At 37.3% G+C, this 58,759-nt stretch overlaps 7 protein-coding genes, 1 long non-coding RNA gene and 1 pseudogene across 11 annotated transcripts; 6 read left to right on the plus strand and 3 right to left on the minus strand.

Moving 5' to 3' along the window:
* On the plus strand, nt 5,112-10,125 carry LOC18784112. Its single transcript, XM_020559553.1, has 3 exons — nt 5,112-5,531; nt 8,781-9,018; nt 9,657-10,125. The coding sequence occupies exons 1-3, from the start codon at nt 5,232-5,234 to the stop codon at nt 9,794-9,796; spliced, it is 678 nt and encodes a 225-aa protein (XP_020415142.1). The 5' UTR covers nt 5,112-5,231; the 3' UTR covers nt 9,797-10,125.
* LOC18782444 (transcription repressor KAN1) lies at nt 10,310-16,929 on the minus strand. Of its 2 annotated transcripts, none has more exons than XM_020559552.1 (6): nt 15,448-16,929; nt 15,235-15,311; nt 14,629-14,674; nt 14,115-14,283; nt 11,100-11,193; nt 10,310-10,906 (listed from the first exon to the last, which is right to left on the minus strand). In XM_020559552.1, exons 1-6 carry the CDS (start codon nt 16,259-16,261, stop codon nt 10,790-10,792), a joined length of 1,317 nt encoding a protein of 438 aa, XP_020415141.1. In that variant the 5' UTR covers nt 16,262-16,929; the 3' UTR covers nt 10,310-10,789. The 2 variants fall into 2 exon arrangements, with proteins under 2 accessions (XP_020415141.1, XP_007216797.2); XM_007216735.2 differs by having other exon boundaries at nt 11,100-11,196.
* On the plus strand, nt 24,261-28,959 carry LOC109948107 (28 kDa ribonucleoprotein, chloroplastic-like). Its single transcript, XM_020560036.1, has 3 exons — nt 24,261-24,329; nt 28,523-28,581; nt 28,683-28,959. The coding sequence occupies exons 1-3, from the start codon at nt 24,261-24,263 to the stop codon at nt 28,957-28,959; spliced, it is 405 nt and encodes a 134-aa protein (XP_020415625.1).
* Nucleotides 31,898-33,867, plus strand: LOC18784142 (uncharacterized oxidoreductase At4g09670). The gene is made up of 2 exons (XM_007216693.2): nt 31,898-32,975; nt 33,057-33,867. Exons 1-2 carry the CDS (start codon nt 32,511-32,513, stop codon nt 33,675-33,677), a joined length of 1,086 nt encoding a protein of 361 aa, XP_007216755.2. The 5' UTR covers nt 31,898-32,510; the 3' UTR covers nt 33,678-33,867.
* LOC18783399 (pentatricopeptide repeat-containing protein At3g14330) lies at nt 34,142-36,237 on the plus strand. The gene is given in 2 exon segments (XM_020558935.1): nt 34,142-34,391; nt 34,394-36,237. Coding segments are annotated over 2 exon segments (1,959 nt in total). The 5' UTR covers nt 34,142-34,258; the 3' UTR covers nt 36,220-36,237.
* On the minus strand, nt 36,376-38,762 carry LOC18781600 (protein GAMETE EXPRESSED 1). Its single transcript, XM_007214958.2, has 6 exons — nt 38,288-38,762; nt 37,615-38,202; nt 37,413-37,539; nt 37,132-37,318; nt 36,886-37,033; nt 36,376-36,804 (listed from the first exon to the last, which is right to left on the minus strand). Exons 1-6 carry the CDS (start codon nt 38,740-38,742, stop codon nt 36,552-36,554), a joined length of 1,758 nt encoding a protein of 585 aa, XP_007215020.1. The 5' UTR covers nt 38,743-38,762; the 3' UTR covers nt 36,376-36,551.
* On the plus strand, nt 41,724-43,483 carry LOC18781742 (annotated as a pseudogene).
* Nucleotides 48,761-50,749, plus strand: LOC109947810. Its single transcript, XR_002270586.1, has 2 exons — nt 48,761-49,547; nt 49,690-50,749. It is a non-coding gene; the product is annotated as an uncharacterized LOC109947810 (long non-coding RNA).
* On the minus strand, nt 51,548-54,584 carry LOC18783188 (zinc finger protein 4). 3 transcript variants are annotated; one of them, XM_020560772.1, is made up of 3 exons: nt 54,104-54,584; nt 53,838-53,921; nt 51,548-52,790 (listed from the first exon to the last, which is right to left on the minus strand). In XM_020560772.1, exon 3 carries the CDS (start codon nt 52,691-52,693, stop codon nt 51,920-51,922), a length of 774 nt encoding a protein of 257 aa, XP_020416361.1. In that variant the 5' UTR covers nt 52,694-52,790; nt 53,838-53,921; nt 54,104-54,584; the 3' UTR covers nt 51,548-51,919. The 3 variants fall into 3 exon arrangements, with proteins under 3 accessions (XP_020416361.1, XP_020416362.1, XP_007215847.1); XM_020560773.1 differs by lacking the exon at nt 53,838-53,921 and having other exon boundaries at nt 51,548-52,795; XM_007215785.2 differs by lacking the exon at nt 53,838-53,921 and having other exon boundaries at nt 54,104-54,583.

Consider the following 58,759-nt stretch of genomic DNA (forward strand, 5'->3'; position numbering starts at 1 on the left):
GAAATGCTCCCTCTCAGCCTCTACCAATTGTTTTGTCCTAGCCTCCATCCTTAAGGCCTCTTCCCTTGCCTTAGCCTCCATCTTTTTAGTCTCTTCTTGAATTAGAACTCTTAAACTGTCCTTCAAACGGTCGTCAAAGCTCACCCTCTGTGGTTTGGGCAAATTGAAATATTGCCTTGGGGAAACACCAGCACCAACTCCCCTCAGTCTGCCTGGATGCTCGGGGCCCAAAGCCATGGTCAGCACATCATTGCTGCCATCTACTCTGACTTTGCCTTCCGAGACTTGTTTCTGCAATTCATCCTAAAAAAAGATAAACAAAAAAACACACGACGGTTATTTATGTACAAACGACGTATTATATAATTTCACACGACGCAATAACGTATAAACCGACGTTATTATAACTTATCACGACGGTAGTTATACCGACGTGGTTATTTATTTAAAACGACGAAATGAATAAACAACCGACGTCTTATGCTATAATTAAAGATAACAGAGTAGTGATTCCTATTTAGACCGTTAACGATGTTTTTAAAAAAGTTTCGACGTGGTAATATCATTCACACGACGCGAAAATGAACCACCGACGTCTTATGCTATAATTACAGAAAACATAGTAGTGATTCCTATTTAGACCTTTAACGACGTTTTTAAAAACTTTTCGACGTGGTAATATCATTCACACGATGAAAAATATAACATACGACGTAATAAGAATAATTCACAGTTTAATAAAAATTTAAAACAGAGTGATAGTAGGCTTACAATTAATTTTGCTTTCTCTGCCACCTTTGGATCAGGGATGTTACCATGTTTGTCCTGTCTAGCTCTCTTCCATAAGGTAGATCGATCAATTTCTACCCCAGGCATGGTTTCCTCCAATTGATCCTCCAATCCAGCATATCCTTTTCGAGACAATCGATGATTGTACTCGAGTTTCTCCCTAATCTGTGCATGTTGAGAATGCACAGACTCAAAATCTTTGGATAGCCTTGAAGCTACAAAGGCATCCCATTGTGCTTTCTCTATGAATTTATATGTTTCAGGGGGTTGGCTTAATTTCTCCCTGTCATTGGTGTATGGAAGGATATAATGCCTCGTTAGTGTAGACTTGAAATCCTTCCATTTCTTGGAAGCAGAAGCTAAAACAGAGGTCTTGCCCCCTTGGCCTACGACAAAAGCCATGTCAACTGCTTCCCAAATCTGCTCCTTTATATCCTTGGGGATTTGGGACCATTTCTTGTCCACAAGTGGGATCCTGGAGCGTGCCAACACACCAATATACGACTGCATCTCAATATGTGCTTGGCCAACACCTTTCCCCCTTTTATTGTACTCAACAATTGGCCTCAGTTTCTGAAGCTTTCTCTTCACAACACGAGGCATTGTGCTCATACCTCGACCAGTCTTTGAATCATCAGAGATTGTTGTCTGGCTGGTTTGTTCTGTCTCAGCAGATGATGAAGCAAACTTCATCTTCTTCGAAGACTTCATCTCCTTCGAAGACTTGTCTTGAGGAGCTACCATTCCAAGATTCTTGGAGCCAGAATCCTTAGTTTGTTGTTGAGAAACCATTTTAACAGACAAAACTGCAAGTGAAAATATTTCAGGAAAACATTAAGAACACAAACGACGGTATTAAAAAAATACGACGTATGATATGATTTTAGACGACGCAATGAAATAATCTTAGACGTAATAAATGTTTAAAACCATTATTTATATAACGTCGTGGTATATATGTTCACACGACGTCAATAGTAATACACCGTCGTGGTAAACTATTATTTATATAACGTCGTGGTATTTATGTTCATACGACGTCAATAGTAATACACCGTCGTGGTATTAACATTCACACGACGTAAAACAATAAGATATTTTGTCGTCTATATTAGATACCAACCCTAGTTTCTTTTTCTTTATATTTTATCAAATAAGGGAAAAACAAAAACCATTGTTCAGAGAAATCAAACCTGCAATTAAACAAGCATATAAAAAAAGACTATTATTTTAAAAACAACTTTGTCAATTTTCAGACGACGCTAGAACAACTGACGAACCGTCGTGGTCTACCGTCGTCTTATTTAGTTGATGTAGTTGTCTTCAAAGTTGGAAAATTTCCCTCTTTGTCTGTATATTTTATCAAACTTGGAAAGAAGTAAAATGATTTTGGCCAGAAAAAAGGTAAAAAGATTTTTCAAACAAAAAACGTATGAGCATGCAAAACAGTAACCAAAATAGTGAAAATGAAAGCTTACCTTTTGCGTGCAATGAAAGCAAGAGGAAGATGATCAATGTTTAAGTTCAGAGACGACGAAGAAGACGAGAGGAAGACGATGAGAAACTCTGACAATGCTCTGACAAGGAAAAAAGACGAAAAGGTTTCTCTGGGAGATTGAAATTTTTAATCGGGTTTGGAAACAGTGCATGTGTAAGTCGAAAAGTTGCTTACATATAAAACCATTTCAAAAAAATAATACGGCGGTTACATTTAACTACGTCGTTTTTAACTAACACGACGCAATATTTTTCGTTCAACGTGGAATCATTTCATTTAACGTCGTTAGGTTTAATATAACCAACGTGGATTTTAATTTTTAAATTATGAATAGAATTTTTTTTTCCCGTGACCTTTCAGTTTATTTTTCAATTACAGTGCGTTATAAATAGAGTTTTTTTTCCGGAGGAAATTTAAAACGAAGGAAATTAATATTCTGCAATATGTAAAGTTTCTTTTTTGGATGACAGATTTAAATAAAATAAGAATATAAAAACAACTAATGTGTAAGTCAAGTAGACGAAAAGTTGCTTACATATAAAACCATTTCAAAAAAATAATACGGCGGTTACATATAACTACGACGTATAAATTACAAAATACGACGGTACATTTAACTTCGGACGTGGTAAATAAATACGACAGTAGTTTGTAGGTACCGTCGTAGTAAACTCAAAAATTAAAGTACATAAGTAATAACTCGCGTCATGGTAGATTATTTAATACGTCGTTTTTATTAATTTACCGACGTGGATTCCTGTAATATACGTCTATCATACCGACGTTGATTTTACAATTTAAACGGCGGTTTTTTTGTAAGGACCGCCGTTGGTTTTAAAAATTTATTCTATAAATTTGTCGCTTTCATTCATTTTCGGTTTACATTTAAGGTTCCAAGTTCTTCCTCTCTTACTCGCATCAAATATATGTCCACAAGAAGAAGCTTGTCAACTAGCCTTCTCACTTCCTTGATCAAGCCTGATAGGACACTTAGTGCTTCTGAATACTCCTTGCTTTCCATCAAAAGAGATGCAAGCCTGGCCTCCACTCGCTGTCGAAGGAAAGTTCGCTTCTCAGGGAAATCTGAAGATCAGATGTGCCTGATCATCTGCTTGATTTTCTTGCCTAAGAAGATCCGTCGGATTTGTGATAGCCTCTTCCTTTATCCGTAGAGCTTCAGAAGAAGAAGATGGGTTTCAAGAATGCGATAAAGAATAGAAATGGCTTCAGATGGCCTCTAAAGCATGAGCAATTGAATCAGTAGTTTCTGGGAGATATGATGAAGACATTGTCAATGCTTTGAACTACACAAGTCCTGCAGAAAGATATGTTAAAGAAACTGAAACAACGGCGGTTTTCTGTTCTACCGTCGTCTTTTCTCGTCGTCTATATTAAGTTAAGATGGCGGTAGATTTATAATTACCGACGTAGATTATTTTGTTAAACGTCGTTAAGTGTACTACAACCGACGTGGATTTTAATTTTAAATTATAAATAGAGTTTTTTTTCCCGTATTCATTCAGTTTTAGTTTTCAATTCCAAAGCGTGATAAATAGATTTTTCTTTCCCGAGGAAATTTAAAATGAGGGAAATTAATGTTCTAGAATTTGTAAACTAACACAACGCAATATTTGCAAATCTGTGTCATCTGTTAAGATTATGATGTGGAACAGAGTTCCATCTGGTAAGATTTCGTAACCCTTGGGATCTCAGACAAATCTGATTATGTCGGCGGTGTTCTATATAAACCGTCGTGGTTATTTCAATTCTTGTCATTAAGTAGATCTACCGACGTAGGATAAGAAAATCAAAGAAAAAAATTGTTAACAAAAATTCTTATTAAGACGACCGTTAAAATTAAAGGTACGACGTATAAAATGAATAAATACGACGATAAATTTTATTGTACGATTTAAAGATAACGTCGTAGAACTATACGAGAATGACGTCGATATATTTATATTTTCCGTCGTTGTAAATTAATTTAATACGGCGATATTTTGTATTTTAAAGCCGTGGATTTGTTTGTAATTATACGGCGTCTTATACGAAAACCTCGTCGTGTTATTTTATGAGTAAAAACGGCAGTTTTTATTGAAATCGTCGTCTTTACTTTCTACGTCGGTCGATTCATAACTTCTGCCGTTCTTTGTTGGCATTGATTTTGCACTGCGGAAATCTGTTTCAAATAGACGTCGGTTGTTTAATTATGTACGTCGTTGTTTTTGAACAGCCATTTGAAACTCCATTTTTTAGTTGTCTAAGGTTGTATTACACGACGGTGTTTTTAGAACCGTCGTCTTTTTATAAACCACGACGGTTTTCACTTAGACCGTCGTTGTTTTCTGGTCGTCTTTTTCACTTTTTGTAGTAGTGACATTCTTAAATTTTAAAACTGTAAATTGGTTTCTTGTTCTCAATTTTGAAAAACATTATACTGAAATGATTTTTGAAAACGTTACCAAACGTACCTTAATATTTCCAAGCTTGCCGACACATTCCTAACCTCATCAATTATAGTGGAAGATGTTTACCAATCGGTTCGTTCCACCTTACCGTTCAAATGAAGAAGCCCAGCACGAGGAAAACTCATTTCGTTTGCTTTTATTTTGATTGATGTTTCTTCGTTTGGCTTTAGTGATGCCACGACATCATGTAGCCCGTAGTTATTGTTGCATGGGCCTTCCCGCTCGAAATTACGTGCGTGCCCTCGTCAGGTAAATGTTCCTTAAACCCCCGACAAAGTGTACTTTCGTCCTTTCAAAAAGTTATAAATTAAGAAATAAAAATAAAAATAAATCTCAAATCCATCGTGTGGCCTTAAAACGCGCCCTCAGTCAACTACCTGCTGAGCATCAGCAGAAAGAAAAATCCAACGACCAAAACCGCAAATTGCCAAAATCAATTTACTCAGATTGCTTCAGTTCAGTCCTCTGTACTGACAATGGCGGAGCCGTACGGAACCAACGGCGCAGTCGACGTCGACGTCACCGACGACGGCGAGATCAACACCAAAGCGACCCACCGGGAGGAGACTCTCTTCGGCGTTTTCCACCGTCTGATTGATGCTATTTTCTTCCCCGGCTCCACCAGTGCCGGCACTGCTGCTCCCCTGTTCCGCCGGATAAAAAACTCTCTTGCCGAGAACTGTCCGCTGCTTCGCGAAGCTTCTAGAAACTCTGGGCGGAACGTTCTCCTCTGGACTCGCAGGGGTAGTCCTCTCCGGGCGCTCCTCGTCATCTCTGTGAGTTGATTTTTCAGCACCTTGCTTTTGAACTAGTTGTACCCTGTGCTTTCACTACTTGGACATTGCAATTTAGCAGTAAAAAAAAAAACAACAATCTTTTTACCTCTGGAAGTTACATTTGTTTGTTTTATCGGCTTATGATCGGAGTGTGTTTGGTATGGTTTATGGATCTTGATGTTCGCTTTGGTGATTTAATTAAATTTGTTTTATTAGTAAATTTTGATCTTGGTGTCGATTTCATGATTAAATAAAATCTGTTTTCCTAGTTTTTTTATTTATGGTTTTGATGATTAAATTGAGTCAGTTAGAAGCACTAGCATTTTAGAATTTTTGTATACATTGATTCAGTAATTCTTCCATTATAAATCCGGCTTTAAAAAATTACAAAATTTACGAGGATCAGATACTTAGCCACAACAAATGTGCTACTGTTTCGTATCTATAAATATTTTCATCCTCCAATGCACATTTTGACTATGAATTTGCCAAAATAGAGTAAAGGGGTGCCAAGTTCCTCCATGTCGTTGATAGACAACGGAGTCCACAGCACAGTTGTTACCCCTGATTTGCTCAATTGTATTAGCTGAGTTAATTTTAGTTAGAGTCGTATTCTGTTAGTTAAGCTGGCAGTTAGCTGCCTTAGTACCTCAGCTGTACTTAGTAGCTGCAGAGCAGCTGTGTTTCTGAATGAGAAATCTCTTGCATTCATGAGCATTTTCTGTCTAATATTGCTTTCCATGGTATCTGAGCTTTGTGCCCTCCATATCAGAAGCAGACCTTTTCTCGCACTTTCTCAAAAGTTCTGGAAGTTTCTCTCTGATTGTCTTACTGATTTGTAAGATATAGTTCCTTAGGTAGTTGTGTTGGGATGACATTCTTTTTGGTGGCGGTGTGGATGGAAGGGATAGAAGGGTATTTGAAGGAGCAGGGGATGAGGAGGTGGATCTTTTGTGTGTGATAGAGTTTGTTTTTGGGCTCCCCTTTGGGTGTCGATATCCTCAGATTTTAAGGATAGTTAGTTCTAGGATATATTTTATGATTGGAGTGCTGCTGTATTTATTTAGTTCATGCTTTGTCTGTTGTCATGTAATATTATGATGTTTAACTATGGTTTGCATTTGTAGTTGAGTAGTATAGTTAGGTGAACAACTTGTCCTGTGTATTTCATTGTTCTTTTTTGTAAGTGAAAGTATGTTTATTATCTAAAAGAAAAGATCAGGGCAAAAGGCAACCTCCTTACTTGGCTGCAATGACTACTTCTTATTCTAGCCAATGTCCTGCTCTGGTTGACTGGGACAAATCATCTATAATCTTATCCATTTAATCTGTAGCATTAAATATGATGGTGATGACACAGTTGCAATTGTCAATGGACAGCACCTTCCGTTACTCATATTGGTCAATTTCTTTGACAACTTCGTGCATGCTCCAGATAATATGCTTAAAGTTCCTTCCATTGCTTCAAAGCTTTTATCTGTTCGTCATTTTTGCCATGATAGCAATAGCTGCTTTTAATTTTATGCTTATATATTTTATTTTCAAGACAGAATATCAGGGGAAGTCTTATACACAAGCCAGAGTAGGAATGAATTGTATCCAATTCTGGCTTCTCAGCATTCCACTTATAGATCACTTCTCCTACTACTGCTTTACTTGAGCAAAGAATACATCATCAAGTCTGGCATTATAGGCATGGACATTCTTCGATTCCAGTCTTTATAGCATATTGTTTGATTGTAGTCTTCTCTCTTGTAATAAGGTTTCTAGTCACTGTAGTTTTGTCTGTACATACTGTTTGTCAGGTAACATGTCTGTTTTCCAGACTTCCTTTTTCAGCTTCAAAACCCACGTCTGTTACACCGTTCTTTCTGGTGCATAGTGATGTATGGCCTCCAGCACTGATTCATTCTGTTGAAAGCCAATTCCAAGCCTCTTCTCGATATCCTGGTTACAAGGCTAGCCTTGCAACGAGGAACACTCCCATGTGCATTATACTTAACTCTGTAAACCCTTTTACAAACCGCCACATATCTATTGGGTGGAAGAGGAACCAACCACCAATTCCCTTTTCTGAAGGGATTTAAATTCCTCTGCTGTAGCGGCTAATTTAGGGGGATGGAACATCCGCAGGATAAGTAGGTTCAGTAATCAGCAATCATTGTATGGTTGAAGTTGGTGCTTTAGAAGCTACAGAATTTTTTATTTTTTATTTTTTTTGAGATACTAGATTTCAATCTTACAAAAACCTTTTTCTTGGAGATACTAGATTTCAATCTTGTCTGTACATGATTTTTATTGAAAGGTGGCAAATCAATGCGAATCACAGGGGCTGAAGTTGCAAAATCAAATCCTAAGGATGAAACAGCTGGCTAATCTGCCATAGGAACTGCAGGTAACATTAGAATGAGCTGAGGAATTAGAAGAATCAGAATAAACATCAGGTCAAGTTGATGAAGAATAAAAGCAATTGGAAGAATGTGTTGTAGAAAAAGAAATTGGAAGAACTAAAACAGGTGTCAATACTTAGGGGAAAAGTTACCTGCAAGGATCTCCCGAGTTCAGTATGTGTCCAGTCAGGATCAACTTACTGAGATATTTCCCAAAGCTTTGGCTTCTGCTAGAGTTCCTCTCTGGGAAACGGATGGTAGCTTCCTTGCCATCAATTTGAGGGGCCATGATGGACAAAAGAGATCACAGCGCAGTTGTAACACTTGATCATGCCTCATTTGTATTAGCTGTGTTAGTTTTAGTTACAGTTGTAGAGAGTGTTTTCTCTGTTAGCTGAGCTGGCAGTTAGCTTCCCTTGTACCTCTGTTGTACGGGGAGCCTGCAGAGCAGTTATGTTCATGAATGATAAATCTATTTCCGTCATCAGAAAGCTCTCTGTCTTCTGTTATCTTTTTATCGTTTGGAATATGTTGAGAAACACGTTTGTTTACATGAAGATGTCGACCTTTGGGTGCAATTTTCTGTATTATGGATCTAAGGCATTTCATGTCATGCATATTATCCATCAATTTTGTATTGATGTTGTTATACAGTTTTAATATGCTTCAATGAATAATAATTAATCACAAAAGACCATGCACTCTTCCTCAACTGCTTTGTCCTATTGTTCTTGGATTTTTTTAGTTAGTTTGATTTGAAACCAATCTAGTTTTTCAACTAGACTATTGATATCCTTTGATATTAACACAGATAATTTCATTTAGACACTTGAGTTAATAACTGAGTCTTTTTCTGCAGGTTGGCACCATTACTCTTATTTCCTTGACAGGCCTCCTGGTCTTCATGCTTTTCTTCCTGGCAGCAACTCTCAATGCAGTAATCATCTCTCTTCTGTTGTCTTTGGCAGCTGCTGGAGGATTCTTGGCCCTTTTCTTTGCCTGTGTAACAGCTATATATATTGGAGCATTATCAGTAGCTGTTTTTGTCATTTCTGCCACCACAATTTCTGCAATTGCAGCTGTTCTGATAACTACAGGTAGAACATCGTGACCATATGACCATTACTTGTCCCATTTCTATTTATTTACTTTTCCCAGTTCTTACCACTATAATGATGGTCGGATTCTAAACTTTAAGCCCATTAAAATTAAAATACCTGCTAATTTAAATAAGAAAGCAAGTAATTAGTTTATAAAAACAACCTCCATTAAAAAATTAACTCCGCTTCAACCAAGGTTAATGTGTAAGGCTTCAAGGGTTCCATCAGTCTTCTTTAATTGTGTGGCCGATGGTTGCAATCAGGTATCCTCTCTCTCTCTCTCTCTCTCTCTCTCTCTCTCTCTCTCTCTCTCTCTCATTATATATATATATATATATATATATATATCAAAATTGCATCTGCATCTGCATCTGCACTCAAACAATTAGTTTACCTACTCAAGAAAGACCAAGCTACTGACCTTAGTTCACTTTTGGCCACTTGATTCTCTGTATTCTACATTATTTGCATATAGCTGCACTTGGTGCCCGATTTCCCAGGCTTTGCGATCAAATTCATGACTTGTATAATACCAGTTCATTGATGGGTGTTGCGGGATCTATATTTTTGAGTGGATTCTTATTCGAATTCTCATCAAACCAAGGATCTTATCATATTTCTTTTTTCCTAACTAGGCTGGATTGGATTCTTTTGGATCGTGTGGCTGGCAGCAAAGAAAAGTCTGGGCCTTGCTAAGCAATCATTTAGCGTGACTGGTTCAGCGATTTCAGCTTACTCTTATGGTAGGCATGCTCACAAGTCGTCTTCAGATTGAAGGGTAAAGTGGGAGAACAAGCCATGTACCTATTGGTTTGAGGAACCTTCTTGAGATCTATGAGAGAGTTTTTTTCTAGATGGCGGTTCTTGTCTGTGCTTTGATGCATATTTGTTGGGTACTATTACGCAGGATAGGCCAGGCAGGATTTCCTACACGTATTGTATAGGTTTGCCTATTTCCTTGTCCATATAAGATTACTAAATAATACTATTTATCGCCCTCCTTTGTATTATATTTGTGTTGCAGATCTCAAATAATACACAGAACATAGACACATGTCCTATATATTAAACTCAGTCTAAATGCTGCATCCTTTCTTCTTTTTCTTCTCGTTTTTTCTTTTCGGGTTGATCGGTCTTGGTCAGGAGCATGGGGTTTCAGTTCCAAATGTTATCTATTCTCACTGCTTTTAATTGTTGGTTTTTATCCAATTACACCAGAGGATTGTGCATTGGCAATGCCATGGATTAAGAAAATCTTGGAAAAGACAAGAATTTGGGCAACCAAAAAGACAAAAGGTCAAACTCTGAGGAAATACATACTCTGTTCATCTATTTTTTTTTTATGGCAATCCCATTGCCAACTTTTACAAGTATGATGTTGTAAACTCTCATTTATCAAACACAAAAATCATGATCTTCCTCTCCAACTTACAATGACATGCTTATACGCAACCGAAGTCGGGTTCACCAGGTTCTCACCCAGAAAATTCCCACTAGTCTTGAGTATGACATGGATGGTCTGGGATATATGCAATTGAGGAGGTGAACTAACCCACCATTGTTATGTGAATTTTCTTCCCCTCTATACATCTTTCTTTTCTTTCTCTTCTCTTCCCGCTTCTCCCAGTTAAAGGACTAATGAAACTGCAGCTACATATATAGCCAGCCACTCACAACAACCCTAAAAAGAATTTCTATCCACTCAAATAAACCAAACACTCTTCTGTTTCCAAGAGAGCAAATAAACAATGAAGAGGTAGAGATTGAATCAGTCATGTGGTTTGCCATTCCAGTCCGGTCTGCCTAACGTGAACTCCAAGCTCGGGTTTCTGGTCTCAAAATTAGATCCCAAATAGCTCTTCAGTTGAGTTGTTGATTCACATTCCTGTAAGAAATTCGGTTCGATTTACCAAATTAATGAATGCCATAATTACATTGCAAATTATACCCAAACAAATCGATAAAATTCATTTCACATCACAAATTACTTCTTCTTTTTTCTCATCAAAATTCAATATTTATAATCTGTTCATCAAATGAGTATGAATAAATAATTGAAAAACACATTGAATTAGTACCTGAATTTGATGACCAGATATTTTCTGCAATTGGGAAGATACTGGTGTTAGCCCGTCCATGTCATGAGAACTAGTATGTGGAAACGCCTCTCTACTACTGAGATTAATTTCATGGAGAGAACAACTTTAGCACCAAATCCTAATAACTTTTCGAGTTGCAGAAGCACAAACGATAAACGTATAGAACAAATTTTCCCAATATATAATAGGGCCTGAAGAGTATGCCAACTCTAAAAGGAAACCATCATATGAAGAGGAAAAAAAAAATTGCATTATCTAATACTCTATAGGCCATGATAAACCAATAATAAGCTCCGGAGAGCATATATACATATGGTGCCCAGAACTCAAGCTTGTGAAGCTTTTTAAATTACTTGAGAGATTAACGTACAAATCGAATGAATGTAGAGATCCTAAAATAGATTCTGATCAAATTTGTGATGGTTAAAATGTTGCATGTTGAAAAAATGCTTCTAATGCGCATGTTTAACCAAGGAATTTAGGGATTTATTAAAGTTTATGAAAAGAGCACCATGGCCTCCAGTATGTTTAGAAGATTTTACTCTTCTAAAACATAACATAAGCGACTTCCATTTAAAGATAGATGTTTATCTTGTTGTTGTTCGTAGTTCGTTTCGTATAAACCAGATAGAAGAATTTATCAATTCAAAGATATACACTGCAAAGATTTGATGAACCGATTATATATACTAGAAACCTCCACGCATGCTATGCTATGCAATGTGGTGATGGAGAGAAGTTGTTTGCATGAGAGAAGTTATTAAGAGATAAAAAGTAGAGCGTGGGGGAGAAAGAGTAAATGTTAGAAGGAAATAGGAACCAAACGCGGGACTGAAAATCACATCACAAAGGAAAAAGAGAACTCAAAAGTGTAGACGCTTGAGCACTCGTCGACATGCATGAACATGTAACAGAACTCTCCTTGCATGTTCGAGCATACTCTTGACATGCGTAGGCTTGACAACATCACTCCATCATCCTCTTTTCTTCACGTTTTCATGCCCAAAATTGATAGGAACCTTCTCCGAATAATTCCAAAAAACTCCCCAAGTTGTTTTCCACTTAGTTCTGAGCTGCAAAGATTATGGAGCTTCTGTTGATGTTCTGTCTATAAGAACATCAATTAAAAACATTATTGGGAGGTTCTTTCTTTACGACTATCTATGAAAAGCCTCTAGCAACCTAATAGGGACCAATTGTTGAATTCTTAATAATGTGACCCAAAAACCACTCACTCGGATTTTAGTTTGGATAGCTTTTATAGCAGTGAAAATGTAGTCCGTGATTAATTGAGAAAAAGGTTCAAGTCGTGGTGAGCTGGACTAACAAGAGGGAGAATAGGAGGATTTGATGCCAGAACAGACATGGTTGTTTGAACAAGAGGTGGATTTTGGCTTTCCCGCACCATGTTAGAACAAAGTCATTGCCCGAGACGAGGCTTTTTTGGATGCAAAAACCGAGAATTTTTTGGTTAGAAGGTGCGGATATGAACAAATTGTTCTTCCATTTCTCGATTGTGATTAGGAGGAGATGAATAGAACTGCAGGCCTAAAAAACGATGGCTGGAGACAAGGCTTTTGTAGCATTATCGTCAATTACTTTTATAGCGTAAGCGGTTAATATATAGTATTCATCGCTAGGTTTTGTGTTCCCGTAGGTATACAATAAATGTAGGTAAGGTTAGGTAAGTCCTGTTCTACTACAAAATTCCCTACCTTGAAGATGAGACACTAATAAACGATGGCAAACGAAAACAAAACACTAAACTCGCGAGCTCAACCAGATAAACATAAGATTTACGTGGTTCATCCCGGGTTGAGCTACTCCCATGTGCAATGATGTATCCACTAACCAAAGAAGAAGATTGCAAATCATTAAACCATTAACTAACCTATTTAGGGGTTGACCTAACATAGGGTTATGGCAAGAAACATCACATAAGCCTATTGAGAAAATTTCCAAAACTTAGGTTTCACACCACAAGAGACACAAGGCTACGACTACAATCTGCATGGAAATCATCCAAATCCTCTACATACGGCTCCCCTCAAGATTTCGTTTCGAAGAAGGTGAGAAGCTTTAGGGGGTGATTTTTATCCATACTTACCAACGAAAGAGGGTGAATTGACATTTGTGTCCTTCGATAGTAAAGTAATTTAATAACTAAGGATAGTATAGTAACTAGGCCACTTCCTCCTCCTCTTAGACCTAATTATTTTCTCTCTCTACTCTCTTATAGTAATTACCTCACATGCATATAGAAGAGAGTTGGTTTAGTCTAAGCTTAAGTCTTAATCAAAAGAGAAAAGCTAAATGACATGACATGAGTGGTGTATATAAACAAGGGTCGTGTACGATAATTAAATTAACATATAGTTATATTCGAGCTTTGCCAAAAGGGGAGCAAGAAGAATGACCTTTTTGGTCACATATGTAATGTCCTCGTGGAGAGAATAAGAACTAGAGTTTAATATTAATACCAAAAACAGTTCAAATTCCAAGTTATAATACTTGTCAATAAAAAGAAAAAGTGTAAGTATATATGGTTGCTTTCTCTTATATAATCCCAGTTAACGATTCTGATTGTGTTTGCTACTTTTTCTTTAAAACGCATCAACTCTCCACAGATCTCATCATGTGAGCAGGAATATAAATAAATAAAAACGAAAATTAGTTCCATTATTATTTGTTTTCAGACTCTGAGAAGTGACCTTTCTTAACCAGTAAAGAAAATCTTGAAGAAGAGAAAAGACGAAGAAAGAGGAAAACCAAGCAGAGAAAAGAAAGTAAAAGCTGCTTGGCCTGGGAACCCTTTTATTCTTTAGAAAATGGTGGATGTGGTTTTGCATTTCTAAGCTATGAGGTACCATGCAAAAGCAGAAAAAAGGAAGCATTATGATACTTCTAGACTCATATAACTTAAGTTCATGGCATCATACATGACTCTAGAGAGAGAGAGAGAGAGAGAGAGAGAGAGAGAGATGACTACTCTACCTTGAAGAGTTACTCCAAAGAGTGGTGCTGGAAGTGTAGTCGAGGTCTGGCTGCACCGAGGACCGATCGGACGGTCCACGTTGCTCTGGAAATTGATGAGGACTGCGCAGGCCATGAAGATCAGTGGCACTGCCAATTGGAGAGAGAATGTCGTCCTCACCAGATCCGTCTGACAAAAAATTCAAAATAAAAAATTCATGCATGTAATAATGAACTACATCACTATGTATATCATCATGAAATGACATGACACGACATGACATGATGTATGTATAATGTATGGATGCATGTATAAGGCCTTTACGGTCAAATGTTGACTGCAGCAGATGTACCTTATATCTATATATGATATATCTATATGATAGGGTTTAGTTACAATTGAAAACAAACAACCACAGGTAAAAGTAAAAGATTTTCCAAATGTATGTGTGCGGTAAAACATTAATGTGAAGGATAAGTAAGAAAAAGTTAAGGCTGCTAAAAAGAAAAATAAAAAGTTAGCAATACGAATTACCTGAAGAAGCTGCAGGCTTGTCAGTGGTCTTAACAGTTCGATACATCTGCAAACTCATTGGCCATAATTAAAATAATGAAAGCTAAAGGAGAATAAAATATTAATTCAAAGCCTAAAACACACACACAAAAATTATATAAATATATATTCTCATTATATTACTTCAGATCTCTCTCTCTCTCTCTCTCTCTCTCTCTCTCTCCGTGGGCGTCTGGGATTTTCTTGGTTTTCATCATTAAATAATAACGATGGAGGACGAAACAATAATCACGAGGTTGATGTTGGATAAGGAAGTAATTAAGAAGAAGCTCTATTATTGGGAAATGATGACTACTTTTGTCTGTTATTATGTATTTTAGTTTTAGACTTGGATCTTTTAAATTTGCTTCTTTGTTTAAAATTTTATCTTTCTCTGAAAGCAGAGAGAAGTCAGTCTAATCCAGAAGTTTCAGACAGACTCAATATTATAGCTCACTACTCTTTAATTCGTTCATTCACACTCCCATTGGTAACTGTGCCCCGTGTAATAGAGCAACACCGCCCCACATGAACATATGAGAGAGAGAGAGAGAGAGAGAGAGAGAGAGAGAGAGATTGAGTACCTACCTGTAAATGGCTTTTGACATGAGCTAGTGTGAGATCCTTGACATCCATGAGCTCAAGGACTGACTTTGGAGTAGCTCCTAAATCAAAAGAATCAAAATTAAGAAGCAGAAATGAAATTAAGAACGAAAAAAAGAGGAGGAGGAGAAAGGGGAATTTTGCAAAAATGAAAAAAAAAAAAATTGCAGCAGAAAAAGGGTTTGATTAATTTATTACTTTCATGGCCACCAAGAAGCTCAACAGCATGAACAAATCTAGCATGAAGGGTGCTTGTCCACCGCATTCTCGGAGCTCTCATGCTTCGTTTTGTCGGTAGCTTCGGCAAAAACCTCGATCTCATGATACCATGATGGGAAGCCTCAGAAATTGGTCCAACTCCTCCAATTCCATACTGATTGTGATGAAGATGATGAAGATGATGGTGGTGGTGCAAGTGGTTGTTGGATTTGAAGGGATCCATTGATGAGAACCCATTAAACCTTGACATAGGATCCAAGCCTCCTCCAAAATAAGGCGTAGACGGCGTATTTGAGGAGCATGAGGCAGAAGGCAAAGAAGGAAGATTATAGGAAGGCGGAGGCCTTTGGTAGAAGCACATCTTGGAATCCTTGGGATGATCCCTTGGAATCATATTTTCCGTCGGCAAAAAAGGGAATGGACGGTTTTGATAGACCGGAATCCCTTTAATCGGCCTCAAACCCTCCGATGATGACACATCGAGTAGCGAAACGCCATTGTTTATGTGACTTAGATGATTGCTAGAACGGTAAAGAGGAAGACTTTGTTGTTGATGATGATGATAAGGGTTTTGTGGTGGTTCTTCATGAGCTCCACCGGTGAAGCGTCGCCCTAGAGAGAGCTCAGTGTGTGCTTGGGAATTAGTGGTGGAGATTTGGGGTTCACCAGAAGTGGTATTGAAAATTGATGAAGAGGAGGAGGAAGTGTTTGGAGGACTAATGTGAAGGGAAAGATCGGGAAGTGGAGAAGTAGTTGTTGAAGATGGTTCAATGAAAATCCCTTCCAAGGGCATTTTCTAATTCACTACTTTACCAAAACAAATAGTGGCTCTCTTTTCTTTTCTGCTTTTTGTTTCCCTGCTCAATCCAACTTGTGAATGAAGAAAGTTGAAGAAAAGAATTAAAAAGAAAAAAAGTTGGAGTTGGCAAGTGGGTTTCTTCTTTCTTTCGAGTTTCAAGATATTTGAGGGAGATTTGCTTCTTTTTTCCAAAGAATATGTAGAAAGCTAAGCTATCAAAGAAGAACAAAGCTTTGTGCTGTGTGTGTGCTTTGAAGAAGAGCAAATTAAGTGCAGGTTGAACTTAAAAGGGATATTGAGCTAAAGCAAAGAAAGACAGCAATCTTCTGGAACAAACAGACATGCTCACGAGAGAGAGAGAGAGAGAGAGAGAGAGAGAGAGAGAGAGAGAAAAGTCATGGAAAGAAAAAGAGGGAGAGAGAAAGAGAGAAAGTCATGAGTTGTAGGATTTGGGTTTGGTTATCCTCGAGAGTATATCTTGGAAAATGACACTAAAGAAGAAGAAGAAAAGAAGAGCACAAGGTCTCTCTCTCTCTCTCTCTCTCTCTGGTCAAAACCCATCAAATGCACCAAAAAATATGGTCACTTTGGATTTCCCTTCTCCGGAGACGACGGGATAAAAAATCTTAGAGAGAGAAAGACACCCTCTTCTCTGATTCCTTTTCCCCCACCCTCTTCGCTCCTCTCGCTTTTCTCTCTCTAAATTATTTTTTTATTATATATAAATATGTTTTTTCTGTACAGTCAATAGAATATATAAATATGGGTTTCAACTTTCATTTCTATCTTAAATTGTCTACGTATTGCACGTACATATAAATTATACCATAGAATTCTGTCCCTGGGTTTTTCAAATTCTCGTGAGATTCTGAAATTGTGTGTGTGATATGATAACATTTGAAAAGATAGACCCATTGACCTTACGAGTGTGAGTGAGTGAGTACAAAGGGTTTTTTGTTTGCTTCCATATGTACACATCGCAAACCCTAATCCCATGTTAATTATTTACCTTCTAATTCCCCTTACATCCTCCCAAATATTCCCTTCTAATCTCTCACCAACCTTGTCTGGCACCCATATGGGTTTTATTATGTCTCTCTCTCTCTCTCTCTCGCCCACCACCATCCTCATCATCATTGACTATCTTCACTCTTATGCTAGCTAGGGTTTTCAAAACCCAATGGGATCCTTGAGTATAATATTACTCGGAAACTAATTAATTACCTCTTTCCTTGTCATGTTAAACTATTTATTTAAAATATAATTGATGTAGGGTTTTCAATTTACTGTGCCACCCTCTCCACCCTCTTCTTAGCAATGAAACACTCATCCATAGGTGGTGTTTTGGATGGTGCATTAAATGCTGAATTGAGTAAATGTCGTGGTTTCGCTTTCTAGGAACACGGTTTCTACCACCAAAATAAAATTCCAAAAATTTTCAGTTGTGTGTTGCTACTGGTTCCTTGTTGCAAGGGATGGTTATTTTCCATCAAGTACACAACACAAATAATGTATTCCATTAAATTTTGTTTGGATAAATGCAGGAAATCGTATGCATACTTCATTGTCTCCAGACCTTGGGGTTCGTATCAAACAACCACCCAACATGATGCAATAGCTGGAATGAGTAATTAAAAACGAAAAGAATACACAATACCTAAAACAAAAGTGATATCTAAAACATTTGGGTCTAATAGGTGACAATTTTTGATACAACACGATTCGATTTTAGTAATTTTGGGTTAATCATGATATGATTATATTTTTCTTCAATTAGAATTACGACCTCTTTTGGTTTTTAGATCACTTGGTTGTTACAATTGTCAATTTGGTTGGTATACATTGAAGCTTTGGAAAATTCCCTTTGTGCACACCCCATCTAAAAAAAGCCATATAGTTTCCCCTGCCCTTGATATATAATTCTGCTTGGAACTAATCCATGTAGGTGGACATCTCCTTTTTGAAGTTTGTGATTTCATGATTAACATCGGTGAAACTTATGATAGTAACTCTTCTCTGTTCATTTTCATGAAAAATGTGTTGTGCGAAAATACTCCACGACCTTGTCGTTGATGGATCATGCAACGGCACACACACAAACCCCTTAAGAATAAAACACACACACCACGAAGAGAGTAAGCAAACACACAAGAACACAAAGATTTATAGAGGTTCAACTTCATGCCCATATGCTTACTATGTTCATTATCACATCGATTACAATAGGCTTTAGTTGCATCGTCAAGAGAAGTTATACATGTTCACTACTTTTTCACTAAATTGACTTCTATAGTAGTCAACATTGTTAGTGCATTATGCTTGCATAAAGATGAATTGAAAAATGCACAAGTTTCTAAAATTACACACATGATTTCCATTGATGAGCTTAAGATTGGGAAATGAATTAACCAAATTGGCACCTTACAATGTGTTAGTGATACTCATTGTGGTTCTCATTTGAAATCAATTTCTAACTTAGTAAAGATCTTTCGTGCAGCATGTGTGTGGTTCTAATTAACATAATTGATCACCTAACTACTGCTTCTCAATTAGGAGAAGTTGATTTAGCTTATAAGGTAATGACTTTACATGAATTTGCCATTATCTTACATTTCATGAAAGAAATTATGGAGATCGTTAATAATCTTTGTCAAGCTTTGCAATGTCAATCTCAAGATATCATAAATGCCATGAATCTTGCTTCTTCCACTAAATCACTCATCCAAAAATTTAAAGATGTTGGATGAGATTCATTACTCACCAACGTGAATTATTTTTGTGAAACACACAACATAGATATCCCTCATATGAATGCTCGTTATTTTGTAAGACGAGGCTGAGCTCGCTATCAACAAGATGATTTTATAATTAAGCATTATTACATGGCACATATTTTACGCTATAATAGATTTTCAATTGCAAAAATTCAATAGTTGATTTAGCAATCAAGCAATGAAGCTACTTATTATAGGCTCGGGTTTGGATCCTCATGAAGTGAATAAGTGTTTTAGAATGATGATATTTATCAATTGGTAGATAATTACTTGTACTCATAACACTTTGAAGATCATGAGAAAATGCGTTTGAGAAGACAACTTCAACATTCTAAGAGTGGCGTTATTCGGCTTCCAGAGTTCAATAATTTGTCAACAATTTCTCATCTATCTCACACTAGAAGATCAACGACATCCATTTCTATAGTGGTTGTGCTCGTGCTTACTCTTCTGGTTTCTACTACAACTACAGAGCGATCATTTTCTATTATGTGTGCAACAAAAACTAGGCTTCATAACAAAATGGAAAACAAATTTGTTACACACTCTTTGATTATATTTATGGAAACGGGAATTGTAGAAAAGTTTAGTATTCACTCAATTATAAATAATTTTTTAGATTTGAAAGAAAGACAAGGGCTATTTTGATACCTAATTAATTAAATAAAGAATTGTTATGGTTGAAAAATTGGAAATATATATATAGTCTATTTTTATTGAGGGATTCCTACAAAAAAAAAATTTTTGAACGATCCAAACCATCTATTTTTCACATCTTCATTCAGAGATCATCCTTGCAAAAAATCATACAAATTGAAATCATTAAGGTATTTAATTGAGACCAACAAAATTAATGAACACGGTACTTCAATAAAATACTTAATTTCAATAATTTAATTGAGTAGTCAAATGATATCGGATTCAAGTGATTTTTATGTACAGAAAATCTTTGAATGAATATCTATCAAATAGACGGTTTGGATTAGTGAAATACAATGCGGAGTGAGCCCTACAAGAGTGTCCCTTAAATTTAGGGAGACTTTGGAAAAGCCCAAAGGAGAGAGAAAATTTTTAAAACAAGCAAAAATGGACAAAATTGCCCTTATTTATTTTTTGATTTCCTAAGAAATCCTTTACATTTGCATGTCTTTGGTTTGAAAGTTAAGAGGTTATTCTGTCTTTTTTCAAAAAACTTTGGCTTTTTCCAAAAATGAAAGTTTTTTTATGGGTAAAACCTAAATTTACTATAAACTTATTTGAGGTGCATATGTCTCTTGTCACACTAATTTTTTTTTCATTAAAAAAAAAATTCACAAAATCAAGTGTGAAAATTTGATGTACATGTCCTTAGGAATGATTGTACTGTAAAACCTTTTGAATGTCTCAAAGTAGACAACATAACACTTCAAAGAAATTCCCCATCCATCATCATAAGGTTATCATTATATCTGAGCTGCAAAAATTTCCCACATGTATTTCATTTATTGGCGGCCAGTTTGACAAGCATGTATGGTGGAGAATATGGAATAGCCTGTACCATTATAGTTGTTGTTTGGTACAGCTCTATACCATACAAATGATGCTCATTGCCCATTCAATCAGAGCCATTTGATCAGCTGGCCCTACAATCAAACTTTGTTGAAATTTTTTATAAAAAAAAAAAAAGAAAAAAAAAGATGAAGGGCATCCCGATTGAGTCGTCCAAGTCATGGAGCACAATTTTATTTTATTTATTTTATATTTTTGCTCTCCCTCCCGACAACCAAAAGAAATCAGCAGCAGCATTTTAACGAAAAAAGTAAAGCTATTAAATGAGAATGAATCATCTGATAAGGCTGGATTTGGTTGTAACATTCAATTCAAATGGGGTCCACGGATTTGACTGTTAAACTAAAAAACAAGTGCACAATATTTTTCTTGTATAACTCCAAAGTTCTTGAAAGATCTTGACCTGCGCATACAAAGAAACAGTAGTCGAAGTAGTGGCGGCCTTGGAGAGTTTTTGTTTTTGTTATCTGAGAAGGAACAAGTAATTTGCCCCTAAAATTGTGAATTTTTACCTTAATGTATGAAGAACATTACTAAAATTAGATATGTAAGACTTTACTTTTTCTGTTGTTGTTGTTGCTTGCTGCTAGAAACACATTAAAGAGTTAGAGATGCTATTGCACAACACTTACGTCAAATTAATCTACTTTTAACCCATAAGCTAAGGGAAAGGGAAAGTTAGATGCCAAATTTAAACATCACTGTAAGCTTAGCTTTATGAAACAAATGATTAAGACATATATGAAATCTCAAATAAGATCTTGTGAGAGCGGAAGATACATGGATATTATCCAAGTTATGGGGTCTCAGGGCAAGTCTCGTGACCAAATCGGTGTTTGGGGTCTTTGAGTTTGAGTATGAGCGTGAGGTATAGTTAGGGCATGTTTGACAGTGTTTCTGAAAGGACTAAAAATGTTTTCTGGCAGTGTTTCTAGATCATAGAAGCACTTTTTGGAGAAGCACTTCCAAGTGTTTTTTCATGAAGCACTTTGATTTCTTTTGAAAATTTGAACGTTTTTATGAGTAGAAGTGATTCCTAAAAAAGCAATCCCAAATGAGAAGTTACTGAGAGAGAGAGAGTTAAAATTTGCTTTCCAAAACAACTTCTCTATATCTAAAGAGGAGTTTTTTAAAACTTGGCTCCTTAAAAATAAAAAGGAGCCTCTCTGAAGTTTTTTTTTTTTTTTTTTTTTTTAAAAAAAACCTAGGCCTAGCCTCCCTTCTCTCTCTCGCTCTCTCTCTCTACCTACCTACCTACTTATTTCTCCCCTTTCTCATCTACTAGATTTGAGGTTTTAATTGTGGGGAGGTTATTTGTGTCTAGATCTGTTTTCGATCTTAGTTTTTTACCCAAATATCCTTGGATTTGTGGTTTTGTTGGTTGATCTTTTCTTGTAGGGTGACTGGCCGCAATCTCGGTTGTGCTCTCTACCTCCAAGGTGGCGATGACGGTTGTGGTGGCAGATGCAGCAAAGGTTGTGGTAGTGGCTTTGTTGGTTTTTTGTTATTGTTTGTTTGCATTTTTCTAATTTTGTAATAATTACATCAACTCCCTATGAGTTGGGTGTTTGATTGTTTTCTAGTTCGTACTTATATTTTGTACTTGTGAGAGTTTAAAAGTTGAGTTATATTAGTAGATTTAGGCAATGTGATTCATGTCTGGTTTGTTCAGCATGTGGCTTTTATATTAAAATTTCTCTAGCCTTTTGTAGCATGTATCTCAATTAACCCTCTGTGGTGACTATGCTTCCATTTGTGGGTATTTTTATTTGCCCATATGGCTAATGGTCTTTATGCCTCATTTATGAATACATTTATCACTTTTCTCTATTAAAAAAGAAAAAGAAAAAGAAGCTCCTCCTCAAAGCAAATGAGATTTGTTTTGAGGATCCTTAGTTTTAAGGTCCAAATATTTTCCTTTTATTTTTATCAAAGATGGATTCAGATTTTCAAACCTGTCCATCTCACCTTTATCCTCTGGTCGCATATCAAATAGTTCACCCCCAATCCATGAAGCCAAATTTTTACTTTTACTATTCACCACAAAAAAAATAAATAATAAATAAAAACCGTTGACTCTGTCATTGTATTAAGAGTGCTGCTAGTTGTATTGATTACATTGCATATCATATCTCTATACAGGTGAGGTCCACCTTTATTAGAGAGGTGGTCAACAAAGTAATCAACAAATATGATACACATAGTATTATTAGACCTATGTTATTCTTATTTGTAAAAATAGGGTATATTTTCTTTATTTATAAGACATAAATGCCAATTATATACTTATATTCTCAATTTTTGTTGTTTCTAGTACTTATATAGTTAAATGAACGTGCTTATACCTCTATGAGAGGTGCGTCTAGGGTTTCTAGGGCATAGCATATATATATATATATATATATAAATATACAACTATAATGAACCTTAATTAGAGAAGAAGCAGATCTGCAGATATATTTGAAGTAGTGATGGTAGTTGTATAATTGATTAAGCATTGAGAGAGAGAGAGAGAGAGAGAGAGAGAGAGAGAGAGAGAGAGAGATGTCAAAGTCCACTTTTATTATGTGATGTGAGCATTCGAAGAAAACTGAAGGAGCGGGGGTCTATTATGCCTTCCCCTTTAAACGAGCGAATGTATTGAAGGTGAAAGACCACCACGAAATGAACTGTAGACTTTCCCATAACCCGACACACAAACCCTACCAACCTTCAATTTCAATTTCATTCACTTCCACTTGCGCCCTTTTGTACCTCTTCCACGAAGTGACCCAGATTGTTTGCTGCTAAAAACAAATTTGCTATGAAAACATATATTAAATTAACAAGAATCACAATATTATTAGACCTAACAATAATAGTAATTTTGACAAACGATATGATATTTACATGATACTTTAATAATTGACCAATATACCCACAAAATAGACCAATACATCCACAACAAAGCTACATAATAATTAGGTATTGAACTCATCATAAATATATATCGTCTTCACTATCCATATGAATTGATATTGAGACCTCCTTCAATCGACAGAAAACAAATACCACTAGACCAAAGACTGTTGTTCTATACCATATACATTAAGAAAACCCTCTTTGTCAACTATAAGATATGCAATGTCAATTTTGTACTCTAAAGGGTAATAAGGTGGCAGTATCTCTACCATGAACCGTGGTGGCAGAATCCACTTTTTTTTTTCTTTGTTCTTTTTATGTTATTTGTTTTGGTAGTTTTAAAGAAATAAAATGCATACTATTTTTTATTTTGAAAGAACTCTATTTGTCAACTAAAATAGGATAAAATGTTAATGTTAATGCGTACCCACTTGCTCTCCACACTCTAGGTTTTGTCTCTTAATTCCTCTGCTGCATTTGCTTGCCTCACCACATGCATGTATGTGGAGGTTTCTATGGCTGCATATCGAATTTACCCTACCTGAATTTCGAATTTTTTGATGGAAAAGCCTATGCAGGTTGGTGGGTCTGCATCTTAAATTTGAAACAGATCAAGAGCCCAAATCAAATGAGAGTATAAGAAGAACCTAAAAATATAAACTGGGCTTTGCTTGTTTTTTTCCTTTCATTTATGTTGTCTAAAATTGTTTAATCTTTGCATGCATACTGCACCATGAAATGATCCTGACCATTAAAATTACTTTGGCTACATGCGAGTAAATTCTTCTGGGGATATACCGGGAGGCAGGAAGTATCAGGAGAAGACTATACTGAAGAAGGTGGGTCTTCCCCTTTCAGTTATGGCTTTACTGCAACAGATAAAGTTGAAAAGGAAAAGCCTCTTCCATTGCTAGGCAATTTTTTTTATTGTCAAATCCCCTTTTAAGTAGCTTTGTTTTCCGGAAAACTTTCTACTGTAACCTTGGGTTTACAAAAATAATATATGCAAAGTTTTTGTTAAATGAGTGGGGGTCATTTTCTTGAGCTGTAATAATTGTGATGCTAATAAGCACTGCTTTTTCTTAGAAAATGACTGAAAAAGTTGTTCACACTTGGATTTTTTTTCCTTAATTGGAGAGAAAGTTATCAAGAGTGAAAGTAAAAAGAAATATTTATTGTTATAAAACATTAAAAATCTTAATTTCCCAACATGTGAAGTTCATGCTTAAAAAAAAAATACAATGCCAGTTAACGGAATTTAGTTCAATTAAAAAAGGTGTTTATTTGTAGATCAGACGTCTCAGGTTAAAGCACAATACCAATTAACTGGGTCTAATTCAATTAAAAAGAATCTTCACTAGTAGATCGGTCGTCTCAGAATTGCAGTAGTAGTAGAAAATGAAGATGTTAATTTTCAGTTGTTATTTTGAATCGGGAATAGCATTTCCTACTTGATCAAATTGATTCAGTGTTAGAATTATATGAATATTATGACATGATTTGGAAGGATGGAACAACATTCTACGCTTTGAAGTTGACCAGTGAATGAATAAATAAGGCAGAGAAAAGGGATGGTGGAAGAGTGTGGTTAACAATAGAAGGCCCATTCCTCGAAAAGAGAGTAATAAATGAGAAGCGGCAGAAGGACACAGGACTTTTTGGGCAGAACAGAAAAGATGGTCCAATGTGAAAGTGAGAGGTGAGGAAATGATTTTGTAATCGATTGCTTTATGATTGATGAACCTTTGACATAAATAAAAGTTCAAATTCAAAAACCCAAAAACAAATTATTTTTTTTATAAAAAAGTACATGTTTCAGAGAGAGAGAGAGAGAGAGAGAGGGAGGGAGGGGGGGGGGGGGGGGGGAGGGAAAAAAAAAAGGGGACAAAAAAAAATAGATGAATTTTCAAAGCTCTTTCAGCTTTGCTTTTTCTCCCTTCTGACAAGAAAAAGTGGAAGAAAAAGGAAAGTCCATTATATATTATGAGGCTATGATGACCATATGATATGATAATGCATGCCTTCCTTCTTCATATATGCATGTGTCAGTGTCTTCGTTGGATTTACAGACTGTGATTTCCTTTCAGTTTTGTTCTTACATTTTCTTTTAATTGTTTTGCAAATCGTAAAACATTTCAGTTTTTTACTGTGGTTACTTGGACTTGGACCTAGTTAGTAGGTGGCAGTGAAAATGAGGCAAAACTAGAGCCATAGGCTGTACAATTGTGTAGAGGGAGCTTTCACATCACACCTTGTTAAGAGAGAAAGACAGAGAGAGAGAGAGAGAGAGAGAGAGAGAGAGAGAGAGAGAGGCTGACATTTATCCTTGAGGAAAGTACATGACCCTATTGTCTTACCAGCATTTAAGGGGTGTATGAATACTACTTACCATAATAGTGATAATCTGTTCTAGCATTGTTTTCTGTTTATTTCCACCAGTTTGGGCCCCTTGTGATAGCTCATTGGGCTTGTTCTATTTTGGTTAATACAGCCTTTTACATGTTGCACCTAAACTTTACTAGGTCATCCGATTTCCAAGTTGCCACAATAAATTTTTCTTTAACAATGGCAGGGTTGGGTGGGGGGAGAGTAGGGTTTCTTTTGTTTTGTTTTTTTAGTTTTAAAAGGTTTTAAAGAGTACATACTGAGATACTCTTAACAAATTAGGTATGTGTACGAAACATGATCGTTTCCAACAATTGTTTGACGGATTTAGCATCATGTCACACTTATGATTATAAATCGAGATGGCAAATTGAGAATTGAGTTTATAGTTGACGTATGAAATATTTTCACTATTTTTGTTTACCCAAGCCCTTTTGGTTAAGTGGAAACGAGTTGCAGAAAACCAAAATAAACACTTTTAAAATAAAATATTTACATAAGCATCAACCTTTAAGGTTACAATAATTCACGAGTAGCAATACATAAATTCACAAAACAAGAAAGTATACAAAACTCACCCCGACTAAACTATATACAACATGTCAATAAAAGAGAATCAAAAGTTTAGATGTGAACATGGTTCACAATAAATACAATAGAAAAACTTTCTTGAGCCCGACTAAACACAATAAACACGATACAAAAATAAAACACATTTTCACAAACATGTTTGGGTACCTACCTAGTAACGTCGACCAGCTTAAGCCTACTCCTGAGCGGCTCGTCAATCAATCAACACTATCGTTTAGTCCTTCCTTGGGTTAAAGGCAAGACTAAAATTAATTAAACAAAACAAAAAATTATAATAAATAAGAGAGCGATAGGAACATTTGCATTGATTTGGAGTCAACCGAAAAGAAAAAATGGGAGGAGGTTGAGCTATTTATAGGAAAGAAAAGATTAAATGGATGGCCATGATTGTTTTCAAAGAAAGAATTAATATTGGAATAATTTGGACTATCTAGATTGAAGGCTTTGGACTAGGCCTCATCATTTGGCCAGCGGGCTCATGGGCCGATCGGGACCCGCCCGCCCATCGAAAAAAAGCCCAGCCCGGTCCGCCTTCGGCCGGGCTAGGCTTGGGCTTAGGTGTCTGAAGCTCGGCCCGGCCCATAAGTCCAGCCCGATTAAACCCAAGAAAGCCCGGCCCAGCTCGCCCACAAAAGCCCGAGTCGTTAGGCCCGCATATATATATATATAATTATGTATAAATAAGAGTTTAGGTTTAAGATTGTATCACTTAAATCACATATATAATTTGTTTCATTTCATTTACTTTTCTTTACTCATTCCTAGTTTATAATTGGATGATTAGCACATTAATTTGTGTCAATTATTAATTCAACAATTATATATATATAAGATGAACAACATATCACATCACCAAATATAATCATATCACGAAACATAATCGTACCACCAAATATAATCATGCTTTTCTTGAATACATCACCAAATATTTGCATATTTATTCATACCATCCTTAAATTTTTTTTTTTGATACTTAGTATTTTTAAAAATGATTCCTTAAAACGTATTACGATCTAATTATGTAATAACCTCAAAAATAATACTTGGTTTTATTATTTTTGCAGAAAATCTTATAAGTTGTGTGACTTTATTAGGTGTTTTATGAATTTAGTTTGAAGTGAAAATATTGTAATTAAGTGAGTTTAATCTCAAATTTGGACTAAAATGCCTTTATGATTAAGTTAATGATTTTTTTTTAATGAAGTAGGGCCCGTTTAGGCCCACCTCGGCCCGATGGGTTTTCTCAAGCCCGGCTCATGGGTCGGGCTTGGACTTTGAATTTTCTAAAAAAACCTGGCCCAACCCAGCCCGATATTTTCTCTCTCCTCTTTAAAGCCCGACCCGGCCCTAGCCCATTAAATTTGGGCTGAGCCATTGACGAGCCCTACTTTGGACTGCAGATAATGGATGGTCAAATATTAAATACGAGATTTGATCAAACATACGAGACTAATTCTATGTAGTGAAAAAAGATACCTAGTATGGCCAAAAAAGGCATGTGGTTTGGATTAATGACTTAGATTAATGAACAACGAAGATTGAACCATGTCGCCGATCCATTTAGAACGTATGTGGATCAGATTTAGGGGTCTAGGGCTCGAGGTTTCGGACTTCAAGCCCTTACTTAATTATTATATATGAGTGGAACTTCGGTCCCTCATTGTACATGAATTATAACTTTGATTTTTTTTTTCTTCATAAAATTAATATGTTATTGTGGAGTAAAGTAATAAATTAAATACAAAATTAGTAAAATACTCATTTCTAGACATAAAACTATAAATATGCCCTATTCTATTTAATGTACATAAACACACCCAAAATAAACTCAAAAATTGACAGTTGTCGATTTTTTAAATTTAATAGTAATGTTGGATTATTGTTTTGCCCTTTTTCCCAGCTCCGAGGCTCAATTAAGATAATCGACAATTGACCCTTCAAAATCTTGGAGCTGGTCTATGAGAAATTAAGGAGCGCTCGATTTAACTAACCTCCCCGTCGGAGCCGCAGCTCTAATTTTCATTGCTTTCTGGATCTCTTACTCGATTTCTCACAGATCTTGCAGCTATTTTCAGATCTCATAGCTCAATCTCTCGCATCTCAGTCACAGTCAAGGTCATTTTACAACTCAGGAGGTGGACTCGGGTCTTGATCCATGAGGCCGACTCTTTCCTCCACCGACAATGATGCTTTGAGGAGGCCTTTTCTTCGTTCAGTGAGATCATTGAATCGAAGATCATCAATGACCGTGAGACCGAGAGGTCTAAGGGCTTCGTCTTCGTCACTTTCAATAATGAGAAGGCCATGAGGGACGCGATTGAAGGCATAAACGGCCAGAACCTCGACGGTCGTAACATCACCATCAACGAGGCCCAGTCTCGTGGAAGCGGGGTGGTGGTGGCAGTAACGAAGGTTACAGCCGAGGAGGATATGGCAGTGTTGGCTACGAAGGTGGCGGTCATCGTGAAGGCAGTGGGGATAGCGTCTCGATGACGATTTGGTTTAGGCCACTTAGGTAATTTGTATTGATATTCATTTGAGTTTTGAATTGTGATTTTAATTTTTTTTTTTTTTGTTTGTTTATAATTTGGATTGATTTCAAATTCGGTTTGGTTGTGAATTTGATCTTGTGTTTTGGTTTGAGCTGTGGTTAAAAATCTGTGATATTGGATTCAATTTTCATATTAATTGTGGTATCCTATTTCAGTTGAATCTGAGTATATTCGTGCTGGAATGGTGTTATTACATTACTCAGCTCAACAGCTCTTCTGTCTCAACTGTCAGTAGTCCTCATTCCTTCCTAGTTCCTAGTCATAATTGAGATACTACTGTCTTGCCTTGTTTTGCCCTTGCTCCTTACTTTATTGATGATGATTGATGTTGTCACATTAGCTGAAGCTAAAGCTGTATATGCTGCTAGTATTAACTATTGCATTTCATGCTCTTTGCTTTCCAAATTTCTAATGAATATGCATCTTGGTTGATGATAGTCTTAGATTGCTCAATATTTTATTAAAAAATACTGTCATTTTCCCCATTTTGGCTATACTTTTTGTTTCTCTTTTGCCTTGCCTTTTTCATGTGAGAAGGAAGAGATTGCTCGCCGAGGGTGATTCAGACTAAGAATATTTATTGGTAGAAAACTATATGTTGAATAGATTCTGCATACAACAACTTATTTTAAACAATAGATGATTTGACCGAGCAATCTGTTTTAATGAATTATGCAAGCATGACATGACAAGTTGCTAGTGAGTTTGTTTCTTCACTTTAAGAGCATCTCCACTCATAAGGGCTAAGGCAAGGGTAAGGGCAAGTAAGGGCTGTCACTATTCATATGAATAGTGGCAGCCTTGCCTTTTTTGGTTCCACCCCAAAAGGCTAGGGCAAGGGCAAGAAAAAAAAAAGAATATGCAATAAAATATAAACTTGTTATGTATTTATAGGGAAAGTGAATAAAATTGTTATGTATTTATAGGGAAAACATCCATAATTTTTTTGGTTTTTTTTAAAAAAAATTTTCATTTTTTTTTCCATTTTTTTCAATTTTTTTGACTCGCTGATGTCAGCGTGACATCACCACTGACATCAGCAAACTCGGGCTGAAGCCCAGGCAAAATCTGCCCTTGGGCTTGCCCAGGCTGGTGGGACCCAGGACTTGCCCAGGCTGTAGGCGCTGCGCTGGAGGTCCAAAAGTGAAGAAATGGGCCTCTTGCCCTAGCTAGAAGAGCTGCGGTGGACATGCTCTAAGTGCGTATTAATTTGTGTGGAAGGAAGGCTTCAATTTTTCACGTTGTAGTGTACAATTGCATTCCTACCTTCCTATATACCGAATCAAAGATTAAGTAATTGAGAAATGGAAGACGATCCTGTAAAAGATCTAATATTGATATTTTTTTTTTCAATAGAACATATTAAACATCTACAAAATGAAAAGGAAAAACAACAATTTATGAGGGTTGGGTTAGTTCTTGGAAATTCTGAGTTGGATTAGGTTTTTAGCTTAGTTGAATTAATTAATTTTTTTAATATCAAGGATTTACAACTCTCCCAAGGTTGTTTTGTGAGTTGACTGCAATTTTCATTGTAGACTTACTTTGCAGCTACATTGCTGTGAAAGATGAGCTTTTTCAAAATAGAAAAATAGAAAAACTAATTTTCATCTGCCCTGGACCATACTAAATACCTTTGAGTCTTTTAGTTCTCTGCTTCTTTTTCTTAAGAAGCTACAAGCTTGTTTAATTTATGTCTACTTTTTAGTCAAGAACAGCTCAAAAATTTTAGATTGACATTTCCTGTGGTCAAAGTCTTTGGGTCCTATCTTGGATCTGTTAATGCAATAAATTTTCAATTGAGCTCTTTAGCATGTGTCAATTTTCACTGATGCAGGAACAACATTAGTCTAGATGTAATGAAGGTAACATTTTCAGTTAGTAGAAAACAGTCTCTAAAGCTTACTTTCAGAAGCTAAGAAGCTGTGCTATAGTGAGGTAGCTGGTTTACGAACATGGGATTTTTGCAGTTGTACACTTTTATTGTACATATTATGCAAAGGAAATGATGTAATTAACTTCTAGTAAGTGGTATGAATTGTTCATATCCTGCAACTGAGTTGATTTCTACGACATAGTATTAACAATGTACTTCTATGACATAATATTAATAGATGTTTCAGTAACAAAGCATGCTCCATATTTTGCTCTATATATAGTTGTGCACTTAAAGTTTATGATATGCAGAATGTGATTTTTACTAGGAAGATAGTTCTATGACATGTACTTTTTTTTTTCCTTGTAAATGTATTTCCTTTTGCTTTTGTGATTGTTTCTGGTGAAACTATGGACAATTAGAGGTGGTTTCTGCACAGGATATCGGATGTCTTGCTGAGTTTTTTTTTTAAAATTTATTTTTAAAATTTTTTATTTTTGTGTGTGTGTGTGTGTGTGTATGAAATGGTATTAACAATGTTTTCTATGAAATGGTATTAACAATGTTTTCTATGGAATTGTATTAACAATGTACTTCTATGAAATGGTTTGCGGAAGTTCGGTGCAGAAGGAAGGTTTGTGGGGACATGCCCTTGTTTTTGTGATTTTTTTTAAGTTCGGATTTATAAAAAAAAAAAATATGGGCTGGGTATGTTTATAAAGTGAATTCCGTATTTTGGGTTTTTTTTAATAAAATTGGGCTGGGGTTATTTTGGGTGCTTTTTGAGTTTTTTTTTTTTTTTTTTGGGCTTGATAGTGGCAGTGTTGTAATTTATTGGAACTTCAACACTAATTTGTTATTTAATAAATGGGTTTTGGGTGTGTTTATAAAGCGTTTTCCATGTAGGGTTTTTTTAAAAATAATTTCAGCCCATATTTTGGGTATATTAGTGAATCTCCCTAAATTAAATGACCTACGAATAAAATAACTTATTTTATATTTATCACAGGATATTAATTTTTTTAGTACAAAAGTGATAGTCTAAACTATAGATGAACATGTACTCCAACAAGCAGAACAAGCATTAACAACCGATGAATTAGGTACTAATACTTAATTTAATAACACAACTTGCGTTGAGAAAAAGAACACTTTTTTCCCTACATAGTGACACCCATAAATCTTAGATAGTAACACTCATAATAAATCCCTAGATGGTAACATCAATTGAGAAAGAAAAAAAAAACCCTAATTTATAAATCCCTACATCAAAGTTTTGAAACAATCTTGCAGAATAATAATTACAAGAAAAAGAAGAGTAGAAGAAAAAGGAAAAGCAAAGAAAGAAAAAGTTAAAATGGAGAAAAGAACTCACGTGAATCATGGATGTGGGTGTGGAGATGGAGCTTTGATGTTGGAGGATGGAGATGTGCATGTACACCTAACCTATAGGTGCACCACAAAGCTTCATCTTTCATGATGTGGGGCCATCCACATTTATATTTCAACAAACTACTGTGTTTTTCTTTTCCTAAAACAGTGGCTGCAACCCCCAAATTACAGTCCTCTAATTCCAGCTCAAAGGCCCACAAACGATAAGGAAAACCAAAACCAAAATGGCTGAAAACCAAACAGTCCGTTTCGGCATTATAGGATGTGCCGGCATAGCTAGAAAAGTGGCTCGAGCCATAAAGCTCGCACCGAATTCCACCCTCTACGCCATTGCCAGCCGTTCGATCGAGAAAGCCCAGAAATTCGCCGGCAACAATGGATTATCTGGGACCGTCAAGACCTACGGGAGCTATGATCAGCTGCTGGATGACCCATGTGTAGATGCAGTGTACATGCCCCTTCCCACTAGTCTTCATCTGCACTGGGCAGTGTTAGCTGCCCAAAAGAAGAAGCACTTGCTGCTGGAAAAACCAACGGCTCTTGATGTGGGCGAGCTTGATCAGATATTGGAAGCATGTGAATCCAACGGTGTACAGTTCATGGATGGGAGCATGTGGCTGCATCACCCTAGGACAGCCAAATTGAAGGAGCTCATCTCTGAATCCAACCATTTTGGTCAAATTAACATTGTAAGCATTTTGGTCAAATGAATTATTTTCAGGTGATTATCGTTACAAGTCTTTTATTTTTTTGTTGTGTATGCATTTTAGATCCGTAGCACATCGACAAAGTCAGTAACCCAGGATTTTCGGGAGGGCAACATAAGAGTGAAACCGGACTTGGATGCTCTCGGTGCGCTTGGGGACCTAGGCTGGTACTGTATTGGGGCCATCTTGTGGGCAAAGGACTACAAATTACCAACTCTAGTGAATGCTCTGCCTGATGTCACAAAAAACTCTGCAGGGGTCATCTTGTCTTGCACTGCATCATTTCATTGGGAACCATTAGAAGAAACGGTTGCAACGATTCACTGCTCTTTTCTTTCCCACACATCCATGGACTTGGCTATATCGGGCTGCAATGGTTCGCTGCACTGCAACGACTACATTATTCCATACCAAGAGAAATCTGCTTCGTTTGCCTTCACATCCGGTGCAACGTTCTTGGAACACCATACTGGGTGGAATGTAAAGCCTGAAGAAGTTAGAGTGATTTCTGAGCTGCCGCAAGAGGCCTTGATGGTTGAAGAGTTTGCAAGGCTTGTTAAGGGCATTATGAAATTTGGACACCGTCCAGACAGTAAATGGCCCGAGATTAGTCGAAATACGCAGGTAGTATTGGATGCAGTGAAGAAATCCATTGATCTTGGTTGTAAACCTGTTAAGTTGTAATTTCTTTTGTTGGATTTTAGCTCATATGCTTTCTTAGTAGGCATCTACATTTAGCATGAAACTATCTGTGCACACTGTATGTTGTTTGACAAATACTTTGTATCTTAAGGTACTGCTAAATGAAAAGCGAAAAAGAGAAAATTTATTGCTTTTCGGATTGTTGGAGGAAAGAAAGTAAGTTGCAAATGCCTATGAAATTGCAAATGCTTGCCCATCATGGTGTCAAAAAATTGCAAATGCTCATGGCCGTTAGGTTCCCTCTCTCAATGGGTGGAGTAAATTTTTCAATGAGACACTCCTTCAATGTTTGATACTATAACTAATGTATAAATCAATCGTTTGCCCAATGTTACGACATTTGTTATAATTACACAACGTGTTGATATTCTAGTGTGACATAATAATTTCTCCATTAGGTGCATGTAACATAATGGTGGTGCAAGTTCTGAGTTTTCTTCTAGCTAGGGGAGAGATTCTGAATTTTGAATCTAATAATTGTTGAAAGTTTCCTCTATATCCACATACAAGTTATACAAGACTTGTGAGAGCAAAGAAATTAAAATCCGAACAAAGGGGGGAAAATGATTGCCGCGATTTCTCTCTCAACGAACATACCCGCCGGTTCAACTAACATAACTGTAACTTCAGGCCCCAACGGTACTAAAAGACACAGCAAACCTCTAACTTCAACCCTCAAATGGCTTGCCAAATCCGGCAATTAGACGAGGCCCTTCGCCTGATCGAATCCTCACCGTCCAGATTAACATTCACCGAGCTCGATGTAGAAGCCTACTCTCTCCTCCTCCACACCTGTATCTCCAGAAAATCATTAGAGCATGGCCGAAGGCTTTATCTTCAACTTCTTCTCTCCAAGGACAGAGGCAACAACCACAGCCTTCTCCACAACCCAACTTTGAAAAGCAAGCTCATCACGCTTTACTCTGTTTGCGGCCGAATGGATGAGGCTCGCTCTGTTTTCGAGGATGGGTTGGAAGATGAACAGGTTCCCGAGTCAGTGTGGGTGGCAATGGCTATTGGGTACTTGAGAAATGGGTACTTGGTTGAAGCTTTGCTTGTGTATTGTGACATGCTGATCCGGTTTGTCCACCCGGGTAATTTCGCGTTTTTGATGGCGTTGAAGGCGTGTGCAGAATTGCCTGAGTTGAGAGTTGGTAGAGCAGTCCATGCCCAGATTGTGAAATCAATTGAAGAGCCTGATCAAGTGGTGAACAATGCTCTTTTGAGGTTGTATGCGGAGAACGGGTGTTCTATTGAGGTCTTCAGGGTGTTCGATACAATGCCTGAGAGAAATGTTGTTTCCTGGAACTCTTTGATTGCGAGTTTTGCTCGACGAGACCAAGTGTTTGAGTCATTGGATTCTTTTAGAAGGATGCAAGAAGAGGGGATGGGATTCAGTTAGGTTACCCTTACGACGATTTTACCAGTCTGCGGTAGACTGACTGCACTCCATTGTGGGAAAGAGATACATGCCCAGATTGTAAAGTCCACCAAGAGACCTGATGTCCCTGTATTAAAATCACTTATCGATATGTGTGCAAAATCTGGAGAAATTGATTATCGTAAGAGGGTGTTTGAGAGAAAGCAAAGTAAAGACTTGGCATCATGGAATACTCTGCTGACAGGGTATGCAAACAATGGATTCATAGAAGAAGGAATGAAATTGTTTGATCAGATGGTAGAGTCTGGTGTCCGACCAGATGGAGTAACATTTATAGCTTTGTTGTCTGGCTGTAGCCATGCGGGGCTTACTGATGAAGGACGAAGATTGTTTAATAAAATGAAGTTAGTTTATGGTGTTTCACCAACAGTTGAGCATTATGCTTGCTTGGTGGATCTCTTGGGCAGAGCTGGTAGAATTAAGGAAGCCTTAGATGTAGTGGAAAGAATGCCTATGAAGCCGACTGGCAGCATATGGGGATCATTACTCAACTCATGCCGCCTCCAAGGCAATGTTTCTCTTGCAGAGTTTGCTGCAAAGGAGTTGTTTGAACTTGAACCGACCAATCCTGGGAACTATGTAATGCTCTCAAACGTTTATGCAAATGCAGGAATGTGGAATGATGTGAATAGGGTTAGAGAATTGATGAAGCATAGGGGAATTAAAAAAGATGCTGGATGCAGTTGGGTACAGATAAGGAACAGAATTCACACATTTCTAGCAGGCGGGGGCTTTGAATTTCGTAATTCGGCTGAGTTCAAGAAGGTCTGGAATGAATTGACGGATGCTATGAAAGAAGTTGGATATATCCTTGACACTAGTGTTGTGCTACATGATGTAAATGAAGAAACTAAAGCAATGTGGGTTTGTGGGCATAGTGAAAGAGTCGCAGTTACGTTTGCACTTGTCCACACTGCTGCTGGAATGCCAATTAGGATTACAAAGAACATACGCGTTTGTGCAGATTGCCACTCCTGGGTAAAAATAGTTTCAATGATTACAGGGAGATTGATTGTTTTAAGGGACACAAATCGCTTCCACCATTTCAAAGGAGGAGCATGCTCTTGTAAGGACCACTGGTGATAACACCATTCTTTCTTACTTTTCTGCTAAGGTTCTACCATTCTTTCTTATTTTTTTTCATGATTCTTCTTTACATTTTTGTCAAATTTGATTCCTCCTCTTTTGAGGGCCCATTAAAATAAGATTGTGTTAGATTCTAGCCTTATGGCACATGGGTTTGTGCAAACAGATGATTGATTAGTGCAGATAAGTCTTAAAACACCGTATAGATCTCACTGATTGTGACAAGTAATCTTGCTGTGAATTTCTATTAAAATACTACTTGATGAAAAGGGAACCCTGAGAAAGAACATAAAAATTATGAGTTCAAATGTACAAGACTAAGAAAGTTTTCAACGAAGAAGACGCTGGCGGAGATCATATTCTTTTATAGTTGAAGCTGTGATAAAATTTTCCCCAACTTCTTCAGGAACTAAGTAGTCAGGGTCTTCAGAACTGTCTACGTCTTCTTGTAAGTTGGTGTCAATCCAAGAGGACCAGTTAAATTCACTATCTTCCTCCCATGACAACTTCTGGTATCTTTGCATGCCATTAACCTTCTCAATCAATGTATGTAACAACTGATTGTTCAACACTTCATAGTCCCTGCATAGTTTGAATGGCACCCTTTTAGATATTGAATGCGCCTTTCAGCTCAAGTTTCAAACTTTTCATCATATATAGTACCTGTATGTGAAAATTGCATGTATTAGCTTAGCTAAAGCAATTACAGCAAAGGTTGATCGGAAAAGGTTTATTTTCCATGTTTGCTGTTGAATGTCGATTGGGGTGAACCGAATTGTCACTACTTCTATCATGAATGTGGCACACAGCCCTGTCAATGAAATTAGATATACAACAGTAAATATAAGTTAATGAACCAATGTAAGTTTCTGAATTTTTTTCCTTTTCATAATAAGATAAAGTACTTACCAATATATAGCCAAGGTCTAACTGTGTATGTTTGCTTTGTGCTTGTGAACATGTAGATAACAAACATCGATATAAAGTAAATAAAGAAAGCTTTGATTAAGCGCGATTCAAGCATCATAGCATTGTGCAAAGTGAATAACTTGTCTAATGCAATGAACATGCTGGCTTGCTTTGATTCAAAAGATTCCTGTGAGCAAAAAAAAACTGAGAATAAATTAAAAAAACTGTGAAAACCAGTCGAAGAAACCTCGTTAAATAAGAAATCTAAAGCTAAAAAACACCTGAGCTGCCAAGATTGACTTTGAATTTTTCATCAAGTGATCATGAACTTGTTGAAGCTGTTGTTGCTTTTGAAGAAGCTCTTCTTGTTGTCTATGGCCATATTCAGCTAACCGGTGAAGTGTACTCCTGCGATTTTAAAGATGAGTTAGAGAAACTCTACAAATTTTCAGACTTCATATTATTTTTATTTTCTGTTTTTACCTGCTCTCTTCTAATGCTTCAGATTGAAATTTTGTTAAAACCTGAAGATCCTTGAGAGCAGTTGTCTGTCCATCGAGAAGCTGATGTTGCTTATCCAAAGAGACCCCAGCCATATTCCCAATATCATCTGCTTTGCTTTGCAGATTCTCCATCTTAGATGACATTTGGTCTCCAATTTTAGTTATCTCCTGTTCAATTTCAACTGCCTCATTTCTTAAGTTATCAATTTCTTGGCCTAAATGGCTGTATGAATCTTGCAGCATTGCCATCCCATCTTTCAAGTTTCTCTTCATTTCTACTTGTCCTTCTTGCAGCTCTGATTGAGAAGCTTGGATTTTCCTGGATTGTTCATAAACTGCTGTCGAATGCTTCAACACGACATCTACATGATCTTCCACATTTTTTGCAGTTTGAGCAACTTGCTGTGTTCGAACATCAATCAAATTCAAAGACTCGTATATTTGGTTTGAGCCCTGCAGTAGATACTCTGCCTTCTCTTCAATTTTTTCCAACTTGCCTTCTGCATATTGGGCTGAATTTTTAAGTTCATTCACCAGTCTCTCTGTTTCATGCTTAAATACTCGAGCCCTGAAAACGACCAAAAAACAAAGTTCTTGTTAGTTTCTCAGGAAAAATTCATTCAACTTACATGGAAGATATTAGCATACTCAACTGTAACTGATGGCAGATTGAATTGGTCTCAAGGTAGAATTCCAGATAGACCTTATGCTCATAGTCATTCAAACTTTTCAGGCATTTATACATGACAGATTTTGCGTCACATGAAGGAAAAGGAGGCCTGCCAGAGTCCTTCTGAAAGCAATCACTAAGATGCCAAGCAAATCTCGACCGCTTCTCTTCGACAGCGAAAATCTCCGAGCACCCAGAAAAGAGATGCCGATAAGCATTTTTCCAACAAGAGTCTGAACCAACCAATTTCGCCTTAGCATTTTCAACTAGCCTGACCCCCTTCTGGTCATTAACACCTTCCATGGAGAATTTACCAACCGAACCAGAAGGGTTCTCATTAGAGGAAGTCTCTTCTGAAGAGAACCAACCCCACGAGTGACAGTTGGATGAAGCCGATATTATAATTAGCAGAGCCAGAAGAAAACGAAGGTGATCCATTTCAGATTTCTTATCTGAAACTTTCTAAAAACCTGCACTGCAAAATTCAAAAGTTTATGACTTTATGCTTGGAGGGCCTTGCATATACATGTACACAGATATATAATTATAATCTCTTAAAGACTTGGAGTTCAAGAAACGGAAATGGAAAAGGTTGAAATGTGACTTTAGCCGTTTGTGATGCAAAAGTTAGAGAGAAGAAAAAAAAATATCAGAAAGGGACAAGGAGAAGATGAAGGTGAAAAGGACATGTAATTAATCTGCAAAATCATGTAATCAAGCAAGGTAATAAGGATTTGAAGATAATAGATTATTTCAAAACAGCCATGAAAAAAGAATTTGAAAAAAAGAATAGAAGCAAAAGACAGGAGGGCTGACCTTGGTTGTTGTTTTCAGTCGTGTCTCTCACAAGAAGTCACAATCTAATGTAGTTTTTTTGTGTTTTTTTTGGAAGAGAGCATTAAAACAATATATAGAAATCAAAGAGACGTAACTTTTCATAAAAAAAAAAAGGAAGGAAACAAGAACATTGCTTTTTGTCTAAATAAGGCGCGTAATTGTTCGTATTCGGGTGTGTTCGTGCAGATTAGGCATCTGAGTCTCATATTTACCATTATGCCCTCCTCACGTGCTGATGATATGTATAAGAAACGGATACTCCGGGTATTAATTTTTGGGCCTCTTTGGCAACGTTCACTTCGGCTTGCCAAGTTCTTTAGCGGGCCCAGCAGGCCGCTCCCGAAATATAATTATTGGCCCAAAGAAGAAAATTTATCAATAATATTAAACATTCAAACATTAGTATTAGTTAAAATTAAAAAGGGTATGAAGTAACCAACTAGTTTTTGGTCTAGTGTTATTTGTATTTACTTGGTTGGAGGAGAACTCAAGTTCAACTCATATAAATGACGAGGACAATACATATTCACTACATTGGATAACTAGTCTAATCCAATTGTGATGCAAATTCAAATGCAAGTGTTTATATCTAATTTTTCCCCTTTGGCTCCACAAAGGAAAGGTGATGTGGGCCAGTTGGGGCCAAACTTTAGGCCTAGAGACGAAAATATCCATGCCTAAAGTAAAAATGAGGGGTCAGACCTAACAAGCCCACAATCATGGCACAACACGCTCAGCCCAAGTAAACAAGGGTCGGCCCAAATATCAGAACATGCCTAACACTATGGCCTAAAACTCGAAGTAATTGATTAAGGCCCACAAAGCCTAAAGATCATGGTTTGAAATCTTAACAAAAGCACAAGGCCCAACCCAAACCACTAAGCATGGAGAAAAACTTGACCAAAATCAAAAGTCGCATTCGTTCCTCAACCCAAGGGGTCTTGCTCAAGTAAACAAGAGCACTGACTAAGACAAGGATTTCACATGCACCGTCTTGGAACTTAAGCTAGTCATAGAGTAGAAGCATTGGAACTTGAAAAGAAGGCATAAATAGAGGGCAACTCGAAACTCATGATGGAGGGGATTTTCCGCAGTAGGTTGACAGCTCACTCAAGATTTGGGTGGTGGTTTGTAAGATCTTAGCATCAAGGGAGGGAATTTTACACAAGTATTCATTGGGTGAGGGAGTTTCAAATATCTACCCACATGAATGGAGGTAGAAGAACCCAACCAACTGAGCTACACCCACTTACTGCAATAAATTATGTTTGTTAAATGACTTTGGTACTTCTCTGATTACGTCTTTCGAAGATCTATGAACTATAAATAAAGTACACCTTCATATGCTGCAAAACTAGAATTGAATAAAATAAGACCGAATAGAACATCTACCAAATTGCTACCAGCTTTTCCAACCCTGTATACGAACAGGCTAAAAAAGTAGTCTAAGCAAAAGCCCGACCGTTATTCCGCCCTTTTTATTAACTGGATCAAAATTTTGTGGAGCTCAGCAGCAACATATAGAGCACATGCCCAGCAATTATGTCAACCCATGCCCATGTGACAAAACCTTTCAACTTTACCATGTTTGTGTGGTTGCAATTGCAGCTTTTGATGAAGGTCATCATCAGAATTACCATCGAAGAAATTTTGTATAGTCTTCCCATGTGAATTCATTGTAAGAAGAAGAATGAGATTGAAGGAGATTATGTGTTTGGTTGGGTAGAATAATTCCCTCTTAAATAGGGAAGAGGATGAGGTTTGAAAGGAAGATTGGATTTGAAATGAAGATGAGGTTTGAAAGAAAGATGAGGTTTGAAATGAAGGTGAGGATTGAAAGGAAGATGATGAGTTTTTAGGTGAAATTAATGGATACATACACATCTAAAGCTAAGGTTGCTTTGATTCACTTTGTTATTTATAAAAAATAAAAATACATTTTTCTTACATATAAATTGCTTATGGTTGATCAAGCAGGTTTTGGGCTGATTTTTGTGGATATAAGGGTCTTGTTTAGAAGATTGCAATTGTGGGGATGTTGTTTTCGAACATAGGGAAAAAACACTCATTGCAGTGAAAAGATTAGAGAAGCTAGTCGAAGAAGGTGGGAAGGAGTTTCCTGCTGAGCAATCGATTTTACTAATAAATTTTTAAGTTTCTGACTTTTAATCTTGAGGGTATTTGTGTATTTTTTAAGTGGCTTTTTTTGCTACATCTAAACGTTTTTATCAAACTAATATTTTGAAAGTAGGAATCAAATTTTTGATATTTTTGATAAAAACTCCGAACAAAATTGGAATTGAATAAAATAAGACCAAAGAGAACCTCCACCAAATTAGTCAACAACCATCTATTTGGAAGATGCTAGTGGTGCTGCTCTATAAAATTTTACCCTCTTCGCCCTGCCCTTCACTCTCATGAGCGATTTCCCTTCATCCATTCAAAGGCTGCAAGAGCAAAGCAGCAGAAAAAAGTCAAAATGATAGATGCCTCGAATTCAACTAATCAAAGTAAGAGCACTAGTCAATTAACATTGGAGGGCAAGCAGATGAAACCAACCAGGAAATATGTTAATAAGTGGCATGGATCTTGATGTATACAAAGCCGCAAAGAGAAGGCAATATTGATGTCCTTCAGCAGCACAAAGAACATCTTCACCAAATACTGACTTCAACCAAGAACACAGTCCTACATATTTATATAGCATGAGTCGGCAGCCCATCGTTGATTGAGCCTAAACAAGTAGCACACAAGCCAAGCAACATTGTGGAGAAGATATTGAAAATGTGCCCAGAACTACTATGGCAGTCCAATGGAAGTGGTGAGACTGCTTTGCATATTGCTGCGAGATACGGTTGCTCTGATATAGTTGCAGTTCTTGTCAAGGCTGTAAAAGCTTGTCATGGAGACCTTGGCTAAGTGGTCAAAGAAGCCTGGCGGTGTCTAATCAGGACAACCAACGTGGGCAAGGACACAGCCTTGCACGAGGCAACACGCTTTAATCACCTAAATGTGGTGGAGATATTGACCAAAGAAGATACTAAATTTTCCTATTCTGCTAATGATAGTGGCGACACACCACTTTACTTGGCTGCTGAGAGGGGATACCATGATTTGGTTTTCAAAATGTTAGAGACTTGCAAATATCCAACTTATGGAGGCCGCAATGGTAAAACAGCTTTGCATGCTGCAATGGTCTGCAACGATGAACGTATGTACATAATTAGCACCCATTAGTTACTTATTAGTTATATATTGATTAACCCCTTACTCATTTTTATCCTTTTTCGCTTTAGAAATAACGAGAGAGATACTAAAGCACACTAAAATGGCTCTCACAAAGTAGATGGACGAGGATGGACTCCTCTTCACTTTGTTACACTCTTCGGTCACACTTCAATTGTGAAATAGCTAATAGAATCTGATAACTCAGCTACTTATGTTGGTGACAGAGTGTACAAAAAGACACCCCTTCATGTTGCAGCCATTCAAGGGCATGAACAAGTAATGAGAGAGATCATTTCTCATTGCCCTGATTGCTGCGAATTGGTTGATCACAAAGGTTGTAATGCCCTTCACTATGCCATTGAGTGGCCTAGAGGTCTAATAGAGGATCTTGTTTTGAAAGATCCATGGCTTAGCCATGTCCTTTTAAATGGAAAGGATGCTGACGCGAACATACCCCTCATTCATCTGCTTTCTGTGGCTGATAATTTCATCGGTGATACTAGAATTGATCAGATGACATTCAACAAGAAAATCCTAGACGATCTAGACAACATTCTAGCTAATAAGACTCTCTTACCAACACTGAAGGTACATTTTTTGACCTTTAAAGTATTTCTAACAAGGTTTTTTTTTTTGTAATATAAAGACAAATGTAATACTTACCACTCACCTCTCATCATAACACTTGTTTGCATTGCAGAACACTGTTAACCGCATTTTGGAGTGGAATGGAGTAAGACCAGGAGGCCCATATTCAATTGTAAGCCATGAAGATAGTATCGGCAGAAACTCCAAATTATATGGAGACACTATTGAGGAAGTTAAGGAAGACAAATGTGGCATTTCAGAAATGAAAGGTGCCGCTGGATCAAGCCTTAATCATCATTCAATTTATTTTGGTAACGATGATAATAATAGGGAAATCAGTCCAGATAGAGACGGTAATGAATTTGGGGAAAATAAAGGTGGCAAAAACAATGATGCAGTAGAGGAAGGAAGACAAACCTATCTAGTAGGGGCTACATTGATAGAAATTGTAACCTTTGCAGCAGGTTTCACCATGCCTTATGGTTACCAAAGTGAAAAGGACCTAACCAGGGTTTTGCAATTCTAACAAGAAATGCAGCTTTCATAGCATTTGTTATAACAAATACACTAGCTATGTGTATGTCCAGTGGTTCTGTGTTGATTCACGTTCTTTTACAATTCCTCACAAAATACGAAGAGATGCCTGGCAGAATTGTGTGGGGCTTATCTATTAGACCAAGTCCAAGTCATGAACAGATTGTTATTTATAAGTCAATTATGGATTTGAATTTGAATAGTTGATATGATGATATTGTTGTTTTGTAATTGAGCTGATCCCTTGTTTATTGGAACAGCTCTTGTTAACACAGCCTCCTTTCCTAGCCTACACAGAAGTCAACTTCACAATCTCCTCCTAGCAATTAGCCTTTCTTGCAGCTGTAAATCGGATTATATTCATGTCTATATTATTTCCTACTTTAAGTAGATATCCTATACTAGTATAAATATGGGCTTTGTGTAATATGTTAAATACAAGGAAATATATTCTCTACATGGTATTAGCCTAACCTAGGGTTTTCTCCCTCTCCTTTTTTCGATCCTCTTCTCCTTTAGGTCCACCTCATGGCTTTGTCTGAATCCACCATCTTCCTCCCAAGCCCCATCTCCCTCTCCCTTACTGACTCCAACTATCTTTTTTGGCTCCACCAACTCAAACCTTTTTTAGTCGGTCATGTCCTCTAGAAATTTATCAATAGCACTCATAAACAACCTTCTGCCCACACCTCCACCTCTACCACCGAAACACCCACAACCACCACCACCACTCTTACCCAAACCAATCCCGCCCATGCTTAGTGGTACCAACAAGACCATTCTCATTGTTAGCTACATCACCAGTACACTCTCTGAGTCCATTCTCTCTCTCACTGTCGGTTGCACCTCTGCGCGGGATCTTTAGGAATGTCTCTAACGCCACTTCTCTTAATCTAGTATGGCCAGTGAATCTGCTCTTCGTTTTCAACTCATGGATTTGCAAAAAGGCTCTCAACCCATTGATGCTTACCTTCGTCATGCTAAGTCCCTTACCGATTCACTGACTGCCATCAATGAACCTGTCTCTCCAAAAGAACTTGTCACTGCTGTGCTTCAGGGTTTAGGACCTGATTACAAAATGCTCGTCATGGCAATTCTCAATTTTCCTCCACTTCCTGACTTTGCTGATCTTCGTGCTCGTTTGTTAGCTTTTGACGCACAGGCTCCTCGAATCTCTCCTGATCAAAACACAATGCTAATGGCCACCCAATCCTCTCCTCACACCACTGGTTATACTTCCTTCCCTTCTCACCGTGATAGTGGCTCTTCCAGTAACAAGCGCGGTGGCTGCGGTGGCTGGCGCGGTCGTTGTCTTGCAGTTTCTCATGGTTGGTCTATTCGTCAACTTGACGTCAAAAATACCTTTCTCCATGGGTTTCTTCAAGAAGATGTCTACATGGCTCAACCCATTAGTTTTATTGATCCCACTCGTCCTTCTTATGTTTGCAAGCTCCACAAAGCACTCTATGTCCTCAAACAAGCACCTCCTTATTTATTTTTCAACAAGCGTCCTTACCATATTTCTCCTTCTATATGTCGATGACATCGTGATAACTGGTAGTGATTCCACTCACCTCCAACAATTCATCTCTCTTTTAGGTGGCCACTTTGACATCAAAGACCTTGGTCAACTCAGCTATTTCTTGGGTTTACAGGTTCTTGATAAGGATGACACTCTCCACATCAATCAACTCAAATATGCACATGATCTTTTAAAGAAAGCCAATCTTCTTAACTCCAAACTAGCATATACTCCATTGGCTGATATATCTTTTGCCGTCAATACTGTTGCTCAGTTCATGAGTGCTCCTCGCACCACTCACCTTGTTGCCGCCAAACGGATACTTAGGTACATCAAGGGCACTATTGATCTCGGCCTCGCCTTTACTCCTCAAACTGCCGCTGCTCCCTCTCCACCTATTCTGATGCAGATTGGGCTAGGTGCCTCGATTCTCGTTGGTCTACCACTGGATATGTGATTACTCTTGGAACTAATCTCATCTCATGGTGTTCCAAGAAACAGCCCACAGTCTCGCGCTCTAGTACAGAGTCAGAATATCGTGCCCTCTCTCATGCTTGTGCCGAAACCACTTGGCTATGCTCTCTTCTTCATGAATTGGGTGTGCGTCTTCGGTTCCAGGTCCAACTCTTTTGTGACAATCTTAGCACCACGTACATGGCTGCCAATCCAGTTTTCCATGCCGGCACACGTCACATTGAGTTGGACTATCACTTTATTCGTGAAAATATGGCTCTTGGAAGTCATCAAATCTGCTTTGTTCCTTCTGTCGACCAACCTGTAGACCTATTCACCAAAGCCCTTCATAAACCACGCCATCAGCATATGTCTTCCAAACTTGTGCATCCTGTGACGCCCAGTTTGCGCCGGGGGGAAGAGGGAGGGGTGGAGTGTTAACGCCGCCTTCCTTTCTTAGCTTACACGGAAGTCAACTTCACAATCTCCTCCTAGCAATTAGTCTTTTCTGCTATAAATCGGATTGTATTCATGTTTATATTATTTCCTACCTTAAGTGGATGTCCTGTACTAATATAAATAAGGGCTTTGTGTAATATGTTAAATACAAGGAAATATATTATCTACAGCTCTTGTATTTTGAATAGTAAGTTATCAATACAGTAATATAAATACGTGCTTACACCAGAGTTACTGGTGTAGCCTTTTCTCCCATTTCATAAGTCTTTTATGGTATCAAGAGCTCTTATTATCTAACGATTTTTTTTCCCCATGTTTCGTATGGCCAACTCTGATAGCTCTGCCCTTCCTCCTAATGACCAAAATCCTCCCAGTACCAACAACACCAATGACCAAAATCCTCCGTCCACCATCAACAACCAACCCCATCAGCCTCAATGTGCTGTTTCCACCATCATTACCATTAAATTGACCCGCTCCAACTACCACTGTGGTTGGCTCAAATTTCTCCAATTCTTCGTAGTCGTGATCTTTTTGGCTACGTTGATGGCACAATCCTTTGTCATCTCAAGTCCCTTCCTAGTACTGCTGAAAGTGTCGTCAACCCTTCTTATCTTTCTTGGGTCCAGCAAGACCAGACAATCTTGAGTTAGATAAACAACTCACTCACTCCATCTGTGTTGTCTACTGTGGTGTTGTCTCCCACATCTCGTCAATCCTGGTTATCTCTGGAATGTCGTTATGCATCCACCTTTCACAACCGCACCCTTCATCTGCGCAATGAACTTCTTCGCACCACCAAATGCGACTTGTCCACTTTAGATTACCTAGACAAAATCAACTTGATTGTAGATAATCTTGCATTCGCAGGAAGCCCCATTACGGATCTTGACCTTGTTACTATTATCAGAACAACGTCGGACCGGCCTTTGAAGTCACCGTTAGTGCTGCACAGGCCAGGGATACTCCGATTACGTATGAGGCCTTGGAGGCTCTCTTACTCACTGCTGAGCGCCGTCAAGGTGAACATGCGCAACCACAAGTTGATCCGACCACGGGAGTTTCTGCATTTGCTGTTACTCATGGTTGTGGAGGTCGAGGAAGATCGTTTGGGAGAGGTTTTACCCCAAACTGCAATAGCAGTCCCAATTCTGGTGGTCGAGGTCAGTTCCGACCAAACTCTAATTTTCAGCGTAATGGTACTTCGGGTGATGCTTCCTCTTTTACTGTTTCATACAGTCGCTGTCAGATTTGTGGAAATAATAGGCATCATGCCCTTGATTGTTTTAACCGCATGAACATGGCCTATGAGTGTAGGGTTCCTACTCATCGTCTCTCTGCTATGACATCTCAGTCCAACACCAACCCTCGCCCAAATGCCAACACTTGGTTGATTGACACATGTGCAAACTCTCATATTACTCCTGATCTTGGCACCTTGAACAACCCTTAAGAGTACAATGGTAATGATCAAGTGAGAGGCACAGGTAGTGATTTTGGACTTACTATTACTCATACTGGAACTGTTGATTTTCATACACCTTCCTCCAACTTTCAATTAAATAATGTTTTGCGATGTCCTACAACTTATTCCAGTTTACTTTATGTTCATCAATTTACTCTATATAACAATTGTTACTTTCTCATTTATCCTGATTTCTTTTTGACAAAGGACCTCAAAACCCAGAGGACGCTTTTCCGAGGGAGATGTGAGAATGGGCTCTATCCGTTACGCTCCAGTCCACCTTTATCATTTCAAGCTTTGGCGGCATCCATTGGCACACATGTTTCTGCTCAAACTTGGCACTCACACTTGGGGCATCCTGCAGTACCAATAATCAAGTTTTTAATTTCGAATAAGAAGTACCTTCTTGTGGGTCTTCTCAGTTTGCTTTTTTTCATTCATGTTCGTTAGCAAAAAGTTCTAAATTACCATTTCATACTTCATCGTCTCAGTCCCAATTTCCTTTGCAACTTGTACACTATGATGTATGGAGTTCTCCTATTAGTTCAATCAATGGATTTCGATATTATCTTCTGTTTGTTGATGATTTTTCATGATACACATGGCTTTATCCAATGAAAAATAAATCTGAGGTTCATGGTATTTTGTTCAGTTTAAAACGTATGTTGAAAATGTGCTTTCTTGCAAAATCAAGTCTTTGCAGTGTGATGAAGGAGGGGAATACACTAAAACAGCTTTAAAACAGTTCTTAGCTTCTCATGGCATTCATCAACGTTTCTCATGTCCTAAGCATCCGGAACAGAATGGGTTAGCAGAGCGAAAACACCATCATCTAGTTAATTTTGGGTTAATTCTTTTAACTCACTCACATATGCCTTTAAAATATTGGGTAGAGGCTTTTAAGACTTCTATTTATCTCATAAATCGTTTGCCAACACGAGTCTTAGAACAAAAATCTCCTTATGAGAAGTTATTCCACACCTCTCCGAATTATGATTTCATTCGAGTTTTTGGGTGTACTTGTTTCCCTCTTATGTGTCCATATAACAAAAACAAACTTGAAGCTCGCTCTAAGTCTTGTGTGTTCATGGGATATTCATTAAATCATCTTGGTTATCAATGTTTGGACCCCAATACAGGACGAACTTACATCACAAGACATGTGTTGTTTGATGAAGAGACATTTCCATTCAAAATTCGCACATCAACTCGGCAGAGCAGTTCTTCAGACCCAGGGGACTCTTCTCCATCTCTCAGTTTTGAATTTTCTGTTTCATCTAATCCCAATGTTCCAGGACCAAATTCTATTTTGCAGCCTCATATAAGCCCAACTAGTGAGCCCATTCCATTACCAGCCACAACTTCAAATTAGCAGCCCACTGCTCAGCTTCACAACTTAGCAATACCTCCTCTACCTCATCAAACACGCCTCCTACACCAGAACTAGCTGTCACCGTCTCAAATATTTCTACTCCAAACACTATTGTGCAATCCCTTGCTCCCATCATTGAACCACAACCGGTCTTAGTTTCTCCTTTAGTAGTTCCAAGTTGTATTAATGCAGGAAATTCTGAGGAAGCTCTACCAGTGCGCATGGTTACTCGATCACAAACTGGCCATCTAAAACCAAATCCCAAATATGTGATGCATTTCAGTTGTTGATGTCTCAGAGGTTGAACCCACATGTTTTAGCAAAGCAGTGAAGCAAGAAGCATGGCGTCAGGCCATGGCTACAGAATTTAGTGCCCTCCAGCATTGCGGAACTTGGGTATTGGTTCCAGCTACTTCTCACATGAATATCTTACCTAATAAATGGGTGTACAAGGTAAATAGGAAATCTGATGGTTCGATTGAGAAGTTTAAAGCTCGTTTGGTTGCTAATGGGTTCCATCAACAAGAGGGTCTCGATTATACAGAGACTTTTAGTCTTGTGGTAAAGCATACAACCATTCGGATGGTTCTAAGTCTGGCAATTTCGAATAAGGGGTTGGTACGACAATTAGATGTGCAAAATGCTTTTCTTCATGGTTTTTCAAATGAAGATGTTTTCATACGACAACCGCAGGGATTTGTTGATCCTCAATATCCGAATCATGTTTGCAGATTGTAGAGGTCTCTGTACGGGCTTAAACAAGCTCCAAGAGCTTGGTTTCAAAGGTTTAGTGACTACTTGCTTGTTCTTGGCTTTCAAGACTCTAAATGTGATTATTCCCTATTCATATATAATCATGATGGTGTTTATTTGGTGCTGTTAATCTACATTGACGATATTTTGTTAACTGGAAATATTTTGCCTCAGATTATGAACTTAATTCAGACTTTGGGTAAGCTATTCTCCATGAAGGACCTTGGGCCCCTCAATTACTTTTTGGGAATTGAAGTTACTTATAAGGGTGATTGTGTTCACTTGACACAAGCTAAGTATGCAACTGATTTATTGGTACGCACTGGATTTACAGATTGTAAGCCTTTGTCCACTCCATCTGCTCCTGGTCAAAAGTTGAGTATGTATTCTGGTGAACCTCTTTGTGATCCTACTGAGTACAGGCAAGTTGTTGGTGCTTTGCAGTATTTACTGATTACCCGGCCTGATCTTTCCTACCCTGTAAATCAAGTATGCCAATTTATGCATTCTCTACCACAACTCACTGGCAAGCGGTAAAGCGCATTCTCAGGTATTTGAAAAATTCGCTTTTGATCATGGTTTACGGTATAAACCAGGTCAGCTGCAGTTGAGTGCTTATTCCGATGCTGATTACACTGGAGATCCTGATTCACGACATTCTACTGGTGGCTATTGCATTTTCTTAGGCTCCAATCTTATTTCATGGAGCTCAAAGAAGCAAAAGACTGTTTACAGATCAAGTACGGAAGCCGAATATTGTCAGCTTGCATATACAGCCGCAGAATTATCATGGTTGCGTTCATTGTTTCGTGATTTTTCTCTTTCGTTGCCACCACCAATTATCTGGTGTGACAATGTTTCTTCCCTCTCATTGGCATCAAATCCGGTTTTTCATTCACGAACGAAACATTTGGAGGTTGATTATCATTATGTTAGGGAAAAAATAGTGAGGGGTGAGCTGGTTGTAAACTATATTTGTTCTCAAGCTGCCTGTTCTTCAAAGCTCACTCAGCTTGCGGGGGGATGTTAAGCCAAGTCCAAGTCATGAGCAGATTGTTATTGATAAGTCAGTTGTGGATTTGAATTTGAATAGTTGATATGCTGATAATGTTATTTTGTAATTGAGCTGACCCTTGTTTATTGGAACAACTCTTGTATTTTGAATTGTAAGTTATTAATACAGTAATATAAATACGTGCTTACACCAAAGTTACTGGTGTAGCCTTTTCTCCCATTTCATAAGTCTTTTATTATCTTCTATAGGGAGCGCCTTGGTTTTAATGGTAGTTGCATTCATCACCGGCACATATGCAGTATTGGAGCATTCTTTAGCACTTGCCACCGCTGCTTGTGTGCTTGGTTGCTACTGCTTTTTCCCAAGTTATCTGTTGGTTCCTGTACTTTCTGACGATGAAAGTAGGAAAATGTCCAAAATCTCACGACTCCCGCGGATATTGCAAGCTCTGTTTCATCCCCAAAAGAGCGAAAAGCATAGTAGAGAGTCTGGATAATAAGCATGTTGATGAATGGGCCTCTGAGCCAACCTTCTTCAAAGTAGTAACTCTTGTTTGTTGGTTGAGGAGATTGGCACTAAAATTCATGTATTTATTTTGTTAAAAGTAATGCATCATCTACATTTTAAATTTAGAAAATAAAATTATCAGTTGTATATTTTTCTACAGGTTTCTTATGAAGAATTGTATCTCTTAGACTTTTTAGATATAAAAAGTTATATCTGTATCTATTGGAATTAATTCAAGAGTTGTGTCTTATTATGTAAACTTGTAAATGTTATTATAAATAGCCAATGTTATAGGCTGCCGTTGTATTGAAGAAGTTAATAAAAATCAATTTGCATAAATACCAAACTTTGGCCTTCCTACAAACAATTTGACTTCCAGCCCTTCAACATGGCATAGACTTCAACAAATAAATACCAAACATTGCAAAAAAACAGAGCTATCACATTTTCTTTTGGCAAGTGAACTCTCATATTAAATACTGGCCTTTTCATTGCAGAAGTTGGGGACTAAGACAAACCAGCATTGGACTTTATTATATGCGCACCATGGAGCGGGTTGCAATAAGAAGTTGTCTACAAGTGATTGTAATTCTAAAGAAATTGGAGGCTATGCTCCACCATTGTGTAAGGTGGCAAGAAAGGAGAAGGAAAATGGACCAAACTAGGAACATTTATATCACAATAAGCAAAGGAGCTCACAAATGATCCTCATAGAGCTCTTATACACGGAAAAGGTAAAACACCAAAGCGCTGCAAACAAGAAGAAATTGAAAGAATAAAAACTTGCAGCCATGTAGCTCATGTGTATCTCTCTGTACAAATTTAGAGAACAACAGACTTAAATCCCAGAGTTGTGCTATGTGTCCTGCAAAACCAAACCTTTCAAAGTTTCAGTGTGAGATCTGGTGTAGACTTGGTCTCTACGTCCACGGGCGGTGTGACCTCTACAAAATTTGAATTTGAACTTTCATGAGTCAGTACAAAACTTGGATGAGTGTTACTTGTCTCAGCAGCCCGACGGAAACTACCAGGCCATAACAGCTCAGCCCCATCATCCACCAAGAAAATGGGTACCCCCAAATACCCCTGTTCAAATCTTGCACTGCTTCCAATCTCAGCAGGCCTCACTGGTGGTGCAAACCCTTGATGCACTGATGAGTGTGCTTCTATTCCTAGAGACCTGAAAGAAGATCCGTGCAGAGGCAACGACGCTATGCTCGTGTATCTCTCAGAGAAAATACTCATTCGTAAAGCGCGCTTTGCCAGCGTTCTTTCTTTCTTATGCGCATTCTGGTGACCACCAAGAGCCTGTGAGCTCAAGAACTTGCATTGACAGTAATTGCAAGAGAAAAGTCTTGGAGTGGCTGCTGTTGTGTTTTGAGATGCAGGTTCATTGCTGCTCTCACTTGTGCTTGACAATGAGAATCCTACAGAATCCCTTCCCACTAAGTCCTCATTACTGAAGCTAAGAGTTAAGTCAAGGGAAACAGGCTCCAACGCTTGTTGAGCTGCAATGGGATTTGTGGAGTTGGCGGCGCTGTCATTGGAGGTATTAGCAGATGTTTCTTGGATGGAGATGTTAGAAGCAACTTGGCTGCTAACATCAGAGTCATTTGCTGAGGAGGCTTCCACTTCAAGGTCAAAGTATGTGTTCATGATTTAGCTGACACTTTTTAGGTTCGGGGGATAGTTTACATATCGGGCTTGAAATAATCGGATTGAGCCAGTTCAGTAAAGACTAGTTGATCTTATCCTGCACTTCCAGAAACAAAGAATTGTTAAATGTTAGAGGTAATGTTCACTCTCTTTCACTAGAATGGAAAGAAAGATAGAACATGACAATTGCAGTATAAATTTCTTGATCCATCACAACTACTATTTTATTTTATTTCATGATTGCAATTAAAACTTTGAAAGTAAAAGTATGTGTAGAATTTTAAGGAAACATTAGTACGAAAGGTAAGCTACTAATCTCGGGAGCAGAGAGAGCAGAAACATATAAAATCTGGAGAGCAAATGTTCTCCTCTGCAAAGTAGTGGTGTGGTGTGGTAATGTGCCATATTTTGTTCTGTATCTGTACAGCATTTGCTGCTAATATACAAGCATATATAAGAGAGACCAGTTGGGGACACTTTCGCTTTCTAAGAACTCATTTAAATTCTGAGTCTCATCTCTTAAAGAAAACATTCCCCCAGATTAGGATCAGAGAAAGACACAGAATTACAAACAATCAGGCCAGCAATCTGGTTTTTTATTCCGAAAATACAATAGAAAAGGCCAGCATCTTCAAATGTCAGAAGGTTCAATAGATTCTTAAAAGGAGGCTAGAGTTAGAAAGAAGGTAATATATCCAACAGAGACAAGACATAGGCCAATCAAAATTTTAAGGTCTCACAGATAAAAACATATGGTAACGTTATGATTTCCCTTTTGAAATTTATAATTTATGAATTTCAAATATATAATTTAATCACCCAAAAAAACATGTGCAACTTTCAGTCAAACATAAACAAATTCCAGTTAAGAGATAAGAGAAAGATGCAATTCTAAGAAAAGGACTTGGTTGTATGATCAAACCTAAATTAATTACAACGCGTACGCAAATCGTTAAGAAAACATCCAAGCATGGACTCAAATTAGCCAAAATATTGTTAGAGGTGACTGTTTTACATGACAACTTTCTACAACTTTACAAAAGGGAAATAGGTTTATAAGTTCAATCTATGAGCACAACATCTGCAATGAATTGGTATCTGACTAGAGAAAAGAGATTGCAGAAGACAGTGAGATTAGAGAGACCTTTATCAAAGACCTGTAGAAATTCCTGCAATTCTCTGCAAAATTGCTTTTTAGACTAACCAAAATTCTGATACTATCTGAAAACTTGGGGGATAAAGGGATGCAGGACAATTTATCAGAACACAAAAAGTGGCCAATATAGATGAAACCCTGAATCCAATAAGATGTAAAAAACCAAAACCAGATAAAACCACAAAGCCAAAGAAAATGAGATACAAATAAAACAAGAAGATGCAAAAAAAGAAAGATGGGCAGAGCAAAAGTACCAGGAACATGGAGATCAAGAACAATTGGGTAGCTCTTGGGTGTCCATTTCACAATGTTTGAAATTAGCAGACATCTGCTAACTCAATGTTGCTTGTCATAGTGAGCATCTGAAGATATGTGGGTTGCTAGCTTTTTGACAAAACAAATGGTGGGTGAGATCATGAGGCTCAGAACAAACAAACAGTTTACTAAAAAGAATTGAAGATAGAAAAAGGAAAAGTAGGGTTGATGTTTAATTATGGGAAAGCAAAGATTAGAGGAGAGTGGTGGGGTTGGGGAGACAGTGGTGGGAGGTCAGAGAGTATGAGGAAAAAGGCAGTGTTGGGATAAATTTAAGAAAGAAAAAGAAAGGATGTGACATAATACTACTACTCTCAAGTCTCAGCCATTTCTACAACTGCTTTGTTGATTTTTGGGCCACAAAACACTAAGACTCCTTCCACACACAACTAACTACAACTCAGGATAGTACAATTACATACAGAAGAGAGAGAGAGAGAGAGAGAGAGGGAAGCAAAGCCAAAGCAAGAGCCAATGGGAAAGAATTGATGTTGGTATAGCTTAGCTATGAGTCCCACCAGAGATTCTCTATCTTTCACTCCCACTTTTGAAGTTCTTGATTTGAGATAAGTCCACAATGCATGGGGTCGGCCTTTCAATTTCTTTCAGCAGATTGATCACTGTGCACGTCCACCACAAAACTAATACTCTTTCTATGCTCACACACACTCACAGCTTCCATATTATATGCCAATTAGGAGATGGGCATGCATATAATCATCATATAAAGCCATATATACCAAAATGTAATTTATAATATTTCCAACAACTCCATCCATCCTCTAAAATTTCAATTATTATATTCTTTTTTTCCTAATGTATTATCTGTTGAAAAATATAAAGTCCCACGTTAGAAACTTGACAAAATAAAATATCAGTTGTTAAGTTGGGAACAATATTGATATTGCTAGTAATGAGCATCTTTAATTCATAATATGAACATCTCCTTCTTTTGTTGGCCTTGTATCACACTCGAATGCAGCACTTAGCAATATGTTTGACCAAAATCTTAATCAAATTCCAGGCAAACCAGAAAGCTACATCCCTTAAAACAATTCTCAACCAAAAAAAAGGAAGAAAATGACGTGGGCAAATTGTGGTAAGAAAGGTGCTCTTTTGATGTTACTTCACTCAAGTTATAAGTCCCTTGCAACACGTCTTTTTTTTTTTTTTTTTCATCTATTTGACACAATTAACGAATCAGAGTTGCTTGCAAATTTAAGTAAATTACAAGGCTTTAATTCCTGTAAGGCCTACCATTTGACTTGTGAAAAAACAACAAATATTTTCAATAAGAAAAGAAGAATAAATAAATAAATTAAAAACTTGTGTCGATAATAACAAGGGGCTGTGGGAAGTGCAAATTAAAGCTGTTTAATTTCCTAGTAATGAGGTTCGTTTAAGTTAATATATGTCGTTGTGCTCAAACTAGCCTGGCCAGTAGAGACATGCCTATAACTAGGTACTACAAGCCTACGGGCACTAAACACATGTTTAAAGAGGATTCGTTTTTTCTTTCCACATATATATTCAAATATTTAAGATGAATCAGATCGCATACTCACGTGACCTTGAGTTTGTGCAGTGTTAATGGAGCTTTGTTGTTCGCATAATAATAGAGATTAGACAATTAATTGAATATTAGTACCTTTTCCCAAGGAAAGGAACATTGGAAAGAGCCAATCTCCCCCCTTTCATTTCCATTCCCCACTTCCAAGTTGCAAGTCTTCAACACGACTATAACAATATGTTTTGGAAATTTGATGACCATAACAATATGTTTTCATCTCAGCAGATTTAGACTTAGTTGCTGAAAGATGTGTGAGAGCCTCTTAAAGGAAATGGTCTTTAGAGCGGTCCGATCACGCCATCAGTACAATCGCTTTCATAAACAAGAGAGACCTCCTGCAATTGGGAGTGAGACAAGTGTGTGGGACTAGGTGGGACCCCAATGTAGAGGGTCTTGCTTGCTCGTGACGGTCACATTGATGACGTGGTCCGACCGTCTTATTCAAAAATTCTTATGTCTTTACCTATAAGAAGGTGCTCTTCGTTACCTATTTACTTGTAAGGAGGTGTTCTTGATTATCTACAAATCACAATGTCATTCGTATTACGTATACATAAATAACTCATCAAAAACACATAAATTAATAAAACTTTCTTCACACGTAACAATCTCTGAATTATTTGTAATAAGCATGAATGACTCCTAAAAGAAACGAGAGTATTTTTTGTTCCATCTTGTCCCAAACTCAAAACACTTGCTTTAAATGGTCCCCCACCACCAAGCATCAACCAGCACTAGAGTTCTGGTGAATATATACACCATATACAACTTTTATAATGATAATTATAGCCTCTAATTCACTACTTAATTGTACATTAATTCTTCCATTAGGTTAGTGACACTTTTCTTTATTCTCATGTTTCGGTGCTTTAATTTTACTAATATAAACATGGGATTTGGCATATGTTCAGATAATTTAAGATCCGATATAAAGTGGTAGATGCCTGAACTAATAAGCATATTCTCATGATTTATCAATTTCCTAATTACTTCATAAATAAAAGTCAAAAGAAAAAGAATCTTCTTTTGTTTTTGTTTTCTCACTCCCATTTTGTTGACTCGGTATCGGCTGGCTTTCTTTCAAATTTATCGTAAGCGTAGGAATCTGTTAACCAAAAAAGTTCATATGGGAGCCAAAGTCTATGAAGATAAAGTTTCCTTTTTCTTCTTTTTTTCCCCGTAGTTTAAGAAGATAAGATTGTCTATGAAGATAAAAATACACTCATACTTTTACAAATACAAAAAATTGAGGAGAATAATACACTAATATTTTCCTACTCACATCGAATGCAAATTCGATTAAAAAATAATAATAATTTAGCATAAATTGTTGTGTTATATTAAAACAAGTATTAACAAGTGTTACATCATAAATATAAAAAAATTACAATGAAATTATAAATAAAAAAGGCCCTTGGTAAAAATATGTGTCACATTTCTCTAACTACCTAATTCTTACTTGACATGATGAATCTACCTATATTATGTGGAAAGGGTTCAATGGATGAACAAATCGTCACCTTTGATTACTATAAGGAGGAAAATGTGAGACTTCTGTGTGTTCTTTCCCTTCCTCATTTGTATCGGTTTATGGGTTTGAAAATTTATAGGTTTGCAGCACATGAGGTAAGCCACACAACTCAGTTGCGAAAGGAGCTAAGGCCTAGGGTGGGCACGAGCCCCTCTGAAATTTTCTTCGAGGCAATTGTCTTTTTAATACCATCATAATTTTTAAAAAAATCAAATTTCAAAATGCATCTTTCTTTCTTTCTTTCTTTCTTTATATTTGTCTTCTTTTCCCTTCTCACTATCATTGCTACCCCTTTCAAATCTCCTATTGTCATATTTCGACTCCAGATTTTGTAGTGATAAATTATCATATAAATTTTCTTAGTGTGTAGATAATTTGCTAGCATCGATGATGAGTAGATAATTAGTGTAACATGTAAATAAATGGAGCATAGCAATTAAAAATAGAGTGCTGTTAAACGAACCCTAAAATTAATTGGGTACACTCTATGATCTAAGTACACCATAATATTTTAATTAAAATATAAAATTAACTAAGTACACCCTATTTAACTATCAAAAATATCAATGTTACACCCTATTACACTCTATTACACAACACTCTAATACCAATCCTAAACTAAATTTCTCTTTTTACATGAATTTGTGCCATCTTTTCATATTTATAAATGTATTAATTGAACTACAGACACAAACATTCAACTTTTTATTTGGTTTCACAAGTTATATGAAGGGATTTTCATGGGCCCTTAACATATTATTTGAATCTAAATCAGAAAAGCTATGAAAGCATTTCCGATGTTTGCAGGAAGACTACAGCATACCCACATGGTCATTGATCTCTTCAGATAATCAATATTAAACAACCCATAAACTTCTCCCTTTGAAGAACAAATTAAAACCAATTTCCCGAGGAAGGTTACAAAATATTTTAGCCCGTGAAGAACAAATCAAGACAATATAACCCATTTGATAACAAAATAAAAATGAGATTTACCAATACTAGACGACCACAGCCCCACTATAATGGTACGATGACGGCGTTACTATAATAGTAGAGAAGTGGATGGTATGACGACGGTGTTAGTGTGACGGTGGAGGAAATGATGTTATGAAGTAGGCGTTGCTATGTTCGGTGGAAGAGTCGTTGATAGTGTTTATTCAATATATCCTTTTTGGTCATTTTATATTAGGATACATTAGTAATTCAATAAATAATTTGATAGCAGGGTGTACTCAGTTAATATTAAGGTTCGTTTAACAGCACTCTTAAAAATATCGATTTTTATATCAAGTTAAAAATTAGTTTGTTTGTCACCCTAAAGAAAAATAGATTACACTAACCCCTTTATGAAAATTTTATGGCTCGGTCACTAACATAACTCATAAATATGCAGTGCAAGAAACCACACATTGTCAACAATGATATATTTATAAGTCGCGAATCCAGAAATTTTCAATCCCAAAAACCGAAATAAATGGTGCAAAAACATTG

This window comes from Prunus persica, chromosome G3 (assembly GCF_000346465.2).
Source record: "Prunus persica cultivar Lovell chromosome G3, Prunus_persica_NCBIv2, whole genome shotgun sequence".
Lineage (NCBI taxonomy): Eukaryota > Viridiplantae > Streptophyta > Magnoliopsida > Rosales > Rosaceae > Prunus > Prunus persica.

Coding starts and splice junctions, on each gene's coding strand:
- LOC18784112 (XM_020559553.1), top strand. CDS start 5,232: ATGGCGGAGCCGTACGGAACCAACGGCGCAGTCGACGTCGACGTCACC. Junction 5,532..8,780: donor GGGCGCTCCTCGTCATCTCT/GTGAGTTGATTT, acceptor CTTTTTCTGCAG/GTTGGCACCATTACTCTTAT. Junction 9,019..9,656: donor AGCTGTTCTGATAACTACAG/GTAGAACATCGT, acceptor TTTCCTAACTAG/GCTGGATTGGATTCTTTTGG.
- LOC18782444 (XM_007216735.2), bottom strand. CDS start 16,261: ATGCCCTTGGAAGGGATTTTCATTGAACCATCTTCAACAACTACTTCT. Junction 15,312..15,447: donor GCTTCTTGGTGGCCATGAAA/GTAATAAATTAA, acceptor CTTTTGATTTAG/GAGCTACTCCAAAGTCAGTC. Junction 14,675..15,234: donor ATGTCAAAAGCCATTTACAG/GTAGGTACTCAA, acceptor ATGAGTTTGCAG/ATGTATCGAACTGTTAAGAC.
- LOC109948107 (XM_020560036.1), top strand. CDS start 24,261: ATGCGAGTAAATTCTTCTGGGGATATACCGGGAGGCAGGAAGTATCAG. Junction 24,330..28,522: donor AGAAGACTATACTGAAGAAG/GTGGGTCTTCCC, acceptor GATTTCTCACAG/ATCTTGCAGCTATTTTCAGA. Junction 28,582..28,682: donor GCATCTCAGTCACAGTCAAG/GTCATTTTACAA, acceptor TTCTTCGTTCAG/TGAGATCATTGAATCGAAGA.
- LOC18784142 (XM_007216693.2), top strand. CDS start 32,511: ATGGCTGAAAACCAAACAGTCCGTTTCGGCATTATAGGATGTGCCGGC. Junction 32,976..33,056: donor ATTTTGGTCAAATTAACATT/GTAAGCATTTTG, acceptor TATGCATTTTAG/ATCCGTAGCACATCGACAAA.
- LOC18781600 (XM_007214958.2), bottom strand. CDS start 38,742: ATGGATCACCTTCGTTTTCTTCTGGCTCTGCTAATTATAATATCGGCT. Junction 37,319..37,412: donor AGTCAATCTTGGCAGCTCAG/GTGTTTTTTAGC, acceptor TTTTGCTCACAG/GAATCTTTTGAATCAAAGCA. Junction 36,805..36,885: donor CATGCAATTTTCACATACAG/GTACTATATATG, acceptor CAAACTATGCAG/GGACTATGAAGTGTTGAACA.
- LOC18783188 (XM_020560773.1), bottom strand. CDS start 52,693: ATGAACACATACTTTGACCTTGAAGTGGAAGCCTCCTCAGCAAATGAC.